The 72089-nt window shown below is 38.8% G+C and overlaps 1 protein-coding gene, 1 long non-coding RNA gene, 1 other non-coding gene and 1 pseudogene across 3 annotated transcripts; 2 read left to right on the top strand and 2 right to left on the bottom strand.

Annotated features, from left to right (window-relative positions):
* Nucleotides 1–32959: 32959 nt before the first annotated feature.
* Nucleotides 32960–34710, bottom strand: SPZ1 (spermatogenic leucine zipper 1). Its single transcript, XM_004455919.2, has one exon. The coding sequence runs from the start codon at nucleotides 34467–34469 to the stop codon at nucleotides 33342–33344; it is 1128 nt and encodes a 375-aa protein (XP_004455976.1). The 5' UTR covers nucleotides 34470–34710; the 3' UTR covers nucleotides 32960–33341.
* Nucleotides 34711–34838: 128 nt separating this feature from the next.
* LOC131280111 (uncharacterized) lies at nucleotides 34839–46405 on the top strand. The gene is made up of 5 exons (XR_009187710.2): nucleotides 34839–34884; nucleotides 36119–36143; nucleotides 36971–37055; nucleotides 37248–37365; nucleotides 45972–46405. It is a non-coding gene; the product is annotated as an uncharacterized lncRNA (long non-coding RNA).
* On the bottom strand, nucleotides 41209–41313 carry LOC111763559 (small nucleolar RNA U13). Its single transcript, XR_002796406.2, has one exon. It is a non-coding gene; the product is annotated as a small nucleolar RNA U13 (small nucleolar RNA).
* On the top strand, nucleotides 44083–45500 carry LOC101444691 (E3 ubiquitin-protein ligase Mdm2 pseudogene; annotated as a pseudogene).
* Nucleotides 46406–72089: the final 25684 nt, after the last annotated feature.

Genomic DNA, 72089 nt, shown 5'->3' with positions numbered 1-72089 from the left:
GATGAAATTCAGATGAGGAAAGGGAGAAAGCCATGGAAGCCTGAAGCTGAAGGCAACAAAATCCAGAAGTGAAGAGAAAGACCTGCAGACAATGCCATGTGGCAGAGGAGGCCAGGATCACCAGCAGCTGGTCTAAAGGGAGAAAACATTGCCTAATAATGCCTTGATGTGAGCACTTTCACCCCCTCAGAACTGTATGCTTCTAAGCTAATAAATCCCCATTATAAGAGCCAACCGATTTCTGAATCATGGCTCTCAGCAGCCCAGCAGGCTAAAACAGCTCCCTTGTCAGAAATCAGTTGGCCATAAATATGTCTTTATGTTTTTAAAGACGGTGAAAATGCTTACAATATAATATTTCAAGTGGCGAAAAAAGCAGGGAATTCAACTGTGTATTCATTATGATGTCAGTGTATACGAAAGTCCCAGAAAAACTCAACCCAAAATATTATCAGTAAGTGGTTGCCTTTAGGTGGGGAGGTTATGGCTCTTTTTTCTTCTTTGTTCTTTGCTGAACTTTTCACATTTTTACCATAAACATGTAACAGAAAAAAGAGCAACCTCCCCCACCCCTGAAACAACAACAAAATACCTAGGGTCTAATATACATGTATAGATCTTCTGGGTCATGTCATTAAACCTGATCTTTATGCATTAGAGATGCAAGCTAAGCAAATAATGGAAGAAACACATTAAATTATTTTAAAAGATATTACCATTGGAGGGGGAGAGAGAGAGAGAGAGAGAGAGAAGGTAATATGGCTCCTGGAGAAAGAAAAGGGACAAAGAGAGGTTGGTTAGTCCAGTGTTTCACAAATGACCCAGTGACCACCACATAAGGCTGTTGTGAAGGTTTCATGGTCTAACTCGTGTCATGTACCCACCATATTTGGCATTCAAAAAGAATTATTACTATTGATGGCCAATTTCTTATTATAAATTAATACACTAGCATTCTTGTAGATACATTAATTTCTTGTGAATTTGGCTAGTGTGCATGTGTGACCCAGAGCACAGTCTCAGCAGGATAGTCTCATATACTGAATTTCCAAGTCTATAAAATAAAGGACAAAATGCTGGGCTGTATCAATGTTCCACTGGATTGCCACCTTATGTAGATCATAATTTTGTAAAATAAGGAAAAATAAATTAGCAATACAAAATTAACACTCCTTGATTTTTAAATTAATGGCAACTTATTTATAAGAATTTGATACTGAAGTTGACAAAAATGCAATTGTTTGGTAGATCTTTAGAAGGGTAATGATTTCTGATTGATGTTTTGGGTAGGTTTATATTTGTATTTCATAAAACATGCTGAATATTGGAAACAATATATGAAATCAATGATTGTTAATTTAGCCAATTAATGACCTAATAGTTGAAAAAGAGAAAAACAGTCCCTGACATCTGGGAGGTGGCCTGGCACTCACAGCTAGGTTGTGGTGGTCTCTGTTGAACATAATTTCACAGATCACCAACATTAAACAAGACCACTCTGTGACTGATTTCTCCATCATCATGTCTGAACACACGCAAGATTTGAAGATAGTCCAGGCCACAGAATACTAAACAACCTCCTATCCTGGCTAATTACAGTTTTAGCTTTGGTCTGGTCATCTCTTCTCCTAAATATGAATTACCCTACTTCCTGACAGCATCCATTCCAGAGCCAACTCCTGCTTCCTTAAACCCTATCCAAAATCACCTAACACAAGCCCATATCCTATAAAAAGTTGTGTGTTTTTTTTAAACCAATATACTTTCAGCGGGACACTCCACTATTCCCCCTGTTGTCTGTTCTCTCTCACTTCAATAAGTAATAAGTCCAACTTGTTCAACTACATCTGTATTCCTGGTGGTTTTTGACTGAAGGACAATGACATAGTTATATTTGAAATATATTTCCCAATTTCTACAAAGCAGTTTATTTTGACTTTGACAAAACAGGCACAAGAAATGTACATTCAGGAACTCAGATTTCAGCTTTTAGTCCATGTGTAGAAATAAAAGGATAATCCTAAGACAATTCAAATAGGTCTTTCACTAAGCTAGTTGATATAAACATTAACCACAAACTAGAAATCTCTGATGGCAGGTTTACAGCAGTAATGCTCCAGCAAAGAACTACAGCAATTCAGTCCTGTTGATTATGTTCATCAGCCTTTTAAGTAAAATTGCTCTTATCCACTCATTGTCTTTTTAAAAAAATAAAGCCTGACTATGTACAGTTTTGGTCTTTGGCTGTGATCTAAACTACATATCAAGAATTCTCCATGGGGAGAGGATGTGTTCAAGCAGTTGAACACTTGCCGCTCACATGGGAGGTCCTGGGTTCAGTACCCGGCTCCAGTACCTCAACGACAACAACAAAAAGACTCTCGACTTTAAAACTGTTGTTGGTTAATTAGGAGAACAGTCAAAAAGAACAGATCATCAGTCAATAGCCTACTGTCCTTCTGTATCAGACACCATTATTTAAATTGGTTCTTGAAAGAGGTGCTTTTCAATGCTAAGGAGAATCCCATTTGCAATCACCAAATGCAATGCAATCACCAAAGATCCTTGGGAGGAGTGACAGCAAGCCTTTATACATTCAACATTCAGAAGATCAAAAGACTCAAGTAACCAGGTTAGTTGGGAAACTAAAGGAGTTAGGGTCAGGAAACAAGATAATATAAGAAAAGTTGATTTTTTTTGTTGCCTTCTTGGTAGTCATAAATTTAATACAAATTTGTATACTTTCTACATTACCAGTAAAATGTCAGAATACCTGCTTTTCAGTGAAAAAACACCTGCTGCTTGTTGGGTTGAACCGAATTGTTGTTCTTGTTGACCCTGGTCAATTAACATTGCAAAGTTCTGAAGTGCCTTGTAAATCATAAAAACAAACAAATAGGGGGGCGGATGTAGCTCAGTGGTTGAATGTCTCCTTCCTGTATAAGAGGTCCTGGGTTCAATCCCCAGTACCTCCTAAAAAAATAAAAATATATATAAATAATAAATAGACAAACAATGGCACATGTAAGTATAGGGGCAAAGATATTTTATTGTTTTATTCTTTTAAAAATGAATAATCCATACTTATTGTGTATAATGATCATTCCTTAGCCATTCTGAACAAATAGAAATGTTCTCTAAATCCACCCAAGTATTTAGCTAGAATGTTCTAACCAAACTCTGAGTAGTGCCTACTTTGTTTGAACTGAAATAGAAGATTATTACTAACTTTTGGTCAGAAAAGCACACATGCTACTCTGTGTTTCAAAAGTAAATGATGGTTAAATGTGGGCTGTGTGTACTGATTTCCTTCCAAAGAGTATATTCTGGAATAAGAGAAAAAAGAGTTACTTTCCAGTGGAGAAACTACAAACACTACTTCAGCCAGGTGGTCAACTCAACATCAACAGTCATGTCAATAGAAAGTACTCTTGATATGATGTGCTGAAAATGGCTCTTTATCCCACAAATCCATAAAGCCAGTCTAATCATGAGAAAAACAAACAAATTCCAGTAGAGGAATATCCTGACATATAACTGACCAGTACTTCTCAAAACTGTCAAAGTCATGAAAAGCAGGAAAAGTCTGAGAAACCATCACAACCAAGAGGAGTCTAAAAAGACAATACAACTAAATGTACTGTGGTATCCTGGAAGGGATCTGCAAACAGGAAAAGGACATTAGGTTAAAAACTAAGGAAGTCTGAATAAGCTATGAACTTTACTTAAATGAATGAATAAATAGATAAATAAACAAATAATAAATAAATTGTGGTTTTTGCACTCACCTTCTATTACTTTGTAACATACTTGTTTCGGAAAATAGAATTATAGTTTGAGGTTTGGGACTAAGTAAAGTTGATTAAGTAGTTCTTTTTTTTTTTTTCTTTTTTCTTTTATTTATTTATTTATTTATTTATTTATTTGATTTTGTAAAAATATTGCATTAAAAAATATATATGAGGACCCCTTCAACCCCACCACCCCCACCCCACCACTCCCCCCCCCAGCAACACTCATTCCCATCATCATGACACATCCATTGCATTTGGTAAGTACGTCTCTGGGCACCTCTGCACCTCATGGTCAATGGTCCACATCATGGCCCATACTCTCCCCCATTCCATCCAGTGGGCCCTGGGAGGATTTACAATGTCCGGTGATTGCCCCTGAAGCACCATCCAGGGCAGCTCCAAGTCCCTAAGACACCTCCACATCTCGTCTCTTCCTGCCATTCCCCATACCCAATTAAGTAGTTCTTAAGGTCATCTAGAACCATGGCTGTTTTTCCTTAGTACCAGCAGAATAAATGATCCTGCATCAGAAGATAATTTATAACAAGGGTACTTTCTTCTGAGAAATTAATTTTTGCTGTTTTTAAAATATATTAGTCAAGGTTTTCTAGGGAAATAGCACCAAAAGGAGATATTGGTAAATAGTATGAGATTTTATAAAATTGTCTCATGCAACCTTGGGGATGCACAAGTCCAAATTCCACAGGGCAGGCCACAAGCCAGGGGTTCCTACGAAGGTCCTTCTGAGTTCCCCAGAAGACGCTAACTGCCCGAAGTAGGGAATTCTCTCTCTGAATGCTGAAATCACTTTCCCTTTTAGGCCTTCAACTGATTGGATGAAACATCACTCATTGCTGATGGCAATCTCTTCAGTTGATTGTAGGTGTAACCAGTCATCTATGCAATCAAGTCACTGATGATTAAAAGTACCTGAAATGCCCTTATATTACCATTTGCCCAGTGCTTGCTTGGCCAAACAACTGGGCACCATTACCTGGCCAAGTTGACACATTCGCCTAACCATCATAATAGTTATTTTTAAAGAAACACTTGCTGCTTTAAAAAGCACTATATTTAATCCTATGGTTAACTACAAATCTGGAATCAACAATTCCAAATCACATTCTATTTTTCAGGGTATTGAATCCTTTGCTTAAAAATGATAATTATAGTAAAACCAAGCAAGAAACAAGGACTTTGAGGGAAAATGCAGATAGTTCAAAGTTATATGTACCTGTTTTTTTTCCCCATCAGTTACATATGAATGGGAAAGAGCTTGTTTACAAATACTATGGGTTTCAGAGCATAATATTTAGAAATTTGCAAGACTCCTTCGATGGAACTTAAGTTTCCTAAAATCATCAACAGGATGTGATTACTACTCAAATAATAAAGCAGCTGTTGATGATTAAAATGATGATTAATTTTGAGAGAGAATAAATTGGCCAAGTACTTTAAAATTAGGATGAATTCCTCAAGTGTAACAACTGTTCAGTTGGAAACAAATGAGAAGAATCTCACTGAAATGACTTTTAGCAGTTATTTCTCAAATTACATTGAGGAATTCTTTTTAATTAATATTTGATTTAGTGCAACATCTGATTAGAAATTTCCTCTTCCTTTCAATCAACAAATGAAATAGAAAACTTAATTAGCCAACTCTCCTGCAAAGACTCAACTGTCATTTCTCAATCTATGTTGATGAGAGAAATAGTAGCATCAATAATTCCAAACAATTGTCATATGTTCATAAGTTACTAAATCCTTTGTTCCTCCATGGCAAAAAAATCAGTTATTTATCATTTTGGTTCTCATTGACTCTAGCACAATGTCTTGCATATAGTAAGGCATATTGTGAATGAGTGAAGTAATATATGGATGATTTAAAGAATAATTTCACTTGTTTATGGAAGACATTTGAATTTTTGGCAGCCCAATTACTTTCCTTACATTAAAATTATTTCTATTTCTTGACAAATACCAACTAATGTTAGAGGCTAAGACCTTAGCTCATTATGAAAGAAAAACTGAGAAAAATTTTCTGTAGATAATCCTTAAAATGCATAAATCATACACAGGTAACTATCTGTTGGGAGACAATTCTTCATGGGCCTTTGGAGTTTAGTAGCAGTTTTTGTTCTGGGCCATATTTTCCAGCATGTTTGTATAGACCTGGTGATGCAAGAAATGGATGTTTAAGTATATTGTTTGAAGCTACAGAAGTTTATCAAAAGAGGAACTGAGAATAGTGACGAAACGTTTTGTGGGAGAATAAAATGGAGTCAAATCTTCCTCTTTCTCATTGGAAAGTAAAAAGATGATGACTGAATTCATTCAATAAAGAAACAGCAATATGAACATATTTTAAAACTGGAGGTAACCAGAGTAAGAACAAAGATCAGATATGGCTAAACCTAGCGGTCTAGCCAACAGATTTCATGGGAAAACAATGGGAAGGGGGATTACAGTTTTCCTAAATTCATCTGTACCTCAGTTTTCTCATCTGTAAAATGGGGGATAATAATTTTATAGATTGTTGTGAGGATTAGCTGAGATAATGGAGATGACGCATGTAAAGGGCGACAAATGGCACTGGGTACATAGTAAGCATTCTATTAATTCCATTTTTATTTTAAGTATTAGCATATATTACTTTGATTTTAAAATTCAATTTTTAAAAGTGAGGGAAGTGGAGATAATGAATGTGAGTTACTTTTTCCAGACTGTAGTTAAAATGGGACAAAGGATATAGGAGATATACTTTCATTTTAAGGTTAGAGACAACTGAACTTGTTAATAGACTAAGGAATAGAAACCAATAGCAAAAAAAAGGTTGAAAGTACAAGATAGAGGAGCTAACTGGCAGAGGTTCTTGAAAATGTAAGAGGGTTGAATTCAGAGCACAGTTTGTGCTTTTTGTCTGGAAAGAACAACCCTGAGAGCAAATCTCATAGGGATGCAAGATTATAAGATTTGGGACACTGTTTCATTCATCTTTATAACTTCAGAGTTCAGCATAATGCTGAGGGTAGGATGAAGACTTCGCCATACACTCTTCTTGAATACTTGATTTTGGTACAGATATGTGAATAACGTCTGTAAAATGAATAAATAATAATTAAAGAATGGGACATGAATTTTTTTAGCCAATTATCATGCATAACTAAGTTTTGTTTAAAAGCCTCTAATTCATAACTCTTATTCCCCTCTTTTACATGTATCCCTTGGCTTTTGGTCCTATCTCTATTTTTAAAATATATACATAGTTTGTATTTGTACACCAGTGTTCACAGCAGCATCATTCACAATAGTCAAAAGGTGAAAGTAACCCAAGTGGCCATCAACAGATAACTGGATGGAGAGATAAATGGAATATTGTTAAACCATAAGAAGGAATGGGGTTCTTATATATCCTACAGCATTGATGAACCTGGAAGACATCACCCCGGGTGAAACAAACCAGGCACAAAAGAACATACATTGTGCTATTCCACTTATGTGAAATAACTAGAATATGGAAATTCACAGAGACAGAAAGTAGGATACAGATTACCAGAGGTGGGAGCGAGCAGAGAACAAGTTATTAATGCATAATGGGTGCCATGTTTCTGTTTGCAGTGGTGATGGTAGCAAAACACGGTGAATGTGATTAATTGCACTGAATCGCATGCTTAGGAGTGGCTGAGATGGCAAATTGTAGATGGTGTATATGTGACCACCATTTAAAAGGGAGAGCAACTGAAGACACAATGAAAATTAAATGCAATACATGATCCTGTACTGGATCTAATAATGAGGACAAAATGCCCAAAAGGACATTATTGGGACAACTGAAAAAATTGGAATATAGACTATACTTTACATCAATATTATTTTCTTGAACTTGTTAACTGCACTTAGTGTGGTTATATAAGTGAATATCCTTGCTTTTAGGAAATGCACTTGGAAGTATTTTGTTAAAAGATGCATGCAATCTACTCTCAAATGTTGAGAAAATAGATATATGTGGATAGATGATTGGTAAACAAAAAAAGAGAGGGAGAGAGGGAAGGAGAAAAGGAGGGAGGGAGGAAGGGAGAAAGGAAGATGTTAAAAGTTAGTAATCTGGGTAACTAGGTAGGCACAATTTTGGAGTTTCTCTGTACTGTTTTTATATTATTTTTGCACCTTTCCTGTGAGCTTGAAATTATTTCGATATAAAACCTTGATAGATAGATAGTATGTATGATTTTCCAGATTATGAATCTTCTTGGGGGAGTTTTCTCAGAATTTTCTCTATTGTGTAGTAGAGGACATGTAGCTTTCAAGCAGGGCTTATTCTTAATCTTGTACTCACAAAACACAAACGTGTCTTTTTAATCATGTTAATAAAATTAGAAAACAGGATAATAATCTCAAATGGAATGTAAAGTATTAGGATTTAATAAAATGTCCTAAAATTCTTTAAGTACCAAAAATATATTTTGAGAAACAATGCCTTTCAATTCTTAATAGTGAGAAAAATTTGCAATTGCTGTTCAACAATCACTATTTCTGGGAAGCAGATGTGGCTCAAGTGATTGGGCTTCTGCCTACCATATGGGAGGTCCTGGGTTCAGTTCCTGGTGCCTGCTGGAGAACGTGAGCTGGCATGGCAGGCAGGCACAGTGAGATGATGCAACAAGATGACACAACAAAAGAGACACAAAAAGGAGAGACAATGAGAGACACAACAGATCAGGGAGCTGAGGTGGCTCAAGTGATTGAGCACCTCACTCCCACGTGGGAGGTCCCGGGTTAAGTTTCCAGTACCTCCTAAAGAGAAGACAAGCAGACACAGAAGAGCACACAGCAAATGGACACAGAGAGCAGACAGCAACCACAGACAACAAGGAGGGGAGATAAAGGAGTAAAATAAAGTTTTTTAAAAAGCAATCATATATTTAGGTTATGTTTTTTATTATAGGAAATGTTAGAAGTCTTTTTTTTTTTTAAATGTATTTATTTATTTCTCTCCCCTCCCCCCACCCCAGTTGTCTGTTCTCTGTGTCTATTTGCTGTGTCTTCTTCTTTGTCCACTTCTGTTGTTGTCAGTGGCATGGGAAACTGTGTTTCTTTTTGTTGCATCACCTTGTTGTGTCAACTCTCCGTGTGTGCGGTGCCATTCCTGGGCAGGCTGCACTTTCTTTCGCGCTGGGCGCCTCTCCTTACAGGGCGCACTCCTTGTGCGTGGGGCTCCCCTACACAGGGGACACCCCTGCGTGGCAGGGCACTCCTTGTGCGCATCAGCACTGCGCATGGGCCAGCTGCACAAGGGTCAAGGAGGCCCAGGGTTTGAACCGCAGACCTCCCATGTGGTAGACGGATGCCCTAACCACTGGGCTAAGTCCGCTGCCTTTATTTATTTATATTTTCAGAGTAGTTATAGGTTAACAGAAACATCATAAAATATAGAGTTCCTATATACCCCCTTCTCATAATACTGTTTTCCTATTATTAACATTTTACATTAGTGTGGAACCTTTGTCACAATTCATGAAACAATATTATAATAATTACGCTATTAACTTTTGCACACTGTTTACATTAGAGTTCATTCTTTGTGTTGTCCAGTTCTATGAGATGTGTGTGTACATAGATAACTTATATACAACCCCAAACATCCCTTTTCTCCTTTTTGAATGTATAATTTAAATGTTAATTACATACTCAAAGTTGTGCCTCTATCCCCATCATTGATTGTCAAAACTTTTCCATCATCCCAAACAAAAACTCCATATCATTTAAATCTTAACTCCCTATTTCCCTTCCATACTTGGCCCCTGATAAAGTGTATTCTAGTTTCTGACTTTAAAGACGTGCCTATTTTACTTATTTCACAAAAGTGAGATCATAAGTATTTGTTTTTTTCTGTCTGGCTTATTTCACTAAACATGATGTCTTCAGGTTTCATCCATGTTGCAGCGTGCATCAGAAATTCATTCCTTTTCATGGTCAAATAGTATCCCATTGTATGTATATACATCATTTTGTTTATCCATTCATCTGTTGTGTGTGTTTATTTTTATCAATTTCCTGAGTTATAACTGTGCACCAAATAAAATGCATCCATTTTGAGTATATTGTATGTGTGACTGTTGTAGAATTTGGGAGAGGTTCAATTATTTGCATATAGAAAGGCCAGGACTCAGGAATGATTTTGAGAAGGAAAAATGATTTATTGACGGCTGGCTGGACTCAGGAGCTTTCTGTTTCAAACCCGAGCCTCAAACAAGATTTTCAAGTGCCTTGTATACAGGGTGGGGAGTTAAATGGTGCTTTTATCAAAGAAAACTACTTTCTTTGTTAGTTAAATCTTTGCCCTGAGTACCAGATAGGTTTTGAATTAACATATCGCCCACATTTCAGGTGAGCTTGAATTAGCATCTTGCCCACATTCCCTCTGGATGCAACCTTGAATACACATTTAGTCTTACATCCTTTCTTAACATTCAAAGCCCATATCACTGAACTGGATTTCTAGTGACTAGGCACACCTGGATACTGAATTAGATGATTTTGAATTTATGCACAGGCTATATTATATTTCCCATTCGAGGCCAAGTCCAAGTCCGCTTAAGTTCAGCATCACCACCATCAGAGTCTCCCTGGACTGACTGGTATGTATATAGAGTGTGCATTGTGAAATGGCCTCCTGGGACTGGAGTCATTGCCATGGTCACCAAGGCAGGACTGCAGCCTCTTACCGTCCCACACCCACAAGTCAGGACAGACAGCTTAGGTTATCTCCGAAGAGAAAAAGAGCCTCCCACCCATAGCCCACATCATGACCACCACCTCCACAATTAAGATTTGGGATATTCTGATTACTCTAAAAAGTTCCCTCATAGCTTTCTCCAATGAATCTTCCCCATCCCTGACCAGGCAATGACAAATCTGCTTTCTACCAATATAATACTTTTGCCAATTCTAGAACTTGATGTAAGTGGAATCATATTGTCTGGCTTTTTCTCACTCAGCATGTTTTTTTGTTTTCGTTTTGTTTTTAAGATTCGTCCGTGTAGTTATATCAGTTCTTTTTCTTCTTCTTCAGTAGTTCTTTTTTATTGCTGAGCAGTGTTTCATTGTGGAGTGGACCGTGGATTATCCTGTTTCGCTGTTGATGAACATTTAGGTTCTTTCCAGTTTGGAGCTATTATGAATTAAGCTGCTATAAATATTTAGATACTGATATAGCCTGTGCATTAAAATCAAAATTATTTCCAAGAGTACCTAGTCTCCAAGATGGCCAAATAAGTAATAAAGGCCCTACAGTCTTTGAATGTTCAGAAGGGATGTGAGACTGAATGTGTATTCAGGGCTGCCTCCAGACAATGTGGAGCTATGCTAATCCAAACTGGCTTGGATGTGGAGAATATGTAACTCACCTGGAGGAAATAACCTATCTGATACTAAGATCTGAAGAACCTAACCAAAGGTCTGTTTACCATCACTGTTAGTCTTCCTAATCCTATATCCTCTGTATAAAAGGGTCTGGAAAAGGCTGTTCGGGGCTCGGTTTTTGTTAGGACAAGAGTCCGCCGAGCCCGGCCGGTCGAAATAAACCAACTTCCTTCTCAGTATTCTCTCGTGTCCTGGCCTTCGAAACTGCGCCTATCCGAATTTCTCCACTACAATACAAGTTTGCATTTGCACACATTTTTGTTTCTCTTGGGTATATACTTGAAGGTAAAACTGCTGGGTCATGTGGCATAAAATTGTTAAGCTGTTTTCCAAAATTGCTACACCATTTTATACTCACCAGCAACGTATGAGAATTCTAGTTGTTCTACTTGGTGTTATCAGCCTATCACATTTTGGCCATTCTAGTGGGTGTGTTGTGACAGACCATTTTGTTTTTCATTTTCATTTGGTTTCAGCTGCACACAGGTCAGGGAGGCCCGGGGTTTGAACTGTGGACCTCCCATGTGGTAGACGGACGCCCTAACCACTGGGCCAAGTTTGCTTCCCAGAAGTCTTAAATCAATGATCTAAGCATCACACCTTAAGAAATTAGAAAAAGAAGAGCAATATAAATAAAAGTAAGCAGAAGGAAATAAATAATGAATATTACTATAGACGGCGCTGCAGACATCAAAAGATAAAAGGAAATAATACAAATATTCATTATTTATTTTCCTGACCTGTGTGCAGCTGAAACCAATAATTTAAAACCAGAGAAAACATCAATTAAACAAAAACAGGTTCTCTGAAAAGATCAATAAAATTAACAAACCTCTGGCAAGACTGACAGGGAAAAAAAGAGAGGAGACAAAAAAAAGAACTGATATAACTACACGGACGAATCTTAAAAACAAAACGAAAACAAAAAAACATGCTGAGTGAGAAAAAGCCAGACAATATGATTCCACTTACATCAAGTTCTAGAACTGGCAAAAGTATTATATTGGTAGAAAGCAGATTTGTCATTGCCTGGTCAGGGATGGGGAAGATTCATTGGAGAAAGCTATGAGGGAACTTTTTAGAGTAATCAGAATATTCCAAATCTTAATTGTGGAGGTGGTGGTCATGATGTGGGCTATGGGTGGGAGGCTCTTTTTCTCTTCGGAGATAACCTAAGCTGTCTGTCCTGACTTGTGGGTGTGGGACGGTAAGAGGCTGCAGTCCTGCCTTGGTGACCATGGCAATGACTCCAGTCCCAGGAGGCCATTTCACAATGCACACTCTATATACATACCAGTCAGTCCAGGGAGACTCTGATGGTGGTGATGCTGAACTTAAGCGGACTTGGACTTGGCCTCGAATGGGAAATATAATATAGCCTGTGCATAAATTCAAAATCATCTAATTCAGTATCCAGGTGTGCCTAGTCACTAGAAATCCAGTTCAGTGATATGGGCTTTGAATGTTAAGAAAGGATGTAAGACTAAATGTGTATTCAAGGTTGCATCCAGAGGGAATGTGGGCAAGATGCTAATTCAAGCTCACCTGAAATGTGGGCGATATGTTAATTCAAAACCTATCTGGTACTCAGGGCAAAGATTTAACTAACAAAGAAAGTAGTTTTCTTTGATAAAAGCACCATTTAACTCCCCACCCTGTATACAAGGCACTTGAAAATCTTGTTTGAGGCTCGGGTTTGAAACAGAAAGCTCCTGAGTCCAGCCAGCCGTCAATAAATCATTTTTCCTTCTCAAAATCATTCCTGAGTCCTGGCCTTTCTATATGCAAATAATTGAACCTCTCCCAAATTCTACAACAGTCACACATACAATATACTCAAAATGGATGCATTTTATTTGGTGCACAGTTATAACTCAGGAAATTGATAAAAATAAACACACACAACAGATGAATGGATAAACAAAATGATGTATATACATACAATGGGATACTATTTGACCATGAAAAGGAATGAATTTCTGATGCACGCTGCAACATGGATGAAACCTGAAGACATCATGTTTAGTGAAATAAGCCAGACAGAAAAAAACAAATACTTATGATCTCACTTTTGTGAAATAAGTAAAATAGGCACGTCTTTAAAGTCAGAAACTAGAATACACTTTATCAGGGGCCAAGTATGGAAGGGAAATAGGGAGTTAAGATTTAAATGATATGGAGTTTTTGTTTGGGATGATGGAAAAGTTTTGACAATCAATGATGGGGATAGAGGCACAACTTTGAGTATGTAATTAACATTTAAATTATACATTCAAAAAGGAGAAAAGGGATGTTTGGGGTTGTATATAAGTTATCTATGTACACACACATCTCATAGAACTGGACAACACAAAGAATGAACTCTAATGTAAACAGTGTGCAAAAGTTAATAGCGTAATTATTATAATATTGTTTCATGAATTGTGACAAAGGTTCCACACTAATGTAAAATGTTAATAATAGGAAAACAGTATTATGAGAAGGGGGTATATAGGAACTCTATATTTTATGATGTTTCTGTTAACCTATAACTACTCTGAAAATATAAATAAATAAAGGCAGCGGACTTAGCCCAGTGGTTAGGGCGTCCGTCTACCACATGGGAGGTCTGCGGTTCAAACCCTGGGCCTCCTTGACCCTTGTGCAGCTGGCCCATGCGCAGTGCTGATGCGCACAAGGAGTGCCCTGCCACGCAGGGGTGTCCCCTGCGTAGGGGAGCCCCACGCACAAGGAGTGCGCCCTGTAAGGAGAGGCGCCCAGCGCGAAAGAAAGTGCAGCCTGCCCAGGAATGGTGCCGACCACACGGAGAGTTGACACAACAAGGTGATGCAACAAAAAGAAACACAGTTTCCCATGCCACTGACAACAACAGAAGTGGACAAAGAAGAAGACACAGCAAATTGACATAGAGAACAGACAACTGGGGGCGGGGGTGTGTGAGGGGAGAGAATTAAATAAATAAATAAATCTTTTTAAAATAAATAAATAAATAAAATAAACACACTAGAAGTATCATATGGGTCTATGCGTTTTCAAAATATTTGAAAGCACAAATATAGGACTTGAAATATTTTGAAATTATGGGGAAAAAGCATTGAAAACTATTAGTAAGTATCTCACTCATTAACCAAAACCTACAACTGGATTCAGCTTCCAAGATATGACTGTTCAAGGCAAGACTTTAAGGAGAAACCAAACCCGGCTTGGCAACAGAATAATGGCATTTTAAAAAAGCTTATTAGAAAGTAAAATTCCTTTGCTGATAATAAATGCATGAATTCAAAAAGCTCCAAGGCAGAACATAGAACTAATGACTGGAGGTCAGCTAAGAAAATTATAGTCAAGTAGTTGCACAAATAAGCATCATATTAGGTGAACCAGAAGATCCCAACATAGATGTGAAAACATCCACATCCTAATAGAAGGAAAGTCTTAGGCACTTTTGAGTGTGTACCTAAGCGCTTCTATGGAGGTACTAATGTCTCCTTTTAACAAATAAATTTCACCAAGAAATCTGGTGTTCAGAAAACACTATTAGAAAATCTAAATATGGCTATAAGTGATCAATATAGAGTCAATTCTTGTCATTTGTGGTAGCTATGCTCTGTAATGTTGCCATGGACACTGAATTAATGAATACTAAACAATTGCTCCTAGAGGAAACACAAGGTTAGGTTCCTGAGAGCCTCTAGTCAAAACATTTTTGTCAGCTGATCAATACATAACCTTGGTTTTTGCGTTTCTATTCAAAGGCACTTTATTTCACATATATTGCTGATTCATTAACATGGAGCTCATGGCCAACAGCACTAATACTCGTGCCTGAACAAAGCTTTTCTAATGCATATATTTCTCCGTAAGGCACATCATAGCCTTCCTGTGCTTATGAACACTAGACCACATTCTGCACTATGCTTGGGAACCATTTTAAACAGTGAATCACCCAAAAAAATGCACAAAAATGTAAAAAAACCCCACCCCATGGCACTAAATACGTGGCAAAATGTATTATAAATTCTTGTTTATAGTGTGAGAGCTGAAACTAGAAGGCAGAGCATCATTCTGTTCGTCCTCAGCTGGGAACCTGCATGTCGGGAAACATTTTTCACAGCTCTGCACACATCCACAAATGACCATGAAAGTACACAAATATTGATTTGGGGGCTATGCATACAATTTAGTGAGTAGGCAAATTCATGAATATGGACTCTAGGAATAATGAAAATCAATGTATTTGGAATGAATGACTGGTTAAGATTTCCATTTGCTTTCCTTCCTCAGAAGATTCTCCCTTTAAAAAAACTGACAAGGGGAGCAGATGTAGCTCAGTAGTTGAGTGCCTGCTTCCCATATACAAGGTTGTGGGTTCAATCCCTGGTACCTCCTAAAAAAAAACAAAACAGACAAAATAATTTGTTCATTGGGTGGTATTTTACTGTTGATGAAAACATATAATAAAAACAATGCAAAATGCAAAATAATGAAAAAAATTTTTATAAATATACTCACTTAAGATATGTAACAGTTAGGTGGTTAGTGTTACGGATTGGATTGTATCCCTAAAAAGTACTCCAAATCCCCATACTCAGAATGTGACCTTATTTGGAAAATATAATTAGACAAATTAAAATGAGATCATACTAGATTAGAGTGGGCCATAATCCAATATGGCTGGTTTCTTTAGAGGAGAGAAATTTGGACTCAGACAGACACCAAGGAGAGAAAGCCATGTGACAGTGAAAGCAGGTATTGAAGAGCTGCAGCTGCAAGTCAAGGAACTCCAAGGATTGCTGCCAAATCACCAGAAGCTAGGACGAGGCTAGGAAAGTTTCTGCCCTACAGGTTTGAGAGAACACAAGGCCCTGCTGACACCTTGATTTCAGACTTGTAGCCCCTCCGGAACTGTGAAACAATAAATTTCTACTTTGTTACAGCAGCCCTAGGAAATGAAGACAGTTGTTTTTAAAATTCTTAATTGAAACTACATTTCAAAGAAAATATGCTTCTTTGGATGAATTAGATATCATAATTGACATCAGCCCAAAGCTCTGATCAAAGATGTTTTTGTAAAGCTCTCCATGCAGATTCATGTATGTCTAGTTCATTCATTTTAATTTCTGTATTGTTACATTTCATAAACATATCCTAGCTTAGTCATTCCTTACTACTGGACATTTAAGATTTCTGCTCACGATATTACAATGTTGCAAAGAATATTCTTATACTTGACTACTTATGTTCAAGTTCAAGAGTTTTTCTAGGGTTTATAAGTAGAAGTAGAATTGCTGAGGTGTAAGATGAGTGTATTTTCTTTCTTTTTTTCCTTAATTTTTTACTGTGAAATATACCAAACATAAAAAGGGAGACTATATGATGCCTGTGTATTGTTTAATAACAATAGCCATGCCATTGAATTGTTCACTTAAAAATGGGTGAATTTAATGGCATGCAAATTATAACAGTAAAGCTCTTAAAAAAAAAGCAAACCAGAATGTACATATCAATATCTAGTTCCTCACAAACTGCAAAACAGACTTGTGCCAAACAAAATGATATATGCTTCACTGTGAGAGATTTAATTAAATATGGATTAGTGGTTACTGGTTTCTATGGAAGACTATGTAATTGTTAGAAAAGGAAACACTCAACCATGACATTCCTGTGATAAATCTTTGCTTGAGGCCTTTAGTTATGGTAAAAAATATTTACATTGACCAGATCTGTGGCATAACAGCATAAAAATAATAATAATAAAGATATGAGTATATAAATCCACTCCTTTACTTGCCTTTGATCTAGACTACCTCTCTCCTTTTCATAATACGTCTTTGTACTTGAAAATATCAGTGACCACTTCTGGACATTTTGTATGCTGGTAAGTGTTGTTATTTGTTATTGTTCCCTTCTTTTTTGGCCATGTTCACTTTAGATTAATTTCTAATTTTCTTATTTAATCTGTTCCTACACCCCAAAGAGGTATAAGACCATAGCTGGGAGATCCAGAGAATCACTGAGCCTTTGGTCCTCAGTCCAAAAGAAAGTTACTATCTCCACCTTGTGAAATAAACTATGAGGACACAGACAAATTAGGACCTAGATCACCTCCCTCTTTGTGCAACTTTTCTCCCATTATACCATCTTCACTTTTCATGTGAAGTTTTTCATGTTTTTCTTATTAGAAATGTTAAAAAGTATTCAGAAAGCATTGACATGCAAAAAAGATAGGAAAACCTCCCTAATCACAGACTCCTTGGAAAACCAACATAATATTAAACCCCTCTTTGGATCAATTCCAGAAAGATTAAAGAAATAAATACGAAAGACAAGAAATTAAAAGGTCTTTAGGGAAGCATATATGGCTCAAGCGATAAGGCCTTCCCCTACCATATGGGAGGACTTGGGTTTTGATCTCTGGGACCTCCTGGTGAAAAAGAAGAAGAGAAAGTATGCCTGTGTGGCAAGCCAGTGCCCATGTGGTGAGCCAAATGCCCACACGGCGAGCTGAGTGACCATGTGGTTGCCCGCATGGCGAGCCTAATGCCCACGTAGTGAGCCGAGTGCCCGTGTGAGTGCCCACGTGGCGAGCTGAGGGCCTGTATTTGTGCCAAGTGTTCGTGCAGTGAGCCAGTGCCCGTGCAAGTGAGTCATGCAACAAGATGATGATGTAACAAAAGAGATACAAAGGGGAGAGTCAAGGTGAAGCACAGCAGAGACCAGGAACTGAGGTGGTGCATTTGACAGAGAACCTCTCTCCACATCAGAGGTTGCCAGGATTGAATCCTGGTGAATCCTAGAGGAGAAAGATAAGAAGACAAAAAGAGAAACAGATACGGAAGATCACATAGCAAATGGACACAGACAGCAAAAACAACAGGGCAGGGGGAGGTGGGAAATAAATAAACAAATAAATCTTTAGGGAAAAAAAGATCTTTAGAAGACTTTTACTCATGATAAAGGAAAGGATTTCTTAACCAAAATATAAAGAACCATAACTGAAGGGGAAAAGTTTAATACATTGGACTTCTTGAGATTAAGAATTTCTGTTCAGCAAAGGACACCACAAAGAAAATAAAAAGACAAGGCACAGAGTGGAAGACAATGTAATGAATGCAACTCATATAACCAGCTCAGGACTAGTAGTAAGAATATATAAAGAACTCTTATAAATCAATAATAAGTAAAAGATAAACAGACACTTCACAAAAAAGGAAATCCAGAGGGTCAAGAAGCATATAAAACAGTGACTAAATTCAGTTATCAAGGAAATACAAATTAAAGCCATCAGGAGATGTTATTATACAACCAGTAATGAAAAATTCTGACAGTGCTAAATTTTGGTGAGAATATAGAGCAATAGGAACTCTTACAACAATGGCTGGCATGTAAATTAGTACAATCACTTTGAGAAGACAGTTTGACACAACCCAAGGGGTGGTTAATTTGATTTTTCATTGCTAATTTAAAATAATTTGTTAAACTATATGTTTTATGCATTTTCCTATTATTTGTTATATATCATAATTTTTTAAAGGTTAAAGAGTAGTATAATATACCTTTACTTTGACTGAGAGGGGAACCAAATTTTTTTAAATAGTTTCAGCTCATAGAGAATATATTTGAAAGAGAAAATGAGGGTCTTATTTTTCCTAAATTTTAAGGTTTTATTTTCCTAGACTGCTTAAGTAAATATGATGAAATGGTTTGGCATAAACAATGGAAACTTATCAGCTTACAGTTTGAGGACAGTAAAATGTCCAAATCAAGGCATCATCAAGGTGATACTTTCATCCAAAGACTGGCTGCTAGCCATCCTTGGCTCCTCTGTCACTTGGCAAGGTACATGGCAGCATATGCTGGACTCCTTCTCTTCTGGATTTTGTTGATATCAGCTTCTTTCTTTCATGGCCCATCTCTCTCTCTCTCTTTCTCTTTCTCTTTCATTCTCTTATAAAGGACTCTAGTATTAGGATTAAGATCCATCCTGACTGAGATGGGACACGCCTTAACTGAAACAGCCTCATTAAAGTTCCTACTTACAAGGGATTCACACCCACAGGAATGGATTAAATTCAAGAACATGTTTTTCTGAGGTACATACAACTTCAAACCACTAGAATTAATATTATCAAGGGTTTTAAAAAATCTGTGGAACTGGAGGAGGAAATTCTTATAAAGATCCAAATATTCAAAGATAAGAACCTGGGAAACAGTTGTGGCTCAAGCAATTGGGCTCCCATCTACCATATAGGAGGTCCAGGTTTCAATGCCCAGGGCCTCCTGGTGAAGGCAGGCTGGATAATAAGAAATGCAGCAGATCAGGAAGCTGAGGTGGCACAAGAGAATGATCACCTCTGTCCCATTCTGGAAGGTCCCAGGATCAGTTCCCGGAGCTGCCTAATGAGAAAACAGGCAGACACAGAAGAACACACAGCGAATGGACACAGACAGCAGACAACAGGGCAGGGGTGGGGTGGGATAAATAAATAAATAAATCTTAAAAAGAAAAGACAAGAACCTCTAGTTCATTACTAGGATGAATTCATTGGGTAACATTTGTTTGGCAAAGTAGTTTATATGGATATTCCCTTCCACCTGGAAGGATCATCCAAAATATACATATTTATATTGGGGTATATTGATGATGGGACTGGATTAGTATTACCTCAAAAACCTCCCAAAACATAGTTTGATTTTTATTGGAATTTAACTTTTAAGCATGAGAAAATATTGTTAATGGACAATGGACTACCTGCTGCTCAATACTGATTTTTAAAAATTATTATGATTAGATAAGTTTAAGGTTTACAGAAAAGTCATACAAAAAATACTAAGTTCCCATATACAGTCTCACGGTTTTCTCTACTATTAACAACTTGCATTAGTGCGGGACCTTTGTTAAAAGTGATGAGCCATATCTCAAGATGAATGAAGATGAGAACACAACATATCAAAGCTTATGGGATGCAGTGAAGGCAGTGCTAAAAGGGAAATTTATAGCCCTAAACACTTGGATTAAAAAAGAAGAAAGACTATACTTTCAGGGATTGTTTCTATAGTTTGTTACTAGAGAAGATGCTCTGAACATGAAGGTTACTGACGTAGGAGCAGTGGCTGAATGGTGTACCAGCAGGAGGAGGTGGAGCTGCAGATTGGAGATGCAGCTTTTTTTTTTTGCAGCTTTTTCACTAATCAAACTTCTTGAAGGCACATCTGCACTATCAACTCAAGTGGATGCTTTCAAATTTTCAGAAAATGCACGTTTCCTTAAAACATGGCAGGGCCTCCTGAAAGAAGGCTATGATTCTTTGAGATCTGAAAACTGATTTGGCATGATTAGTCATTATAAGAATGACTGTGTAATAATTCACTTTCCTTTGTATATATTTCCACTTGTAACTCATGTATAGGATGATCTCTTTCTAGCTCTTTTGTGTATACAGAATGAAATTTTTCTTTTCTTTTTTTACTTTTGTGAAAGCAAAATACTGGTATTTTTTATAATGGCAATTTTGGTATGAAAGTTAGTTTCATACCAAATTTATAGGAAGATTCCAAGAAGGTCAGGGTTTGAGATGTTATAGTTTAGCCTCATTTTATGGACTAAAGTAGATAAAGTTGCCAATGGTAGACCCAGCTCCATCAGGCTAAGTTCCCTAGAACTAATAATGATGTTGTCCTAATTGCCTCTACATCTCTAGCTCCTGGAATAGTTTGTTGAATGAAAACAGAACTTACTAAATGTTGAATAAGAGGTGGCAAACATGATTAAAGCTATTTTGTCCTTCTATTTTTAGCATGAAGGCTAATTATTTCTCCACTTAAAAGAAAAAGTCCTCTTTTGTTATGGGAATTTGAACTTTGATGATTGCTTTTTAAAATATATAATAATTTTTTGCCCTTTATGATGCTTTTTAAAAAAGCTTTTACTTTGGAAAATGAAAGTCTGTCTAGAAAGAATGCATATTGTTCTCTATTTCTATGGTTAAGTGCCTTTACAGTTAATGATTCTTATATTTGATATATTTATATACTTGCTGTCTTAAAAAGGCCTTGTCTGAATTAGGGTTCTGAGGGGTTGCATTTGAAGCTTTGGAGGTTGTTTATGTAACAGTTCTAAAGAAGTTTGTTTCTAATGTATCAAACTTAAATAGTGTGATTGTTTTTATGTTCACTAACAGTGTTGTTTTTTATTTCCTTAACTTATATATTGCTTTTTTTTGATAGTTTGTGTCATATGTGTCAATGATTAAACCAACTAATTCTCTATTATTATAACTTCTGTAACATTTTTATATTGCAACTAAATTTTTTGTATATATGGAAATGTGTACAGACAATATTCTGAAGTTCCACAATGGGCTATGAAAGAGAACAGATGTATGGGCAAAGAATAGTTTTGCTTAGCATATGATATGAGGTCATAGTTTTTCACTATGAGTTTAAGTTAAAGATCACACATATGTGATTTCTATATCAAAGAGATGCTTATTTGATATTAGAAAAATATTTTTCTTATATATCTTGAAAAGAGAAGTTGTTAAAATGTGCAGAAATAAATTCTTATTGAAAGCAAATAAAAAGAGAGAAGAAAGAACTAAAATCAAAGATCTCACTGCACACCTGTAGGAACTAGAAAAAGAATAGCAAAGTAAACTTAAAGCAAGCAGAAGGAAAGAAATAACAAAGATTAGATCAGAAATAAAAGAAATTGAGAGTAAAAAATAAAATGGAATTAACAAAACGAAGAGTTGGTTCTTTGACAAGAACAATAAAATTGACAAACTCTTAGCTAGACTGACAAAAAAACAAAAGAGAAGACACAGGGCTTCAGAGAAGATGGCATCAGAGTAGGCAGGCAGGGCTCAACTCTCTCACAAAAACAACAGAGAAAAGTCCAAAAGCTGCCCCAGAGACCTGCTTTGGTGGTCAGCAGACCAGGACAGTGCAGCACAACCCCCAGGAGGTGGCAAGGGACAGAGAGACAAAAGAACCCAAAATGACAACTGTGAGGTACTAACTTCCATGGCATCCAGGAAGGACACCCATCCTCCACCTTCAAGGCAGGCTGCCTGGATAAAACCCTTGGCTCACTGCAGTTGACAGAGAGGGAAACAGACATCTTCCTCCCTGAGAAGAGGGAGGATATGGTGGAGGTTTCTCTTCAGTAAATTTGGCCAGAAAAGTCTGCTTGGAAGCTTGGCTCTGTCCAGACCAGAAACATGGGCAAGCAGAATTTAAAAGGAGCACTGAGATGGAAAGGCTCTCCTAAGAGTGCTATCTACTGGTCAGTCAGGAAGCTGCAAGAAGAAAAACTACTTTTGGTTCTCTTTTGTCCCAACTCCAGGAAGAAAATCTGTGCCCCATTAGTGAGTCATTGGTCCAATTTTAATAACTTAAGCTGGGCAATTTTAAAGACTCAGATTAAGTTGAACCAAAAATCAAAGAATAGCCATGGAAAAAACAAAAACAAAACTGGGCAGGAGAGAGAAATTGACCATCAGAGTATATTTGCCAACATATTCAGATGCCTAGACAACAGCAAAAAATTACAAGCTATCCTAGGAAAAAGAAAGAGATGGCCCAGCCAAAGGGACAAGCAAAACACCCTGATGAAATACAGGATTTAAGACAGCTCATCAATGATAATCACACAACTTTCCTAAATCAATTCAAAGAATTGAAGGGAAATATGATTAATGAGGTAAAGGACATTAAGAGGACACTGGGTGAGCATAAAGAACAATTTGAAAGCCCACAAAAAACAAAACAAAACAAAACAAAACAAACCCCACACACAGAATTTATGGGAATGAAAGACAATGGATGAGAGTAAAAACACTTTAGGAGAATCGGATGTGGTCAAGTGTTAGGGCTTCCACCTACCATATGAGAGGACCCAGGTTTGATCCCTGGGGCCTCCTAGTGAAAAAGAAGAAGAGAAAGCATGCCTGCATGGCAAGCCAGTACCCACATGGTGAGCCGAGTGCCTGCGTGAGTGCCCACATGGTGAGCTGAGTACCTGTGCAGTGAGCCAATGCCTGCAGGGTGAGCTGAGTGCCCATGTGGTGAGCTGAGTGCCCACACAGTGAGCCAGTGCTCACACAAGTGAGTCATACAGCAAGATGATGATGCACCAAAAGTTAGACAATGGGGAGAGTCAAAGTCAAGTGCAGAAGAAACCAGGAACTGAGGTGGCGCAGATGACAGGGAACCTCTCTCCACATCAGAGGCCCCTGGGATAGAATCCCAGTGAATCCTAGAGGAGAAAAAATGAGAAGAGATGACAAGAAGAGAAATAGATACAGAAGATCACACAGTGAATGGACACAGACAGCAAGAACAGCAGGGCAGGGGGATGGGAAGAGGAAGGGGGAAAACTTTATAATCTTTCTTGAAAAAAGTAAATTAGAGGCACATAACAGCAGATTTTAATAGATTGAAGACAGACTTAGTGATATCAAGGAGAGAATATCTGAACTGAAAAGACAGGAGAACAGAAAGAGAAAAGAATGGAGAAAAATGGAACAAGGTCTTAGGGAATTAAATGGCAATGTAATATGTACAAACATACACATTATTGGGGTTCCAGGAGAAGAGAGTGGAAAAGGGGCAGAAAGAATATCTGAGGAAATAATAACCAAAAACTTCTCAATCCTTATGAAAGACATAAATATCAATATCCATAAAGAACAATGCACCAAACAGAATAAGTTTGAATACACCTACTCTGGTAAACCTACAACTCAGAATGACAAATATCAGAGATAAAGAGAGGATTCTGAAATCAGTAAGAGAAAAGCAAAGCATCATGAACAAGGGAACCTCATTAAGATTATGTGCTAACCTCTCATCAGAAACCATGGAAGCAAGAAGAAAGTGGTATGATGTATTTAAGGTATTGAAAGAGAAAAACTGCCAGCCAAGAATTCTGTATCCAGCAAAACTGTCCTTCAAAAATGACAATGAGTTTAAAGTCTTCACCGATAAAAAAAACTGAGAATATGTTACCAAAAGACCAGATCTACAAGAGATACTACAGAGAGTGCTGCAGCCTGAAAGGAAAAAACAAGGGTGAGAGACTTGGAGAAGAGAGTAGAAGTACTTTGCAAGGTATTACCACCTAGTTGGCACCATAACTAAGTCTTCAAAAGGCCATTCCAATGTTCTATCAATCCAGCTGCTTCAGGGTGATGGGGAACATGGTAAGACCAGTGAATTCCATGTGCATGTGCCCATTCCCACACATAATTTGCTGTGAAATGGATTCCTTGATCAGAAGCAATGCTTATGCCATGGTGGTGGATAAGACATTCAGTAAGTCCATGGATGGTATTTTGGAAGAAGCATTGTGTGCAGGAAATTCAAACCCATATCCAGAGTATGTGTCTATTCCATTTAAAACAAATCACTGCCCCTTCCATGGTGGAAGTGGCCCAAGTAGTCAACCTGCCACCAGGTAGCAGACTGGTCACTTTGGGGAATGGTGTCCTACTGGGGGCTGAGTGTGGGTTTTTGCTGCTGGCAGACTGGGCAGTCTGCAGTAGTTGTAGGCACGTCAGCCTTGATGAGGGAAGATCATGTTGCTGAGCCCATGCATAACGTCCATCCCTACCTCCATGACCACTTTGTTCATGAGCCCTTAGGCAATGACAGGAGTACCTGGGGAAAGAGGCTGAGCATTAGCCACAAAGCAGGCCATCCTCCACTTGATTATTAAAATCTTCCTCTGCTGAAGTCACCCTCTGGTGAACCTTCATGTGGAACACAAATATTGTCATGATTTTTGCCCACTCAGCAGGTCTATCCACATCCCTCTTCCCCAGACCTCTCTGTCACCAATTTTCCAATCATGTTCCTTCCAAGCACATCCAGCCAAACCATTGGCAACAGCCCAGGAATCAGTGTACAAATGCACCTCTGGCCATTTCTTCTTACAAGCAAAATGAACAACTAGGCGCACTGCTCAAAGTTCTGCCCCTGGGAGGATTTGCCCTCACCATTGTCCTTCAGGGATGTCCCAGAAAAGGGCTGCAGTGCTGCAGCTGTCTACTTTTGGGTGATACCTGCATATTGTGCAGAACCATCAGAAAACCAGGCCCAAGTTTTCTCATCCTCAGTCAATTGATTGTAAGGGACTCCCCAAGAGGTCAAAGCTGTGGGCTGGGAAAGAGAAGGTTACATGGCAGGGGTGGTGACCATGGGCATTTGGGCTACTTCCTCATAGAACTTACTTGTGCCTTCAGGACCTGCTCAAGCCCTATCTCTTATATGTCCTTCCACTTGATAATGGAGTGCTGCTGTGCACGCCCAACTTTATGGTTTGGTGGGTCAGGCAATACCCAGTTCATGATAGGCGACTCAGTCTCATGGTAACTTGATGGCCCATGGTTAAGCATTTAGTTTCCACTAAGGCCCAGTAGCAGGCCAAAAACTGTTTCTCAAAAAGAGAGTACTTATCTGCAGAGGATGACAGGGCTTTGCTCCAAAATCCTAAGGGTTTGCGTTGTGATTCTCCTATAGGGGCCTGCCAAGGCTCCAGACAGCATCTCTATCTGCTACTGAAACTTCCAGCACCATTAGATCTGCTGGATCATATGGCCCAAGTGGCAGTGCAGCTTGCATAGCTGCCTGGACCTGACACAGAGCCTCCTTTTGTTCTGGTCCCCAGTCAAAACTAGCAGTTTTTCTGGTCATTTGGTAAATGGACTGAAGTAGCAGACCCAAATAAGGAATGTGTTGTCTCCAAAATCTGAAGAGACCAACTAAGTATTGTGTCTGTTTTTTGGCCTTAGGAGGGGCCAAATGCAACAGCTTATCCTTCATTTTAGAAGGGATATCTCAACATGCCCCACACCACTGGATACCTAGAAATTTCACTGAGGTGGAAGGCCCCTGTGGCAGTTTGATATAGTTATGAATTAAAAAAATAGATATTGGATTATGCTTGTAAACTGGTCTATCTGAAGTTTCACATTTACATGATTAAATTATGATTAGGGCTTTGATTGGGCCACATCAGTAGAGTGTTGAGTCTCCACCCACCAAGGGGTGGGGACTCGCAGATAAAAGACATGGCAAAGGACAGAGTTGGAGGTTTTTGATGTTGGAGTTTTGATGTTGGAGTTTGATGCTGAAGTCTTAAGCTGGTGTCTGAGGAAGTTAGCACACAGAGGAAAGAGAAGCAAGCCCTGGGAAGAGAAGAACCCTGAGCCTGGAGAGAAGCAAGACCTGGGAAGAGAGGAACCCAAGAAGCCTGAACCCTGGCATTTGTCAGCAGCCATCTTGCTCCAAAACATGAAAACAGACTTTGATGAGGGATGTAACTTATGCTGTATGTCCTGGTATCTGTAAGCATTTACCCCAAATAAATACCCTTTATAAAAGTCAGCAGACTTCTGGTATTTCACATCAGCATCCCTTTGGCTGACTAATACAGCCCCCGTATTTTTGTTGGATTTATCTCCCAACCTTTCTCGCACAAACACCTTACCAATATGTCTAGAGTCTTTGCTACTTCTTGCTCACTAGGTCTAATCAGCATGATATCCTCATTATAATGGACAAATGTGATGTCTTGTGGGAGGGAGAGATGATCAGGATCCCTGCAGACAGTATTATGACACAGAGCTGGAGAGCTGATATACTGCTGAGGCAAGACAGTGAAGGTGTATTGCTGGCCTTGCCAGCTGAAAACAAACTGTTTTTGGTGGTCCTTACTAATGGCAATTGAGAAAAAAACATTTGCCAGATCAACAGCTGCTTACGAGATACCAAGGGATGTGTTGATTTGCTCAAGCTACCACATCTGGGACAGCAGCTGCAATTACTGGTTAAGTTTATGATAATCTACTGTCATCCTCCAAGATCCATTTGTTTTCTGCACAGGCCAAAAAGGAGAGTTGAATGGGGATGCGGTGGGAATCACCACCCTGGCAGGCTTCAAATTCTTGATGGTGGCACTAATCTCTGTAATCCCTCCAGGAATCCACTATTGCTTTTGATTTACTATTTTGCTAGGTAGGGCCAGTTCTAGTGGCTTCCACTTGACCTTTCCAATCATAATAGCCCTCACTCCACAAGTCAGGGATCCAATGTGGAGATTCTGCCAGTTATTGCATTCTGGAACTGGGAAAATAACCATAGAATGTGTCTGTCCACTGGATCCACTGTGAGATTGTCCTGAGCTAAAAATCCATCAGTCACTTGACATCCATAAGCTCCTACTCTGACTGGTGGGTCACAAGGATGTTTTGGGTCTCCTGGAATTAATGTCACTTCTAAGCCAGTGTCTAATAATCCCCAAAATGTCTGATCATTTCCTTTTCCCCAATGCACAGCGACTCTGGTAAAAGGCTGTAGGTCTCCTTGGGGGAAGGAGGAAGATTAACAGTATAAATTTTTGGCAGTTTAACAGGATCTTTCCCCAAGGGCACCTGGCCTTCTCCTCATTCAAGGGCCTCTGGGACTGTAAACTGTCTCAAGTCTGGGAATTAAGTGCCTGTGATTCTCTGCATCTGTAATTTGAGTTATGGTTTTGTTCACTCAATCTAGAACTCTTTTGTTTATACATATCCAGAAGAAATTTAGTAGACTGCCCATCTATTTCACTTCTAAGTACCCCATGATATATTAGTCAACACCATAACTCTGCTACTCAGACTATTTTGAGTGCTGCTTTGAATCTGCCTTTCATTGTGGTATCCAAGCCCACCTTGTCTTTGGCAATTAACTGCCCATACTTGACTTTTCACAGACCAAGATCCGATCATCCCCATAATGTTTAAGGATTCATGTTCCATCACAGCCCATCCTAGAGTAATATCTGGACTACAGAAAAGAGCAACCACAGAGCCCTTCAGGGAAGATGGAGTTGGTCTTACAAATTTATTCCTCACCATCCTGGTTAAAGGTGTGTCCTCTGGACATTCCTGTGTGGGTGGGCAGCTCTCAAATGGTAAATCCATTCTAGCATTCCAATCTCTCTAAACCTTTGAATTTCCTCTTCTACCATATAACAGGGCAAATCAGGCATCTCAGCCTCAGACATGCTAGGCCATCTTTTGGTCCATGTTTCAGTCAGCCACCCAAGCAAACTGTTAGAGCCCTTTCTAACCCCTCAAGCTATAGCGTTGAATCCAGAATTTCTGCTTAGTGGCCCATATCAATAAATTCAGCATGATCCAACTTTATATTCCTTCCACCATTATCCCATGGGTACCCATTCCCACACATATTCCCCTGATTTCTGTCTATATAAGTTGCAAAACTCATGTAGTTCCTTCAGAGTACAGCATACTTGCTCACGGGTCACATTTGTATTTCACCTTAGGGAGCTGGTTGATTTTAGTCTAGTAAAGGTCTCAAACAGAAGAGGGGTGGTGGGGGTGGGTAAGGGGAAGGAATAGAAATGTCTTGCAAGCTACTGACCTGAGGGCATCCCTTTGCATTTCTTCTGGTAAGACAAGGTTAATCTCTTCAGGCAAAGGTTGGAAGGCAGATTCCTTAGGGTTGATTGGAGGCTGGGCAGTGCATCCTGGTGTTTGGCTGATATCTGCCTCAGGGTTGGGAAGAGATCCAGACTCCCTGAGGCAGGCCAGAGGCCATGCAGTGCAGGCTTCAGTTTGGCTGGTACCCACTTCAGGGATGGAAGAACTCCCAGACTCCCTGAGGCAGGCTGGAGGCTGGGTGATACAAGGTTGAGAAGGTGTGGTCTCCACAGGGTTAGCCATTGCAGGTTTATTTGGTAAAGTCTCAGCAAAATTTAGGATTCCAATGTCCCCACCAGTACCATCATTCCATATGTCTCCATCCCAATCCTCTGAGTTCCACTCCTTTCCAATCAATGCCTTCACTTTAACTGCAGAAACCCTGTGGGGTTGATTTTAGAGTCCTTTGTAACTCTGCTGCTTGTACAATGAGAGTCTGAGTTTGGTTCTCAGATATTTGAAGCCTGTGGCAACAGGAGACAAGATTTTCTTTCGGAGCACACATAAAAACTTTCACATCATTCGTATGGTGTTCAAGTTGCAAATTTGAAGACTTTAGCTCATCTCTTTCTTTTGTAACTGTATCCGGAGTATCTAGGAGGATCCAGCCAACATCATTATACCTTTTGACTCTATGAAACTCTGTTAAGGGTTGAAAACATTTTCACCCAGATCCTTGCTTCCTATAAGCGGGGAAGTAGGGGAATCCAGTGATGATATTTTGTGTATCTCTATTGCCAACTCATGCCATGGACTCTTAGTGGCCTCTTCATTACTGGAAAGGGAGTCATTAGTATCCTTGAGTCCAATTAGAGCAGAAAACCAATTGCAAAATTCCCAGAACCTCCTGGGACATCCCAGGTTTAAAACTCTGTTCCTCAAGAAAAGACTTCTTGGTACCGGTTCCTTGCTGGTACCAAGCTTTATTAGTCAAGGTCCTCTAGGGAAACAGAATCAACAGGAGATATCTGTCAATCATATGAGATTTTGTAAGAGTCTCTCATGTGATCATAGGGATGCACAAGCCCAAGTTATGCAGGCAGGCTACAAACCAGGGACTCCAATGAAGGTCCAATGAAGGTCCTTGATGAATTTCTGGGAAATGTTGACTGTCCAAAGAAATTCTCTCTGAGTGCTGAAATCACTCCCCATCTTAAGGCATTCTACTGATTGGATAAAGCATCACACATTGCTGACAGCAATCTCCCTGATTGATGTAGATGTAATCCTCTATCTTTGCAGTATACTCACTGGTGACTAACGCCCATAAATGTCCATGTATTGCAATTAGCCCAATGCTTGCTTGACCAAACAACTGGTCACAATTACCTGGCTGAGTTGAAACATTAGCCTAACCATCACATATTCCAAAATAAATTTTCCATTAATTAAAAGTTTAAAATGATTATTCACCAGCACCCACATGAAACATCTTTAAAAATGCCTTCCATTTAGAAATTCCCATTTATATGTTTTAGAATTTGTTAAGAATATAAATATGATTGTGTGGTAGAACAATTTTATTACACATATAAAACTTTAAAGCTAGTGTAAAATATAAAGGGTCTTATGTAGCAGTGATTGCCTGCTATATGTTTAATTCAAAAGCAATATTTTTAGTATCAGTGTATTTCTTGATCATTTGAACATATATCTGGTAAAATGTAGAACTGAAATACAAATATTAATCAAGATGGTTGGAAAATAGTGTGATGATTTCCATTCAAGAGAAAAACTAGTGAAATATGATACTTTTAATATCTCCAATATTGTTTATTTGTGGAAATCTTTTTTTCTTTTACTAATGGATGTAGTATGCATATTTTGGCTGCTGTATTATTATGAAGTGATAAAAATTCCACACATGGGAAAGAAATGTTGGTTTGTTAATATTTGACAGCCACTTATCTTTTGACAGATAAGTAGTACCTACAGAATTTGTTCAGGTAATGCATAGGAATAAGCTAAAATACAAAAAGTTTGTCTCGGCAATGTTGTAGTTTCTCATTTCACCCATTCATTTAGTGCCTCCTGGGTAAAATTCCTATTTGAGAATGGATAAAGACAAAGTCTTCTCCTTTTTAAAGGGATTAAAGGGTTAAATGGATCACTCATTTTCTTGAATGCAAAGAAAAAAAAAATTAGTTATGTCACTAAATGGACTTTCCCAACAGATGTTGAAAAGTTCCCTTAGCTTTCCTCCATTTGAAAATGCCTTGATTTTTACTTCATTCCTGAAGGATATTTTAACTGGGTAAACAATTGTGGGTTGGCAAGTATTTTCTTTCAGTTCTTGAAAAATGTTCACTTCCTCTTGGCCTCTGTGGTTTCTGATGAGAAATCCACTGTCAGTTTATTCTTCCTCTGTATGGAACAAGTCTTTTTTTATCTAGCTGTTTTCAAGACTTTTTCTTTGTATTTCATTTTCAGAAGTTATATTGTGGATGTATTGAACTTCTTTGGGTTTATCCTGCTTGTGGTTCACTCACCTTCTTGAATTTGTAGGTTTATGCCTTTCAGCAAATTTTGGAAATTTTGAGCCACTATTTCCTTGAATACTTTTCAGCCCATACCTTGCTTCTCTTTTTGAGAATCTGATGACAGTGGTGTTAGAGCTTTTGTTACTGTTCCACAGGTATCTAGTCTCTGTTTTTGTTGTTAGGTTTCTCTTTCTCTCTCTCCCCACACCCCTGTTGTTCAGAAAGGGATACTTCTTATCGTCCTGTCTTTAAGTTCACTAACTCTTTCCTTTGACTTCAACATTCTCTATTGAGCAGATTCTGAGAGTTTATTAGGATATATATCAGTTCTAAAATTTCCATTTGCTTCTTTTTTATATCTTCTACTTTTTTACTTAGACTTTTTTTTTTTCATTTGTTTTCAGTGTGTTTGTAATTGCTAATTGGAGTTTTTTTATGATGACTGCTTAAAAACCCTTGTCAGATAATTCCAACAACTGTGTCTTCCCACTGTTGGTATCTGTTAATTGTCTTTTCTCATTCAAGTTGAGATTTTTCTGGTTCTTGGAAAAATGAATGATTTGGAATAATAATGATGCATGATTTAGACACTTTGGGTACTATTTCATGAGACACTAAATCATATTTAACTCTTCTGTTTTAGAGGGCCTCCACTGATGCTGTGCCAGCAGGGGAAGGAGAGAACTGCATCTTTACTAAGTGGGGAGTGAAAGCCCAGGCTTTTCATTTTGTTTTCTTGGACACCACCCATCAGAGAGAGAGAAGGGCACTTATCATCATAGGTAGGGGAAGAAATCTAGGCTATTCATTTAGGCTTCCCTACACTCACTCCACTTGGGGGTAGGACACGGAGAGGAATGTTATTACTGTAGGTGGGGTGGAAACCCAGATCCCCACTCATCATCTTCTATACCACCCCAGAAGAAGGGTAGAAGTGCATCATTACCACTAGGCAAGAGTGGAAGTCTTGGCTTTCCACTTGGTCTTTGCTGACAGAGGGGGTAAGGGAAGGTCACAGCTTTTTCCCTATAGTATGGCTGGAGTAGGCAGTTTGTCTTGCCAGGATGTCCCCTTCCTCATCCTTTGGCAAGGGAAAGATGACTATGGGGAATGGGCACATTGTTATCTATGCACCTTGGCACTTCTGGGGTGTGACCTTCTTCAGCACCCTGTGCAGGATACATAAGAGGCAAAAAGGAAAACCCAGGAAACTTAACACCAAACTTAACACTTAAGTCCCAGGGTCCGTGGCCAGTCCACCTTTTCTCTAACTTTTTTATGTTTACTTTATATATACTCTCCAGAGTTTTCAGCTAGCTTCATGGAATAGGAAGAAATGCATCTGCTTCATTTTTTCCAGAACCAAAAGTCTGGCTTCCCTAACAGATCTTTCCAGTTTCCCTGGGTAACTCTACTGCCACCCCTTGGAGGAATGGGAGGAATTTTTCCAGCAAAGACCAAAATCTAGATCCACATCAATTCTCCTAAATAAGTCAAGGTGTTCTTACCAAAGAGCTTCTGCTCCCCATCACAAGCACAGTTCACTCACTGAGAAACTAGAAAGAGTATAGGTAGGGAGTGGGAAGATTTCCCAGAAGGGAAAAACGAGAAGGGTGGTTTAACAGCATTTTTTCACTACCATTTGCCACACTTCAGTGAATAATTGGAAAAGGAGATACATTTAGAAAGTAGGTTTTAAAGGGTCACAGCTTATACTTTACATACTTTTTTCCAGAATGTTTTTCCCCAGGTAATAATTAAATAAAGAAAAAAATGCTTTCCTTGGTTTCATTCTGGTTTTTATTTAAATCTTAATTAGGCCTGAAAGCTTCTCACTCCAGGTTAGTGTCAAGTATCTCTTCTCATTATTACAAAAAGCAAGCAGATTGTAAAGGTGACAAGTTATGGACTTGATATTGATATGTTTGTTTTTTTGTGTGCCCCGTGTGAGGATCGAGCTTGATATTGATATTAATGATCATAAAAGATCAAACTTATATAACTACTGAAGTAATAAATAATGTATATGTTAATCTTCTTGTTCTGTATCTTTTTCTTCATTGAACCAACAGATCTAGCCTATGTTTGATGATTGATCACAACTGTGGTTGGAAATATAGCTATAGTGCATTGAAGAATTGCCTTTTCTTCCCCTTTTACTATTTTCTTTGAATTGACCTCTTTTTTCCCAGAAGAGCTGCTGTTGAAAGACGAATATTGAACCGGTTATTACGAGCTTTCTTATTATAACAAGAATCCAGGCTTCTCGAGAATTTACTTCTGTTTGGAAATGTGCCTTCTGTTTCTTGCATTCTCTGCTGATAAGTTTCTAATTTCTGTTCTTCTGATGACTTCTGTTCTCCCTTGCCCTCTTCATAGTTTATTTGAGTTGGATACTTTTGCAAAGCTCTCTCATTCTGCTGATAGAGTTCACTGAGAATCTCAACTCTCTGCTGTAAGATTTGGCACTCATTCTCCAGTAAAGCTGCAATCAAATTCAATGAGTAAGTGTCACATTTCAATTTCCTCAGTTGTTCTTCCAGTTTATGCTTACTTGATATCTGATTATTCCACTGGATTTGGACTCTTAGGTCATTCTGAGATTTGTGATACAATTTTATTAGTTCACTGAGCTCAGTTTGTTGTTCACTCCAGTGTTCTGCTTCCTGTAGTAACCGCTCCATGTTTTTCCTAAGCCTGACATTTTCTTCTTGAGCCTGAAGGAGTCTATCTTTTTCTTTTTCTTTTTCTTCTTTACTTAGTTGTGTTTCATTAGGGGTTCTTTCTTCTTCTGAATGATTTACTGAGTCCCTTGCAAAAACTCGTACCTTGTTCTTGGAGTTCTGGTTGTCCAATATTTTCTCCTGCGTCTTTGCATTCTGTGTTTCCTTTGGGTCTAAACTGACAAACAGATTTTTCAATAACATTTTATTTATGTTGCCAAGTCCCGTGATGTTTTCTTTAAATTCTGACACATCCTCAGAAATATTGGTGTTCTTAAAAGATTCTTCAGCTTCTGTGGTCTTCTCTTCAAAACTTGTAACATTTTTAAGAATACTTTCAATTTCTTTAAGGACATATCTGAACTTCTGTGCAGTCAGTCCAGTGACTTTATGGCTACTATTATTTTTGGAAAAGAGAGAACCCCAGAATATACAGGGCCGTGGTCCAATTTCTATCAAAGAAATTATCATCTTAGGGTCACATGCCTCTTCATCAGGAGGAGGTCCAAGGGTTTCAGAGGAAGTGGACACTTCCATCTCAGTTGAGCTTGCAAGACTGGCCATCAGAACATGAAGAAAGCAGAAAACCTTAGAGATTTCAGGAAGAGAAGTTGTTGGTCCCCTGTGGAAATGTGTACACAATGTGGAATCAAGCAGATGTCACATCCAGAGTTAAGGCCTGGAACCGGTGAGCTGATGTTTAGATAGAAGGTGGCATCTCAGATAGCTTGGAGAGAAGGGGTGCAGGAAAGGGGACCAGGAGCTGAACCTCCATCCCTCCTCCTCCAGGCTTCTGGTGGTTACTCTCTGGCCCTAGCAACCAGGTCTTTATTCTGTCACTGAACTCACTAGTGTGTCCTGTCCCCTCTCCCATCTCCTTTGTGTCACAATGGAGATGTCTTAAACTGCCCAGCTACACATGCATCAAAATCAACCTTCAGCCACACCTACTCTCCACCCCAGAAAGATCTCTATGACAGTAAGTACTTCCCCTCCTTACATTTTAGGTTTCTGTTCATCTCATTCAGTGACTTTCCTATCTCATGCCTATCACCCAGCACCCCAATTCATTCATAGCACCTGCTTTTCTACTGCCTAAGTGCATGGCCAAGGGAGCTCCTTCCCAGCACATTTCCCCATTCCTCCATAGCACCTGGAAACCTTATTGCTTCATTCCAGGAGAGATGCATCTGTACAAGAAAGTTGTTTATGTAAAGCAGAACCAAAATATTGTAGGGGGGAAATGTCAAGAATTATTCCATTAAAAACATTCCGGGCAATGGACTTGGCCCAGTGGTTAGGGCATCCATCTACCACATGGGAGGTCCGTGGTTCAAACCCCGGGCCTCCTTTACCCATGTGGAGCTGGCCCATGTGCAGTGCTGATGTGTGCAGGGAGTGCCGTGCTACTCAGGGGTGTCCCCCGCATAGGGGAACCCCACACACAAGGAGTGCGCCCCATAAGGAGAGCCACCCAACGCAAAAGTGCAGCCTGCCTAAGAATGGTGCCGCACACATGGAGAGCTGACACAACAAGATGATGCAACAAAAAGAAACACAGATTCCCATGCCACTGGCAACAACAGAAGAAGAAAAAGAAGACACAGCAAATAGATGCAGAGAACAGACAACCGAGGTCGGGGGGCGGGGAGAGAAATTAAAAAAAAAAAAAAGAATATGTCTATTAAAAAAAAACATTCCGCAGGGAGCAGATGTGGCTCAAGCAGTTGAGCGCCTGCTTTCCACATGGGAGGTCCCAGGTTCAGTCCCCAGTGCCTTCTAAAAACAAAACAACAACAACAAGCAAACAAAACCAACTCAGGGAGCCAATGTGGCTCAGTGGTTGAGAGCTGGCTTCCCACATACTAAATCCCAGGTTCAATCCCTGGCCCTGGTACCTCAAAAATAAATAAATAAATAAATAAATAAATAATTCTGCAGTAAGAAGAGAATATCTGAATAGTTCTTTAACAATACAATTACAAGTTAGGACTTCTCTTGGCTTTGAATACAGGCATCCTTTAAGTCAAGCTTAGTAAGCTTACTCCTGATCTTTCTCATTTGATAACACTAAACTTTAATCATTAACTTTCACAATAACTAGTTAAAGTGTAATTTATCTAAAGCATTCGAAACCACTAAATCATCTGATAGGTTATAGAAAAATGACTGAAGTTTATTAACTTAGTGTATTCTGGTCTTTTTGTCCACAGGAGTCAGGAGCTTGAGAACATTAAGGTCAGTCAAAGAAAATGCAACTTGTGTTGACACTTTTCCTTGGCCTTCAAAATCTTGCTGCCAAGCAGTTTACTAACTCATATTATAGTAGTCATTTTTTTTCTTAGAAGAAATGCATATTTGCATATTTCTTTCCTCCCACAGCTACCAATTCACTTTTTAAATTTTTTTATTTCTCTTCCCTTCCCCCCCCCAGCCCCCAGTTGTCTGCTGTCTGTGTCCATTCGCTGTGTGTTCTTCTGTGATCACTTCTGTCCTTATCAGCGGCACCAGGAATCTGTGTTTCTTTTTGTTGCGTCATCTTGCTCTGTCAGCTCTCCGTGTGTCTGGTGCCATTCCTGGGCAGGCTGCACTTTCTTTTGCATTGGGCGGCTCTCCTTATGGGGCGCACTCCTTGTGTGTGGGGCTCCCCTATGCGGGGGACACCCCTGGTTGGCACGGCACTCCTTGCGTGCATCAGCACTGCGCATGGGCCAGCTCCACACGTGACAAGGAGGCCCGGGGTTTGAACCGTGGACCTCCCATGTGGTAGGCAGACGCCCTAACCATTGGGCCAAGTCCGCTTCCCCCAATTCACTTTTTAAAAACAGATTTTTAATTTTTATTTATTTCTTTCCCCTTCCCCCACTTCCAGTTGTCTGCTTTTGGACGTAAGACGAATCTTACCCTCATCCTAGATGTTCATGGAAATTGATTTGGGGGTAACTTGGTCAAGATACCAAAAGATATTTTTCACATTCATCAAAAGAGGATTAAAATACTTCCTTTCTCCATACAAATGTAGTGGATTTCACATGTTAATTTGCTGAAATTTGAGTTTCCTGTAGGTGCTGAAAGGCGTATCATTGCTGAAAGACAACAAGGGAACTCCTCTTTTCTACTGACTCACATCTCCAGTGGATAAACAAGGAAGTTAAGCACAAAGATTTAGATTGTCTTACAATTTCTATCTACTAGTATCCCATAGCCTAATGACTCTAAAAAATAAATTAAAAAAACAAACTATTTTAAAATTAGATAGAAAGCCTTTGTTTAGAATTTTTCCCCCTTTTTAAAATTGATTTCCCTTTTCAAAAATATAATATCTTGTGCTCTCTTTTACAGTTGAATTTCTAAATATCAAAATACTGAATATGTTACTCATGGTTCTTTTGGTGCTAAGTTACGGAAACTAAACTTAAACTGGGTCTAAACCAAATAAAGCTGAGGCAGAGTTGGAGAGGTAGGTGTCATTGGTTTTTTCTTTTTTACTTGTTATTGGTTTATTAACTTAAAAATCTAGGAGTAAATGGCCTCAGGCATAGCCAGATTCAGGGAATCAAGTTATATAATTGGGGTTTGGCCTCACCATCTCTGAGATTGTCTCTGTGTGCCTTCACTCTTTTTTTAAAAAAAATTTTCCTAAATTTTTTTATTTGAAATAATTTCAAACTTATAGGATAGATAGAAAAATAAAACAAAACCTATACAGAGAACTCCATCATATCCACCCCCCTCAGATACCCAGATCCACCAATTTTAGCATTTTGCTGATTTTGCTATATCATTATCATCCATCTATATCTATCTATCTATCATCTATCATCCATCATCATCTTCTAAATATTTTACAGTAGGTTGTATACATCATGCTCCTTGAACATGTAATACTTCTATGTACGTTTCCTAAGAACCAGGATGTTCATTTATGTAATCTCCTTCAGTATAGTTATCAAGTTCAAGCAATTCAACATTGATATAAAGCTTACAGTCTATATTTCAATTTTTTTATATGTCCCAATAATGTCCTTTCAAGTTTTTTCTCCTCCATTATTAGATCCAGCACAGGTTATGTATTACATTCACTTGTCATTGTCTCTTTAGTTCTCTTTTTTAAAAAGTTGTGGAAACACACATGCAACATAAACTTTTCCATCTCAACTATTCCCAAGACTACAATTCAGTGGGATTATCATTCATAATTCTCACCATGGACCATTACCAGAAATTTCCCATCACTCTAAATCAGAGGTTCTTAACCAGGACCCTTGGGGATCCGTGGAAAGATCTCAGGGGGTCCGAGAGATTGAACTGAAAAAAATCAACTTGATTAGATGTCCAACATGATATGGTGTGTTGCCTTGTCAACTACTACACCACAGTTTAATGTTCTTATTCAAAATAAATAACAATCTGCACATTGACATGTCTTTAAAAAATAAAACTTAACTTTAACTTTCCTATATTTTTGATGTATTGGATTATTATTTAATGTGTTAAGAAAGAAGCTCTTATGTATAGTATTATATCATGTTTTTTATTTTAGTAACTATATTTCAATACATGTAACTAATTTCCTTTGCTATTTTATTTTATGCATTTAAAAATATTCATGAGGTGACATATTGATGTGGGTGTGATATATTTATTAAATAATACACAGTAAAGTGTGGACTTAGTATGATTTTTATTTTGATATAGCATGTTCTGAGTGCAGTGGATAACTGCCTGCAAAAAGGTTTGTATATTAGTCAGCGTTCTCTAGGGAAACAGAATCAACAAGAGATATCTGTCAATAGTATGAGATTTTATAAGAATCTCTCATGTGACCGTGGGGATGCACAAGTCCAGATTCCGCAGGCAGGCTGCAAATCAGGGGCTCCGAAGAAAGTCCAGTGAAGGTCCTTGATGAGTTTCCAAGAGATGCTGGCTGTTCAAAGACAAGCTGGGAAATTCTCTCTGAATGCTGAAATCACTTTGCCTTTTAAGACATTCCACTGATTGGATAAAACATCACTCATTGCTGATGGCAAACTCCCTGGTTGACCATAGATGTAATCAGCCATCTATGCAGTAAACTCACTGATGACTAAAATCCATCAATGTCCTTGTATTACAATTAGCCCAGTGCTTGCTTGACCAAACAACTAGTTACAATTACCTGGCCGAGTTGACACATTAGTCTAACCATCACAGTTGATAAGGATGGCAGAGGTGGTTTTATCGATGCCATGGGAAACTTGAATTTCTAAATGTTTGCTGAAAATGACCATTTGAACAGATGTTGAACCACGTTAGGTTATCAGGTATTGAAATTATGGGCAAGTTGTAAAACACAATTTTGAATAATCCTAAAATTTAATTTAAAGGCATGCCAATATTGTGTATCATAAAATGATCTGCTGCTACACTCTGTGAAGGGGTCCGTGGTTTTCACCTGACTGGCAAAGCGGTCGATGGAACAAGAAAGATTAAGAACCGCTGCCCTAAATAGAAACCCTAAAACCACTGTGGATTAATTCTCCATTCCCCCACCCCTGTTCAGTCCCTTCATAAGATACTTTCTCCACATGGTACTTCCAGGCACCTCTAGGTTTCTATCCGACAAACTTAACAATCTCAGAGGAAATAAAATATTGCCTTCCTAATAGCTCTGGCAAGTGTCAAGAAAGGCATTGACTGGCTTGGCAAGAGTCATGCATCAACCCTGGAGTTTGGCAGTGTGCCAATAATCTGGACTGACTAGGGAGAGAATGGTTTCACAAAGGCAAGCTGGAGTGCCTTTATTAGAAAACGGGAGAATGCTGCCCACCTGGCAGAAACAACGGATGCCTACCACACCGCCTAAAACAGAGCAATAGCACAAAGCACTGTTTTCTATACAAATTAAAGGTGCCTTTTCCTCCCACCAGTGCTTGGAGATTCCTGTATCTCTCCTCTGGAGGATTATACAACTGACCACTTCCTTTGATAATCTCTAGAACAGAAACTCAGAGTTCAAAATCATTGCCTTATGTGTGAATAATTTTTTACCTTTTTATTTTGAAATAATTTTAGACAGAGAAATGTGGCAAAAATAGTACAGATAGTTTCTGTATACCCTTCACCCAGCTTTCCCTAATGTTAGTGTCTTTCATGACCATAGCACAATTATCAAAACTAACATTGGCACAATATTATTGACAAAAGCACGGACTTTATTCAGATTTCACCAGTTTTTCCACTAATGTGCTTTCCCTGTTCCAGGAATCCACATAGCATTTAGTTGTCATGTCTACTTAGTCTCTTCTTCTGTTCTGTAACAGGTCTCAGCCTTTCCTTGTTTTTTCATGATCTTAGCACTTTTGAAGCATAGAGAGATTGAGAGGTGACGAGTGTTGTTTGTTTGTATGTTTTCTATTATTATTATCATTGGAATAGTGAAAATGCTCTAATTATGATTGTACAACTATGTGATTATGCCACATACCCTTGATTGTACACTTTGGATAGATTGTGTGCTTTATTAATAAGTATCAATAAATTTATTTGTTTAAAAAAGATTACTGCTCAATTATTTTGTATACTTTCCCTTCATTTGCATTTATCTGATGTTTTGTCATTATTACATTGATGTTATGTGTTTTTGGCAAGAATACTGCAAAGTAATGCAGTACATGATGTCGATATGTCTTATTTCTGGTGATGTTAACCTAGATCACCTGGCTAAGAAGGTGTGTCCTGTGTTAATCCACTGAAAAGTTACTTTCACTTTGTAATAAACCTTTTGAAGGAGATACTTTGAGACTATGCAAATATCCAGTTTCTCCTCAAATTTTTTATCTTGCTTGCAGTGTGACAGTGATATTTTAATGGTCATTTTCTAGTTCCCTCATTTCTTATATTTATTAACTGCAATTATTCTGTAAAGAAGAGCTGTCTCTTCTCTTGCATTTATTTTTTCAGTTATTTGTTTACATTGGTACAAATTCACAAATATTTCTTATTCCTTGGGTTTTAACCCAATCCTATCATTTTAGCTGCTCAAATCTGTATAATAATTTTAATATGATAGAAATTGTTTGATGCCACAGAGTATTTTTTGTTTTGAGTAACTGCTTAATCATTTTTTACTAAAGGATAACAGCCAATATGTTGCCAAGTTCAAGGGTTAGTCTTTATATAAATGGATTCTATGCAGGGTGTGATTTTAAACATTTTGACCTGTATGATTGCCTCTATCTATCTATCTATCTATCTATCTATCTATCTATCTATCTATCTATCTATCTATCTATCTATCTATCTATCTATCTATCTATCTTCACATCAGACAGATAATGTGCCGACATCATAACAAGGTTTGAGGATAGCACAACTCACACAAATGCATAAAATACCCATTCATTATACTTGTGAACCACAAAAGGATCTATGATTACCTTTAGATATAACTTACTTGTATGTAGCAGTTTAGAGGGGAAATTGTCTAATAATTAGAATTTTCATTCAAACAAGCAAAATACAGATTAACTGGACACTTACATCAACTGTTTCCTCAGCATGTCCTCTTCTCTTAGACCACCAGGTGGTGCTATGGGATGTAAGAATCTACTATGCATAAGATAGTATTATTTTTGTGTTGTAATATCTGAACTCTAGAATGGGTGGAACCTTAGAGACCTTCTCATCCAGTCTTACTGTTTTCAGATTTGAGGAGTGGAGTTGCTAAGTGATTTGCCCAAAACTTACAGCTAGTCAGGATGAGAGCTGGGATTAGAGCTCCAGTCTCCTGCCTTACAGAGCAGTGTTCATTTCTCCATGCAACACTGCCAGCATCTTTCCCTTTTCACAGATTTAAATTTTAGTTTTAGAGACATTAGGTCAAGATCAGGCAGATAATATGTGATAAAAATTTAAGAACCCAAATCTTTTGACTCAAAACCCAGGGCTTTTTCTACTACCCCATGTTATGGTGAATGCAGTAAAAATCCACTTAGAGACTGGACTGATTAATCACAACTGATGAAATACCATTAAAGAAAAGATCTTGTCTAGATCTAAAATGTGAATTTAGGAAATAAAACATTATTTTTAGGAACAATCAATAACTGGAACTAAGTTATTTTGATTGATATTCTTAGGAACACTTTTAAAATTTTGGTAAGAGTGATTTATAGAGTTTCTTTCTGTTATATGTTTTAAAGTTGGAGTCTTTGTTGTTGCCGTTGCTGATAGTGAAAATATGTTCATCAGTTTACATATCTGTTATTGACTGCTGTATAACAAACCATACCAAAACACGGTGGATTCAAGCAACAGTAATTATTTATTTTGATTACAAGTTTGCAATTTGTACAAAGTTCAGTAGAGGACAACTCACCGCTACTCCACACAGCATCAGCTAAGGCAGCTCAGTGGATCACTCACATGGCTGGCGAGTAGGTGCTGAATGTCATCTAGGAGTTCAGTCATGCTATGGACTGAATTTCTTAGTTTTTCTCCAGGTGGGCATCTCTAGATGCTGCTTGTGTTTCCTCACGGAATCATGCCTGGGGTCCAAGAAAAAGCATTCCAAGAAAATTAGGCAGAAGCTATTTACATCCAAGACTCAGAAGTCATACAGTATCACTTAAGCCATAGTTCCAAACCCAAACAGATTCAAGGAAAGGAATATAGAGACCATCTTTCAAAGGGGGGGTGAGGGGGTGGCAGGGAATAACTCGCATTGTAAGTAGAGTATATATGATGGGAGATATTGTTAAAGCCATTTTTTGAAACAATAATCTACTATAATTCATTTTGGTCACAAAATATTTAGTGATAACCATACTTACTATCATTGCTATTAGAAACTTAACATGAATAAAATATTGATTGAAGCACTTTGTAGACATTATTTCATTTTATTAGCACATTTTTCAGAGAAAACAAAGGCCTGGAGGAAAGAACTGCCTTCCTGTAGGTTTGTGGCACAGACCAGAGTCAATCTACATTATGTCTCTCATATAACTTTAATAAAATTTTCCTCTAATGGAAAATATTTTAAAAATAACATATCTATGTGTAAGAGTGATATCCTTGAGCTTCCCAAAGGCTCCAATCCCAGAGCATTATCACTATTTGTCCTCTCTAGCTGTTCCCTGGAAATCTCCATTTTCAGGATTTATCTTTATTTGATCTGTTCAGAGCTCACTTGGTAAGAAGCATCTTCCCTCCAGGGAATTTGTCAAGAAAAATCATTGGCAATTGTTTAACATTGCAGTTGCCAGAGGTGGTGTTAGCTTTTGGGGCTAGTATGACAGTTTGAAGAAGTTAAGATCTAAATAAATAGAAAGACATCCTATATTCATGGATTTGAAGACTTAATAGTGTTAAGGTAGCACTTCTTCCCAAATTGACCTACAGATTCAAGGCAATTCCTATAAAAATTTCAGCTGCCTCTTTTGCAGAAATTGACATTCTGATCCTAAAAGTCATAAGGAAATCCAAGGTACCTAGAATAGACAAAAGAATCTTGAAAAAGAAGAAGAAAGTTGGAGGATTCATAATTCTTGATTTCCAGACTGCAATAAACATGACACTGTGGTACTAGAGTAAGAACAGACCTAATTGATCAAGAGAATCGAATTGAAAATCCAGAAATAAACTCTTCCATTTATGGTCAATTGATTTTTAGCAACAGTGCTAAAACAGTTCAATGAGGGAATGAGAGTCCTTTTAACAAATGGTGCCAGGACATCTGGATAACCACATGCAAAAGAATGAATTTGCATATGTAAATCACACATATACAAATGTGAAATCAAAATGTATCAAAGAAGGTGCACTGGGCAGGCAAACACCTGGATGGGCCAAGGCTTCAACCTTACTCTCAGGCAGTAGGGGGAAGGCATCTGGGGGAATCTTGGTGAGCTCCACTCTTTTTGGGGCTTGTCAGGCCCTGTGTAACTGGATGTGGGATGGAGCAAGAAGCCAAATCTGAGCGGTAGCCATAAACTCTCTGGCCAAGTTTCCCATGCTTTGCCGCCAGGAACCTCCTCTGGTGGTTCTAGTGCATTCGACCCCATGATGTCCTGGGCAGCACAAGTGGAATGGCCACCAGGGCCCAGGGTGTTGGACTTGCATGTGCCCAATGAACAGAACAAGGGAGACTTGAAAGACCCCTGCTCCAGGTGCAAAAAAACCCTCATGACAAATATGCAATACCAACATGTCTCTATCTCCTGAAGGTGCTGTAAACACCTCACAGATTCCTGCTTTGGAATGAGAGAGCCTGGTTAGACCAAAACCATTTCTTTTAAAGTTATTAAAGTCTCTTGGTACACAAAAAGATACACAATGAAAGAGGCTATATTTCATCTTGGCCAGTATATTACGGCCAAACAATTATATGATGAAAAGCAACAACATATTGCATATTGTTCAAATGACCTTCTAGGGGATTTGTCTGCAACCCAAGCTTCTCTGTGAAAGATCACAGGAAAATACATACAACTATCTAGAGAAATTTGGCAGTAGTCAATCAGCAGGAACCATCAGATTCAGGTAAGTGAAAACAGGTGTCACCTTGAAGATGGCAATGATCAAATGGACCCTATACAAGAGTTGCAGGAAAAGAAATTTTCACCCTCAAGTCTGATTTCTAGACCAACTACTTCATCTAGAAGAAAATTCAGAGGAATTAGCTGGTGAACAACAAAGAAAGCATCACAAATCTGACAGCATTTCCATTTCACTTGTGTCATAAGGGAGATATGTTGTCAAAGCAGCAGTAGCAGTGAATCCACAGATACTCCATTAAAACCAGATCTTGATGCTGGTATAAGTGAACATTCTGTAATTGGCTGGATTAGGATTCAGTTTCAGATCACTTCAATGTAGAATATGAAGTTAAACGTCTTGATTCAGAAGATTGTAGACTCAGTGAAGAAGGATAAGAATCTCATGTGAAGATGATGAAGTTTATTGAGTTACTGTATATCAGGTAGAGGAGAGTGATACAGATTTATTTGAAGAAGATTCTGAAATTATCTTAGCTGACTATTAGAAGTGTATTTCATGCAATGAGATTAATTCCCCCCTTCCACTGCATTGCAACACATACTGGGCCATCTGTGAGAACTGGCTTCCTGAAGATTAAGGAATGGTTAAAGGGAAAAAAACTGAGAAAGCCAAACTAGAAAACTCAAACATGTAGAAGAGGGCTTTGATGTAGGAACATCAAATTGAAAATAAAAAGACAGTGAATGACTCTAAGAGTCATTTGTTGAGGAAAATGATAAAAATCACACAAACCTCCCAATCCCAAGAAAGTGAGGACTATTCTCAGCCATAAACTTCTAATAGCATCATTTATAGCAGTCAAGAAGATGTCAGGAAGTTTGAGAGGGAAGAAATACAAGATAAAGAAGAAAGTATGGAATCTAGTTTCCCCCTTAATGTCATTGTACCTTGTGTAATTTGCCAAAGTTGACCTAAAAATGGTTGCATTGTCCATAGAAAAATAGGACATTTTACAGCATGTTTTACATGTGCATAGAAGCTAAAAAACTAAATAAGCCCTGTCCAGTATGTTGGCCACCAAGTCAAATGATTGTGCTACCTTGTTTCTCCTAGTTGACTTGTCTAAAAGCAGAACTGTATATTTCTAACTATATAACCCTAAAAATTTAGACAGTTATTTTGGCAATATGAAGTTTATTTTTATTTTTTACGTATATTAAAGTGAGAAAATATCTCAGTCCATGTAGATTTAGTAGATTTATTCTCTTTAATGTAATTTATCTACTTGTGGAGAAGTAAGTATTAGTGAATATTCACTTTCTTTTGGGAAAATTTCATTTGTTTATATTTTATATTTGGGTTTTAATGTAATTTGAATTGGCTAGATAGCTCATCCTTTACTCCTACCCTTCATATTTTAAATCATTTTCACTTTATCTTAACTGAGAAGCATCTTATCTTAAAGATACTTTTAAATGTAACTTACTTAGTACTTTTCTTGTAAGGAGATAGTTTTATGAGAAAAATTTAGTATGTAAAATTTTAGATACTCTTAAACCTTCTGATCCTTAGTTTCTCTTTCAGAGCCTCTGAAAATACTATTTACAGGGAAGCAGATGTGACTGCACTGATAGAGCATCCACCTACCATATGGAGGGTCCAGGGTTCGATACCCAGAGTCTCCTGACCCATGTAGTAAGCTGGCCCATGCACAGTGCTACTGTGCGCAAGGTGTGCTGTGCCATGTGGGGGCTCCCCTGCATAGGGGTGTCCCACACGCAAGGAGTGCATCCCACAAGGAGAGCCACCCTGTGTGAAAAAAGTTCAGCCTGCCGGTAGCATCATACACACGGAGAGCTGATACAGAAAGATGATGCAACAAAAAAGAGATGAAGTTTCCCGTGCTGCCTGACAATACAAGTAGATGCAGAAGAACACCCAGTGAATGGACACAGAGAACAGACAATGGGGGGGAAGGGAAGAGAAATAAATAAAAATAAATCTTAAAAAAAATACTATTTACAGATTAAAAAGAAATTGGTAGTTATATCTTGTGCTATAGAAGTGAAAAGTACTACTTATTCTCTAGCCTCTTTGGTATAGTAAGGAATGGCAGTGATGATGCCCATTGAGAGACTTTGAGAGTAGCCATCATTTCCCAAAAGATAACTTTTTTAAAGCTCACCAGTAGAATGTGGAGCTTCCTGGGGCATCCAATCTGATAAACAATTTCAGGCTTTCATGGGAATTGATTGTTTCTCTTAAGTGAAAAACAGTCTAAGACACTTTGAAGTACCTTCTTGGACTGAGTTATATAGTCCCTGTTAGTTGCCTAGGTTTCAGACCTTTGCTTAAGGCCAGTTTTAGAAACCTGTGAATTCAGAAAGATAAATTCAGGCATTAGAACAGAAGAACTGTTCATTTTTCAAAAAACCGGAATGGTCAACTTTTCTCCAACTTATCCAGAAAATAGTCATCACTTTCCTTCAAGAATGACAGGGTCATAGGATTCTAAAGTCTCTCTCAAACTGTGTAGATTAACTTATTGATTTATATTTACACATGAGTTTTCAGCAAAATAGTGTAAATAACAAAACTTTTAGACAAATGAAATTGAGTTTTTATATAAAGTCCCAATGTTTTTCTCCTGGGTATGACAGATTGAAGGCCAATAAAATCAACTGAACTATGAGTTTAGAATAGAATTAAGGGATAATTTTACATAGCAACTTTGTGTCTGTTACTAGCAATCGATTGTTAAGATAGATTTCAGAAAAACAAAAAGCACATGCAGGGAAGTGGACTTGGCCCAATGGATAAGGTGTCCACCTACCACATGGGAGGTCCAAGGTTCAAACCCCAGGCCTCCTTGACCCGTGTGGAGCTGGCCCTTGCACAGTGCTGATGCGCACAGGGAGTGCCCTGCCACACAGGGTGTCCCCCGTGTAGGGGAGCCCCACATGCAAGGAGTGCACCCCATAAGGAGAGCCACCCAGCATGAAAGAAAGTACAGCCTGCCCAAGAATGGTGCCGCACACACAGAGAGCTGACACACCAAGATGATGCCACAAAAAGAAACACAGATTCCTGGTGCTGCTGATAAGGATAGAAGTGGTCACAGAAGAACACAAAGAAATTGGACACAGATAGCAGACAACCGGGGGTAGGAGGGGGAGCGGGGGGAAGGGGAGAGAAATAAAAAATAAATCTTTAAAAAAAAAAACACAAGCACATGACTTACCTACATATACATCTGTAAGTAGCAAACGAATAACTGAATGTATCAGTACTTGAGCCAGAACTATTCTCAAATACAGTAAAGCTTAATTAATTTGGAATTTATGATACTTCAAATATTGCACATATTGTACAATTCCAATTATATGAAATGTCCAGAACTAAGTAGAATATATCTTTTCTAAGAAGAGTTAGTATAAATGAGATAATTTAATGTTTCATAGTATATGTATGCAGTGATTATGCTGTTTACTAAACAAATCTATGTGCAAATGGAATCACATTCTAAATGCCCATGCATTATTAAAGCAGTTTTGATTGTCTAAATTTTTAGGCTTAGTATAACATTATTTTTTGATTTAAAAAGAAACAATTTATTAAATAATTTTTAAAATGGTTCAAAACATAAAAGTTAAACACTAAAACTATAAAACTTTTATAGAAAGGAGTGGCTGTAGCTCAAGTGGTTGAGCGCCTGCTTCCCATGTGTGATGATCCAGGGTTCAATCCCCATTACCTTCTGAAAACAAACAAATGAAAAAACCAACTCCCATTGGGGATGCAGTGCAATGGTTGAGCACCTCCTTCCCATGTACAAGGTCCTGGGTTCAATTCTGAGTACCTCTTAAAAACAAAACAAACCACTTTTACAGAAGAAAACATAGAGATAAATATTTATAATGTTGGATCAAACAATGATTTCTTATATGTGACACCAAAAGCACTAGCAACCAAGTAAAAAAATTAGAGAAATTGGACTTAATTAAGATAAAAAACTATTTTACTTCAAAGGACACCATTGAGAAAATGAAAAGACTAGCCACTAAATGGGAAAAAATATTTGTACACCATATATCTGATCAGGGACTTGTATCTAGGATATTAAAAGACACTATTACAACTCAATAATAAGAAGATAAATAACCCAATTAAAAGTGAGAGGGGGAGGGAAGCAGATGTGGCTCAATCAATTGGGCTCCCATCTACCATATGGGAGGCTCTGGGTTGGCGTCCCGGGGCCTCCTTGTGAAGGCAGGCTGGCCCACACCTGCAGAGAGCTGACAGCCCGCACCCGTGGAGAGCTGGCACAGTAAGATGACGCAACAAAGGGAGACAAGACACAGAAGAATGCACAGCAAATGAACACAGAGAGCAAACAGCAAGCAAGCGGCAAGGGGAGGGGGAATAAATTTTTTTAAAAGTGAGACAGGTACAGCTGTGGTTCAAGCAGTTGAATGCCTGCTTCCCACATGGGAGGTCCTGGGTTCAGTTACCAGTGCCTCCTGAAAACAAACAAAAATAAACAAATAAGCAAACAAATGAAAAAAAAACAACTTAGGCTAGCTGATGTGGCTTAGTGGTTGAGTGCTGGCATCCCACATACAAGGTCCTGGGTTCAATCCCTAGGCCCTAAAAAAAAAAAGAAGAAGAATCTGAATATATGTTTCTCCAAAGAAGATGTTAAAATGATCAATAAGCACATGCAAAGATGCTAAGCATAACTTCTTATTAGGGAAATGCTAATCAAAACCACAATAAGATATCACTTCATACCCACTAGCATGGCTATAATCAAAAGGACTGATAATCGTAAGTGTTGACAAGAATATGGAGAAATTCCCACCAGCCAATTGCTGGTGAGAATGTGTAACGGTGCAGGTACTATGGAAAACAGTCTGGCAGTTCCTCATTCATGTTACAATGTAGGTGAGCTATGAAAACACTGTGGTAAATAAAAGAAAGTCAATCACAAAAGCACATATTGTACAACTCCATTTATATGAAACGTCCAGAAGAGGCAAATCCATAGCAACAGCGGCTTAGTGGTTTCCAGGGATTCTGGTGAGGGTGGAAGGGATCATAGCTGCTTTTGGCTATGGGGTGTGTTTTTAGGGTGATAAAAGTTTCGGGAATTAGATAGTGGTAGTGGTTGTACAATTTTGTCTAAAACTACTGTTGTTTTTAATGCAAAATTGTTGTATTAAAAACTACTGAATTGTATACTTTTAAATGGTAGATTTTATGATATGTGAATTATAGATATATATAAAAAAGATATTTGCTATCCCAGTCACTTTTTTTTTCTCACTTTTAATCATGCATCATTTGTCATGATTTTTCTACCCATTTAAATGTATATACAATCACAGATAGCAATCCATTGTGATCCTCTAAGTTTTTATTTTTCAAATAATAATATTGATGGTTTTTTATGTATAAAATTAATATTCTTATATAGATGGGAAAATATTTATAACTTTTTACAAAATGGCACTTGCTAATTTATAAAACATCTTTTAAGGCTCTGAATAAGTTATTAGGTTAAAATGGATTTATTAAAATTACTGGAGGGAAACAGATGTGGCTCAAGCAATTGGGCTCCTGCCTACCAAATAGAAGGTCCAGGGTTCGATACCCAGGGCCTCCTGGTGAGCCCACGTGGGAATGCTACCCCATGTGCTGGCCGAGAGGGAGAGCTGGTGCAGCAAAATGACACAAGAGACACAAAGGGGAAACAATAAGAGATGTAGCAGAACAGGGAGTTGAGGTGGTGCAAGAGAGTGATCCCCTCTCTCCCACTCTGGAAGGTCCTAGGATCAGTTCCAGAGCTGCCTAATGAGAATACAACAGACACAGAAGAACACACAGTGAATGGACCAGAGAGCAGACAATGGGGGGGGCGGGGTGGGGCGGTGAGGGGAAAATGAATAAATCTTTAAAAAAAAATTACTGGAAATCATCCCTCAAATACAAATTGTAGGTTTTGAAATGTCTCATCCCTGTCTACCCTCCTTATCCCCATAGCATTTATTACAATTAAAGAAAGCATGGGAATAAGGAGAATAGTTTAATTATAATAAAGTTAGATCTTATCCCACCTTTTTAGATGGCCCCTAATTCAAGAACACTCTAGGGACATTGTGTACATTGCTGCTCACAGCTAAACATACAAAGAGGGTCCCCTCTAGCTAGCTTTCTCCTCTGTTACTGTTAAAACATGCATTCCTTATTTTGAATCAATTCAATATGCAAAGTTTTTAACAGAATCAATGAAGTGACAAATTATTTATTCATTGAAGTTTTGAATCAAAGGAAGTTTCAGAGTGTTATCATTCTGTTCTATGGTTAACAATATAACGTGCCTTTGCAGTCTGGCTCTGTATGAGATTATATATGCCCAGACAGAAGGGGGGCAGGGGGCTGAGAAGAATAGAATTTCAGGAACTCCAAATGTTCAACCCAGCGATTTCCTCTGATGTTGTGGATATTCCTACAACCTTGGGATGGAGCGTGGGAAAAGGGCAGGACTCAAGGACACTAAACGTTACAGAAGTTTCCCAATAAACAGAGGGCTATTGAAATCCTTAGCACCCCAAATCAGTGGTTCTGGGGAAATCACAGACACATGCTCAGCGGCCATCTCCCAGCCTTCACGCCCCCACAGCGCCCTGCCTCCTCCTCTTTTATGCAATGATGTTTCAGTCAGTTTCCCTTCCACAACCACAGGGATGGGGGCTGGGGGGCGTGTGGGGGGAGTTTTTAGGTCTAACGCAAAGGCCTGACCAGATCTTAAACCTGGAAACTGGGAACAAAGAGCCCTGATGCTTATCAGGGCAGGAATTCTCAATGGCAAGACCCTCTCCCCCAGGGGCGGGTAAACATTCAGCACTCAAGCAGCGCAGGGTCTCTCCCTTCTGATGTTAAGTGGGGTGTGTGAAGCTGCCATCTGCTGACCCTCACCTGAGCAGTTAGGCTTACCTGGGAGAACAGCCAGATGGGATCTCTTCCCCTGCCTTTTCGGACCCTTTGTGCTGTGTAACAAAGTAGTCTTTTCTGGAAAGTTCCTGTTGTGCCTGAGCCTGTGTTCCATGTAGATACTCTCTCCACAGTCCCCATTTCGGTAACATCAGCATCAAGTGGAAAGTTGTTAGAATGCAAATTCTCTGACCCCACTTGAGATCTACTTCATCAGGAACTCTGGGGGTGGGCGCCTAAAAGTCTGTGTTTTAACAAGTTCTTCAGATGATTCAGATGTATTAAAATTGGAGAACCATTGCCTTAAATTGCCATTTTAAATCCATAGGTAGAATTTTTCAATTTAGATTCCAGAAAACTTTCCCCTGGAAATATGTATCCTATGTTTCTGCTTTAAGGTCAAAATAAAATTATTTTCATGAAATTTATTTTACAGCTATTTTTTTTTGTAATATTGCTTTCCATAAAAAAGAATACCCCTATACTATTGTGGTTTCCACTGCTAAATTATCTTCCTTTTTCCTAATATCTCTAGGAAATTATATTATTAAAAAACTATATTTCATCTTTTTTCTAAAATGGTTAGAGTCCTGAGCTACTATTAGGCAGTAGAATAGATAGAGTGGGCTGTATAAAATCCAAACACAATGTCTTCTAAAGGTTAATCCTGTTGTAGAATTTGAGAGAAGTTCAATTATTTGAGTATAGAGAGGCCAGGACTCAGGAATGATTTTGAGAAGGAAAAATGGTTTATTGACGGCCCTGCCGGACTCGGGAGCTTTCAGTTTGAATCCCGAGCCCCAAACAAGATTTTCAAATGTCTTTTATACAGAGAGGAAAGGCCAAATGGTCCCTTTGTTTCAGTTCTCAATAGGCTTCAATTAGTATATATCTTTCACATCTTAGGTAAGCTTTTAGCATGGACTCCAGATATTCTAGATAAGCTTTTAGCATATTTACTTTTTGCATTTCCCCTAAATACTTAAAGTTTATAGCCCTTGCATTGTTAAACATTTCCTGGGACTGGAGCCTGTTGCCATTTTCTCTAAGGGCAGGACTGTAGCCTCTTACCGTTCCACACTCACAAGTCAAACAGCTTAGTTATTTCTGAAGAGACAAAGAGCCTTTCACCCATAGCCCACATCAATCCTGCTTTGATGCTCATCTTCCATTATTTTCTATGACTGCCTTCTTTGTGACTGTCTGGTTACTAACCAGTCGAGTATTTGCTGTTATGGCTGAATGAAAATCACCCCTCCATATGACCATAAAAACAAAATCCACTAGTGAAACAAACCGAACATAAAGTACTGCATATTGTATAAGTCCATTTATTTAATATGTAAATATAAAGCAATTTGTAAAGATGAAATTAGATTAGTGGTTATGTAGGGCTGTTGAAGGATAGAGGGATTGAGAAGTGACTGCTAAGGAGTGTGGAGTAATGAAATTGTTCTAAAATGTTTTTGGTGATGAGTGCATTGTGATTATCCTAAAAGTCATTGATTAAACACTTTGAATAGATTGTATGGTATGTGAGTATATCTCAATAAAACTTGTTTAAAAAACAAAACAAAAAACCAAAATCCAGAGGCAAACAAAATAGACAAATGAACAATGAAACATTATTATGTTAAAGCCAGATGAGAAAATCCAGTTAACTTTTTATTGTAGTTAATTATAATTCAAAACACCTGATTTAGCTTTTGCTACAACATTAGCTCTAGAACTAAAGTATTGGAATAATGCTGAAATGGAATTTTGTTGTTCTAGAAAGATATTCTTTTCCTGTCTGAAAATACCCTTTCACTTTTTATTTTTTTTTATAGTTTTACCCTAAATTAAAAAAAAAAATGTTTCTGTCTTCTTCTCTTAGAGAACTCTTTCACAGAAGGAAAACCTAAAAGAACAAACTCAATTTTAATTAAATTAGGTGATATTGAGGGGAAAATACAATAAAAACAAAATCTGTTTCCAACCCAGAACGCCTTTCCACTAAAGCAAAAGCAAAGAAATTTTTAAAAATTGATTAAGCATTAAACTAGAATGTGATGCATATCACAGGCTAGCCGTTAAAGAGATTGCAAAGAAAGAAAGAAAGCTCATATTTTTATATAGCCTACCAGATATAACCCATTACATATACATTCTCAAAATAAACACAAATTCTTCAAGTAAGAGGATCTGAAGTCACCATTTGTCACACATAGTTCATCCTAAATTTACCTGGTAATTGGGGTGGCTTCTGTGTTTGCTAGTTGTCTTTATCCGAAGGAATAATAAAACTTCTCATGTATCTATGGTAGACACATAGTTGCAATTTGGAGCCAGATACCTAAGTTTAACTCCCATGGAGACCGTAAGTGTAATGGTTAATGTCATGTGCCAACTTGGCTAGGTTATGGTGTTCAGGTGTTTGGTCAAGCAAGCACTGACCTGATTGTAACTGTGACAGTATTTCATAGAAGGGTTTAAATCATTAGTCAGTTAACGCATCTATGGCTGATTTCATGTACACAAAAATCATTCATGTTTCTATGCACAAGTAATGAAATATCTGAAGAAGAAAAGAAGAAAAATTCTATTTATAATAGCAACAAAAAGAATCAAATATCCAGGAATAATTTTTTGTTTTACTTTTAGAAGGTACCAAGGATTGAACCCAGGACTTTTTACATGAGAAGCAGGTGCTTAACCACTGAGCTACATCTGCTCCCCAATGAGAGTTTTTTTATGCATTTGTTTTGTTTTTAGGAGGCACCAGAGACCAAACCCAAGACCTCATACATGGGATTCAGGCACTCAGCCACTTGAGCTACATCTGCCTCCCTAGGAATAAATTTAATAAAGACTGTAAAGAATTTGTACACAGAAAACTATAAGACATTGCTAAAGAAATCAAAGAAGACTTAAATAAATGGAAGGATATTCCATGTTGATGAATTTGAAAACTAAATATTAAGATGTCAATTCTACCAAAAGTGACTTATAGATTCAATGCAATTGCAATAAAAATCCCAACAGCCTTCTTTATAGAAATGCAAAAACCAATCATCACATTTATATGGAAGGGTAAGGGGCCCAAAATAGCCAAAATCACCTTGAAAAAGAACTAAGTAGAAGGACTCACACTTCCAGATTTTAAAACTTATTAAAAAAACAGTAATAAAAACAAGGAAGATTATAAACCATTGGATTCAAATTGAGAGTTCAGAAATAAACCCTCATATCTATGGTCAAATTGTTTTTTTATTTTTATTTTTGGAGGAACCAGGGGCTGGGAATTGAAACTGGAACTCATATGCGGGAAGCCAGTGCTCAATCACTGAGCCATATTGGCTCCCCTGAGTTGGGTTTGCCTTTTGTTTTGCTTGTTGTTTTTGTTTTTTTTGGAAGGCACTGGGAATCAAACCCAGAACCTCCCATGTGGGAAGCAGGCACTCAACCACTTGAGCTATATCTGTTCCTCCATTAGATTTTTTACAAGGGTGCCAAGACCACTCAATGGGGAAAGAACAGTCTTTTCAACAAATAATTATACTAAAAGCTGGGAAAACTGGAAAATATGCAAGAAAATGAAAGGGGACCCTTACCTCACACTGTATATAAAAAGTATCTCAAAATAGATGAAAGACCTAAATGTAAGAACCAGAATTTTAAAACTCCTAGAAGAAAATATAGGGAAGCATCTTCAGGACCTTGTATTAGGGACTGGATTCTTGAAGACCTGGAATACACACACAGTAAAATAGCTAAATGGGACTTGATCAAAATTAAAAACATTTATGCATCAAAGGACTTTATCATGAAAGTAAAAAGACAACCTATAGAATTGGAGAAAATATTCGGAAACCACGTATCCAGTAAGTATTTAATAAACAGAATGTATAAAGAAATCTGAAAACAGCAAAAAGACAAACAACCCAATTAAAACTGGGCAAAAGACTTCATTAGACATTTCTCCCAAGAAGATATACAAATAGCCAACAAGCACACGACAAGATGCTAAACATCATTAGCCATTAGTGAAATGCAAATCAAAACTACAATGAGATACTATTTCACACCTACAAAAATGATTACTATTCAAAAAATGTAAAATAGCAAGTGTTGGCAAGGATGTTGAGAAATAGTGACATTGCTTCATTGATAGTGGGAATGTAAAACGGTGCAGCTGCTGTGGAAAACAGTTAGGTGGTTCCTCAGAAAGCTAAGCATAGAATTAGCATTTGACACAGTAATCCCGCTTCTAGGTACGTACTCAACACTATTGAAACCAGGGAACTAAATGATATTTATACACCGATGTTCATAGCAGCATTATTCACAATTGCCAAAAGATGGAAGTAACCCAAATGTCCATCAACCAATGAACTGATAAACAAAATGTGCTATGTACATACAATGGAATATTATTCAGCCATAAAAAGGAATGAAGTTGTGATACATGCAAAAACATGGAGGAAACTTGAATTCATCATGTTGAGTGAAATAGGGCAGACATAAATATATTGTGTGATCTACTGACAGGAAATAATTTGAATAAGCAAATTTATAGAATCAGAAAGTAGAATACAGATTACCAGGGACTAGGGTGATGGTAGGGAAGGGGGGTTAATGCTTAATTGATAGAGTTCCTGTTTGGGACGATGGGAACGTTTTGGCAATGGATGGTGGTGATGGTAGCACAACATGTGAATGTAATTAACAGCACTGAATTATAGATGTGAACCTGGTTTAAAGGGGAAATTTTACATTGTAAATATGTACTAGAATAAAATTTTTTTAAAGTCACCATAGGATTGTTTACAAACAGTGAACTCTAATGTAAATTATGAACTACAGTTAATCACGTAATTATAATAATATTGTTTCATCAATTGTAACAAAGATACCATACTAAGGAAAATTTTTAATAACATGGAAAAATGTGTCTGTGGGGGTGTATATGGGAACTCTGTATTTTCTATATGGTTTTTCTGTGAAGCTACAACTACACTAATAAAAAATAAATTTAAAAAATCAATAAGATACCACCATATAACCATTAGAATATCTTTTAAAAACTGACAATACCAAATGCTGGCAAAGATTCCAGAACAATTAGTACTGTCTTTCATGTTTAATGAGAACGCAAAAATGATGCAGCCACTTTGGAAGAAAGTTTGCTATCATATGATAAAATAAACAAATTTACAATATGGCCTAGTAATTATGTTGCTAGGTTTTTTTTTTTTGTTTTTTGTTTTCCTCTCCCCTTCCCCCGCTGCCCAGTTGTCTGCTCTCTGTGTCCATTCCCTGTGTGTTCTTCTGTGACTGCTTCTATCCTTGTCAGTGGCACTGGGAATCTGTGTTTCTTTTTATGGCATCATTTTGTTGTGTCAGCTCTCCATGTGTGCGGTACCATCCTTGGACAGGCTGCACTTTCTTTCGTGCTGGATGGCTTTCCTTACAGGGCGCACTCCTTGCGCGTGGGGCTCCCCTACGCGGGGACACCCCTGCGTGGTAGGGCACTCCCTGTGCGCATCAGCACTGAGCATGGGCCAGCTCCACACGGGTCAAGGAGGCCTGGGGTTTGAACAGCGGACCTCCCATGTGGTAGACAGACGCCCTAACCACTGGGCCAAGTCCGCTTCCCTGCTGCTAGGTATTGACCAACAGATTTGAAAATTTATGTCTACACAAAAACCTGTATGTATATGTTTATATTAGCTTTATTCATAATCACTAAAAACTGGAAACGAGATGTCCTTCAATAAGTGTGAATGACTAAACAAATTGTAGTGTACATATACAATAGAGTTCTATTTATAAAAAAAAAAAAAAAAAGCAAAGGAAAACGCAAAGAAAAAGGGAAGACACTATTAATCCAAAAAATAACATGGGTAAATCTTAAAGTAATTTTTAAAAAAGATTTATTTATTTTTGTTTACTTATTTCTCACCCCTCTCCTTGCTGTTTGGGCTCACTTTCTGCTTGTTTTCTTTCTCTTTTTTAAAAGGCACTGGACACTGAATCTGGGGCCTCCCATGTGGGAGGGAGATGCCTAATCACTTGAACCACCACTCCCTGTTTGTGTGTCTCTCATTGTGTTTCCTTGCTGTGTCTCTTGGTTGCGTCATCTTGTTGTGTCAGCTTGCTGCACCAGCTCATTGCATTAGCTTGCTGTCTTTATTGTCTTTAGAATGCACTGGGAAACCAAACCTGGGACCTCCCATCTGGTATGTGGGAGTCCAGCTGCTTCAGCCACATCCGCTTCCCTAAATGCATTTTGCTAAGTGAAAGAAACCAGATCAAATCATGATATTTTATTGGGGCAATTAAACTTTGAATAGTCTGAAGATCAGAGCCCAGGCATTGGTACTTTTTAAAGCTCCCCAGGAGCTTTCAATGTGCAGTCAACTTTGAAAACCAGTAGAGTCTATCCCCTGATTTTCATTTAAGACTCATCTTCTTATACCTTTACTCCTGCCTAAAGTTTCTCAGGATCTTTAAAGATCCTCTGCTGACAGACATGTTGTAAAGATGGCATGCTATAAACCTCACACTGATATGCTTTTATGGTAACTAATAAGGTTAATGGTATGGCAGTATTATTTTATGACTCCCAAAAAGAGAAAGTTGTGTTTCTAAATGAATCTATTCCTGTGAGTGTGATACCATTGCACTAAGTTCAGTTGAGGGTCCTTTGATTAGGTTACTTGGTAAGATCACTTTGGGACTTTTGTTTGGATTACTTTACTGAGCTGTGACTCAGGTTGAGTCTCCACCCCTTGCTGAGTCTGATATAAATAGAAACACAGAGAGACACAGACACAGGAAAAAGGAAACCACCATTTTTGACACTGCCATGAGAGAGAGTGAGAGAGGACTAGAAGATTGCTTAAGCACAAAGCCCCCAAAAGGCTGGGCTCACAGAGCAGCTCAAGAGGAGACAAGCCCTGTTACATGCCTGATAGCTTACACTTGGCTTGGGGAGAAAGCAGGGCAGCGGACACTGATAGAGGAAGCTCGGAAAGAGAAAAGCCCTGTACCTGGTTGCTCACAGCTGAGCTCCAGGAAGTGGGCTCTGTAAAATGGTGAGCCCGGAGGGGAAGGCTAAGACCTCGGCAGAGACCAGCGGCCATTTTGCTTTGCCACATGCCTAGACAACGGGATCAACAGTAGTTGATGGTGGTGAGAAAGCACCATTTATAGTGTCTTGATTTGGACTCTTCATGGCTTTGGAACTGTAAGTTTTTACCCCAAACAAATCCCCTTTATAATAGCCAACCAATTTAGCAGCCCTTTGGCAAACTAAAACAAATGGTTACATAACTACATGTTTAAAAATGCACAATGACTTGAAAAATGTAAGTAATTAATCTTCATTTATTATCATGTTTCTTCATCATCAATTCTGCCTTGTTTCTTAATTTCTGAAGACAAGCTCTGATCTCTTAAAGCAAAAAGTAAAACAATGAAATCAATGCAAAATTAAGGTTAAGAAGAACCAACTAGCTTGTCTTTACGTGGCAGATTTCAATACTCTTAGGATCATAACTAGCATCCCCTCCATATTTTCTATCTTTTCTTGTCTGGACTGGGAATGCCAGACCTTTTCACCTCCTTCAAGGCCAGATCTTTTTACTTGCTACATATTACTACGTAAATATGCTCAAATATCTAAAAAATAACAACTCTATAAGCCTACACTTCTTCTAGCCAAGGCCCCCCCTCTCTTCTCTTTCCAGGCAAACTGCTGAACCCTATTTCTATTTCCTCACTCTTCAAACCCAAGAATATGTGCTAAAGTCACTGAAGTCTCTGCTTGGTTAGTTTAATATTCAACTAAGAATTGGGCAGAGATTTCCTTAAATGCCTTGGACCATTTAATCTGCCAGTCTTCATTGAGGTGCTCTGTGTACATGTTGGGGCTTGCCTTCAACCATCAAATAGGCAATTTAAAACTCCATCTTAGCCTTAACTTCTTATTTATACAGAGCCTCAAAATGAGCCAGTGGTGAGAGATTAGGAACTTCTCAGTTGTTCCTAAAAGTGCACACAAACTTTTACAAGTGTAGCTTTCTAGATCCCCAGAAATATGTCTGACACTTTTAAAGCCCCCTATGAATATCTCATTCCCCAGTGTTTCCTTTTAAGTCTTTTGGTCAACCTCTCATTAGCCCCAACTGGCATGGCCACCTTAGGCAACTGCAATGTTAAACAATTGCTGCTGATTGTTTTCAACAAATGGTTTCAGCATAGGGCACACTGTAGATGAAATAAAGACAAACTTTTTTTTAAGAAGCTGCCAGATAGGTAAAAAAAAATGACAATTCTCTGGGATGGGGTGTTTTGGGAACTCCAAACCCATTCCACCCTCCCACCCCCCACCCCCTTTTGTGTCTACTAGGTTACTGGTTTTCATAGCTACTGTACTTGCAAGGCTGTTGGTTTTCAAGGATACTATAGAGCTGGGAGCATGAAGAATGGGAATAGGGCAAATTAAAACACCAAAACTCGGGGGGAAACAAACTTGGCCCAATGGTTAGGGTGTCCATCTACCACATGGGAGGTCCGAGGTTCAAACCCCGGGCCTCCTTGACCTGTGTGGAGCTGGCCCACGTGTAGTGTTGATGTGTGCAAGGAGTGCTGTGCCACGCAGGAGTGTCCCCTGCGTAGGGGAGCCCCACGCACAAGGAGTGCGCCCCGTAAAGAGAGCCGCCCAGTGCGAAAGAAAGTGCAGCCTGCCTAGGAAAGGCGCCACCTACACAGAGAGCTGACACAACAAGATGACACAACAATTCTTGTGCCACTGACAACAACAGAAGCAGACAAAGAAACAAGATGCAGCAAATAGACACAGAGAACAGACAACCGGGGCTGGGGGGTGGGGGCAGGGAGAGAAATAAATAAATAAATCTTTTTGAAAAATTAAAAAAACAACAACACCAAAACTCATTATTCTTAGTGCGATTCAGACCTTTTTCTTGAATAAATGCTCCTTGGATTCTTGAGTGCCTTTGGTTAATTTTCAGGGTTCTGAAAATTTTGATTTTTACTATTTTTATCAGCATTTGTATTGCTTTTATATCCTGTCCTCCTTTACACTGAAGCAATAGAGATCATTTTAAGATGCAGAATACTGGATGATAAAAGTTCAGCCTTGGGACTCAAGCTGATATAGGTTTGTATGCTAACTTTGCTATTTCCTAGCTCTGAGTCTTTAGTAAAATTATTTAGTCACTCTGTGACTCAGTTTCCTCTGCTGTAATTAAAATAGACCTACAGCCCCATCACTACCCCTTTGCCTTGCTTAATATAATGCACTGGCATTATATTTATTATTGCTTTCTTTGTTACTTATCTCTTTCCCCTGTTAGAAATATAAACTCTAAACAGGCAAGAATGTTGTCTTGTTCCTAGTTATATCTCCAGCACTTAAAAAAATCCTTAATTCTTTAAGGACACAAAAAATTTTTATGAAATGAATGAATGGATGTGAGAACTTGGTGAGTTTCCCTGGTAAGGTATAGTGATGCAGTGATCCTGGTATACCAAGAGGTAGATAAGTGAGAGATATTGTTTTAGATACCTGCAGTGACCTCCTAGGAGCAATTGTAGAACCATTCGCAATTTCACAATAGCATATCTATTCCATTAAGATAAGAGTAAGATATTTCAGATGGGTACAGTATCAAAAACAGTAGAGGCTTTCATCAGTTTCATAGGGTGGACCAAAAGACCTATTTTGAATTCATGAAACTCCAAAAGGTTTGGTGACTACGATCTTTCTGGAGTTGGTTGGACATTCCCTGGTTTTAGTATACACATTAATATCTGTCTTAGGCATCTTCTTGCCAACTGGAACTCATTCTGTAGGATGTGCAATCAGCCAGCAGTCATGACCTTTCTTATCATGAAGAGAAATTTAGGTGTATTAGTCAGCCAAAGGGTTGCTGATGCAAAATACCAGAAATATGTTGGCTTTTATAAAGGGTATTTATGTGGGGTAGAAACTTACAGTTACCAGGCTATAAAGTATAAGTTACTTCCCTCACCAAAGTCTGTTTCCAAGTGTTGGAGCAAGATGGCTGCCAACCTCTGCCAAGAGTTCGGGCTTCCTGGATTCCTCTCTTCCTGGGGCTTGTTTTCTCTGGGCTCATCTGCCCTGCTCTCTCCACAAGGCCAGCTGTAGACTATCAGATGATCAGCTCTGCCTCTCTCCCGGGGGCTCAATTCTCTCCAGGCTCAGGTGCTCTGTTCCTCTGTGCCTTCCTTCCTGGGCTCCAGCTCAAAACTCCAACACCAAAGCTCAAAAAACTCTACTCTCTGCTCTACCATGTGGTTTTCTCTGTGAGTCTCAGGCCACCAAGGGGGCGGGGACTCGATGTCCCACTGACGTGGCCCAATCAAAGCCCTAATCACAACTCAATCAAGTAAAAGTGAAACCTCTGAATTCAATACAATCTAATATGCCAAGACCAGTTCACAAACACAATCCAGTATCTGTTTTTGGAATTCATAAACAATATTAAACTGGTAGGCTAGGTTTCATAAGATCTTTGTTTTCTGTACTTCATCTTCCACTTCTCGAATTCTTTGTTTGTAGAATCATATGTACTCTAAATAGCTGATATTTCTGTTCTTTCTCTTCCATCCTTACGCATTCTTTCTTCTTTTGGAAATGTTGCCTTTCTGCTGAAGAGTTTATGAAGAATGAAATGGTTCTGATGCAAAGCTCTGCATTCATTTTTCACTGGAGCTTTTGCTTAATGCAGTGAACAAGATTCATGTACCAACATCTCTATTTCCAGCCCTTTCTTAGCTGTGAATTCAGTACTCAGTTTAGATTTGGAAATGGCCTTTATCTTCTTCAGCTATTGTTTACAAAGGTTTTATTTGTGAGCCTTCCATCAAGTGTTTTTGAACTTGTCTGGTCATCTGCCATCTGGTTCAGTAGCACAATACCATTAGTAAAAAGTTGAACCTTATTTTCTTTGAGAGCAAGAATTCTTGCTATCCTCTTCAGAGATTACTGACATTATTTAATCAGCTCACTGAACTCACTCCAGTCTTCTGCTTCCTGTTGTAAATGCTCCAGTTTCTTCTTAAGTCCAGGGTATTGTTTTTCACTCCTGGAGTTCAGTTTTTTTCTCTTTACTTAGATTACGCTCAATAAAGCTTTTTTCACCTCTGATAATTTTGCAGAAGCCCTTGTCAAACTAGCAATATAATGCCCTTGAGTTCTTGCTTCCAATATTTTGTCCTGTTGCTTCATATTCCCATTCTCCCCTGGGGTCTAATGTAACAAGTGGATTTACCACTGGCATGTGATTTGTCCCTTCAAGCCCTCTGATTGCATTTTTAAGCTCATTTCCTCAATGAGATTCTTATTTACATCTTGATTTACTCAGAAAGATTCCTTTGAAGCTTTGATGATCTGCTGAAAACCTGACATCTTTTTAAGAATTTCTTTTTTCTCTTAAAAGACATATAAATTTCTGTTCAGTGGGCTTCCCGTCACTTATTTTTTTTTTTTTTTAAGATTTTATTTTTATTTATTTAGTTCCCCTCCCCTCCCCCGGTTGTCTGTTTTCTGTGTCTTTTTGCTGCATCTTGTTTCTTTGTCCGCTTCTGTTGTCGTCAGCGGCACGGGAAGTGTGGGCAGCGCCATTCCTAGGCAGGCTGCTCCCTCCTTCACGCTGGGCGGCTCTCCCTATGGGTGCACTCCTTGCGCATGGGGCTCCCCTACGCGGGGGACACCCCTGTGTAGGGGGGCACTCCTTGCGCGCATCAGCACTGCGCATGGGCCAGCTCCACACGGGTCAAGGAGGCCCGGGGCTTGAACCGGGGACCTCCCATGTGGTAGACGGAGGCCCTAACCACTGGGCCAAAGTCCGTTTCCCAGCTTCCCGTCACTTATATCTTTTACCCTTAATAGACAGGGGCATTCCCTCTGAAAAAAAGGCCAAAATAATTCATTCCTAGCAGGGAAATCATAATTATAGTTTATTAGGCACTTATTGAAAATCAGACTATGGAGATTGGGGTAGAGGGCAGTGACAGGGCAGAGAAGAGAGAAGGCTGAGGCCAGTAGGGGCCAGAGCTTGGAGTTCAGCCAGGGAACAAGCAGAGGGTGAACCAGTTGAAGTGGACACTAGGCAGCCCCAGAGTGAGAAGCCAGGAAGAGGAGCTAAGCTTGGCCTCTACTGCTCCCTCACTGACTTCCTGCTGTTTAGCATCTGGCTCTGGCCCCAGAATCACGTAGGGCTGGTCCATCCCAGATCTTATTCAAGCCCTGCTACAGTTAGACTCTCTCCTCAGCTAGCCCAGATGGTACTAGTGTAGAAATTAGCAACAGACACTCCTTCCAGGGTTCTTTGCTGCCATCTGCCCCCAAATTGTTGTAATAAATGTGCAAGTCTACAAGAAGTACTATGTGAGTGATGTTCCTTAAAGTTGAACTATTCACAACCTGCACAATCCTCCCCAGTGGCCTGTCCCTCCCATTCCCCGCAGTGTAACCTACCTCCCCAGGGCTCCCTTGGGCTTCTCTGGCGCCTTACCCTAAGCTGATCCTAAAAATAGGCATTTCCCTCCTTCTGGAAGTGTCCCTGGTTTATTTCTTCCTACCTGCCTTTCCCTTTCCTTCACTCCCTCCCAATGTTGTAAATGGAAATAGAAGGTAAGTCCCAGAGGTCATGGGTATCCACTGAAGGCCCAAAACATTTAAAGGAGTTAAACTGCGTGAAGAATTGAGAAGAATTTGCTTTTGCCCATGAGAACAAATGACTGGGTCAGAAGGTGTTAATGACAGGAGGAATGAGATTTAAAGGTGAATGAGCTCTGACTTCTGTCAAATGTGTTTTCTGCTTCAGTAGAAATAATAATGTGGCTTTCCCCTTAAGTCTGTTAATTGGGCAAATTGCACTCAAAGAGTTTTCTGATGGTAAACCATTCTTGAATTATTTTGGACGTAATATTCATTTTTGATACACTGTTGGATTTGATTTGCTTATGGTTTATTAGGATTTTTCATCTGTGTTTATAAATGACATTAATTTCTTTTTTTGTGCTAACCTTGTTGGATTTGGTTGTCAGGATTAAATATATCTTGGAAATTAGTTGTGAAACTCTCCTTTTCTATTTTATGAAATAGTTTTATAAAATGAAGATTAGCTGTTCTTTGAAGTTTTATTAAACTAACCTCTGAAACTGTCAGAGTGAATTTCTATTTAAACAGGATGGTGTCTAGATAATCTGAACAAACTTCCTTCCAAAACAACTATGTGTGCTAGAGTAAGTATTTTTAAATTCAGGTAGCTGCATTGCTGACCTGGCAAAACAAAAACAAAAACAAAAATGAAAAACCAACCTCAAAATCAAAGAAAAAAGTAGGAATTCAGAGAGGAACTTGGAAGAAGAATGAAAGCAGATTCTTTCCTCAGAAGATCTCCAAAGTAAACTAGAATTTCAGTTTTGATTGGCTGAGTCTAATAGTAGGGGAGGTAACAAGGGTTAAAGCCCCTCAGAGTCTAATAGTCAATTTCTTTAAAAAGCTGGATCTGTAAAGTCTAATCTCTTTGTATAAGGATGCACTAGAAATAAGTTCACGTAACAGAATGAGATGGTAAGGAATCTTGCTCATGTTCACTTTGTTGCTGAGTGGAGGCAGCAAGAACAAGAGGAGCACAGTCCTATGTTTGAACCAAGACAGAGGCCTTGAGGAAAAGGCATAATCAGTGACAGCATGCAGGAGGTGAAGTGAATTATATTTGTCTTTATGCCAAGTAGTCTGGAGCATTTTATGGGCTTGAAGTGGGGGAGTTTGGGCTTGAATTACTGTAGAAACAGAGAAGAAAATTGTGAGTGTGTGTGTGTGTGTGTGTGTGTGTGTGAGAGAGAGAGAGAGAGAGAGAGAGAGATTGAGATTGAGATTCTGGTCAAAGACAGGCCCAATGCAACTTAAATATTTTTGAACGATCTCTTTTCCTGGATGTTGTCAGAGCTCTTATTTTAAATGGGCCCAAATTCAAGCTAAATCCAGCTAGGAATCTCACATTACCTTGGAATCTCTGCCTGGCCCTTGGGCCTCTCCTACTCATACCCTGTGGCCAAGGCCACTGCACTATCCTGAAGGTCTGAGCAGACAGTTAAGGAGCCTCTTTATCTGGGTGGTACCTGCTGACTAAGGGATTTTATTCCAGTCCTTAAAAAGTAAAAGAGGGAAATGGACTTTGGCCCAGTGGTTAGGGCGTCCGTCTACCACATGGGAGGCCCGCGGTTCAAGCCCCGGGCCTCCTTGACCCGTGTGGAGCTGGCCCATGTGCAGTGCTGATGCGCGCAAGGAGTGCCCTGCCACGCAAGGTGACCCCCGCGTGGGGGAGCCACACGCGCAGTGCGCCGGTGAGGAAATCCGCCCAGCGCGAAAGAAAGTGCAGCCTGCCCAGAAATGGCGCCGCCCACACTTCCCGTGCCGCTGACGACAACAGAAGCGGACAAAGAAACAAGACACAGCAAATAGACACCAAGAACAGACGGGGGGGGGGGGGGGGGATTAAATAAATAAATAAATCTTTAAAAAAAAAAAAAAAGTAAAAGATAAAATATTTCTAAAGCCCATCCTGCACTGCTTAATGTTTCACCTCCAAACACACCCCCTGTTCCTATCTCTGGGTTGAATGCTATGAATGTCTACATGTTTGTCAACATTTTAAATTATTAGTCTTCAAATCTTTTCACTAGTATAGCCCATATCAGAGTTTTGAATTATTATTCCCTTGTGAAGGAGGCTGGTAGAGGAAATGAGAGATAGTAGTTGGTCAGAACAAAATCATAGCCATCACAGCTGAGACCCCGCATAAAAACAACAACATGACCATAGGATCCTGCCGGAAATCCCCTGAGGGAAGATGGCTACGTGAAAACAAAGCTGTACCGGTTACATCAAAAATGCCTGCCAAGAATCTGCTTGAAACTCAAGGGCTCAAAAGAAGCCCCCGGTAAGTCCAAATAGAAAGACCTCCCATTGGTTCCCTGAAAGCTAACAGGCGCACCCTGAGTGGACATAGCATTAACCAATAGGAAGGCAGAAAGGCAGCCAATCAGAACAGCAAATACATGGAGCCCGCCTCAACGAGGGGAAGCGGGAACAGGAAAGAATGGCTTAGTAAAGCTTACCGCGGGCCTTGGAACGCTTCTCGCCCTCGAGTACTCTCGCCTTCTCTCATTTCTCAATACGCTCTTTATGTGTTTGCCTACCCTATGGCCGTTCTTAAATTCCTTTATGCAATAGAGCCAAGAACCTGGAAATCACTACCAGCAACACTTACACAATTCTAGTTTGACATCTAAAATTCCTCGTCAAATTTCATTTAGGTAAATAGGATATATTTTTTGCCTATTAAATATATGACAGTAAAAATGTACTGCTATACCACATTTAAATATATCTAATAGAATCTAAATAGTGTATGATACCCACCATTCATCCCTTTTATTCCTTGAACTCATATTTCCATTCTACTTCCCCCTAGAATTTTATATTAATATAACATGTATTTTTGCTTGAAAGCCTTTTTATATCAATGAAAATGTATATGTTGAAATTTTAATTTTGTTTAATTTCCAGTGACTATACAGTACTAAATCTTGCCAATGACAATTATTAGTAATATAAAATTGAGCAGAAGACATAAATATATTATAAAATTGGATAATTATTAAACCAAAAAAATTTTACTGGAGAGCATCTCAATGAAAATGAATGGAGTAAATTTTTTCAATTAACTCATTGTTTACTAGAATGAGAGAGGGTTGATTTTATTCTTATGCCACCTGTAGGAATCTCATGGAAAGGACATAGGATTAGAAGGAAGTTTTTTTAATGGCAATATTACTCAATTATTTAATATCTTCCAAAAGTTTAGCATCAAAAACATTTTGAAAAAAATAATTAAAGACCAAACAAGGGAAGTGGATGTGGCTCAAGTGATAGGGCCTCCACCTATCATATAGGAGGACCCAGGTTCCATCCCTAGGGCCTCCTGGTGGAAAAGAAGTAGAGGAAGTGTGCCTGCATGGTGAGCCAGTGTCCATGTTGCAAGCCAGTGCCCATGCGGTGAGCCAGTGCCTGCACAAGTGAGTCATGCAGCAAGGTGATGACTCAACAAAAGAGAGCTGAAGGGGAGAGTCAAGGTGAAGCACAGGCGGCAGACTTGGCCCAGTGGTTAGGGCGTCCATCTACCACATGGGAGGTCTACATGGGGAGTCTGCAGTTCAAATCCCCAGCCTCCTTGACCCGTGTGGAGCTGGCCCATGTGCAGTGCTGATGCACACAAGGAGTGCCTTGCCATGCAGGGGTGTCCCCCGTGTAGGGGAGCCCACGCGCAAAGAGTGCGCCCCATAAGGAGAGCTGCCCAGAGCGAAAGAAAGTGCAGCCTGCCCAGGAATGGTGCCGCCCACACAGAGAGCTGACACAACAAGATGATGCAACGGAAAGTGTCACTGACAACAACAGAAGCGGACAAAGAAGACGCAGCAAATAGACACAGAGAACAGACAACTGGGGTGGGAGTGGGGGTGGGGGTGGGGGTGGGGGGGAAGAGGAGAGAAATAAATAAATAAATCTTTAAAAAAAAAAAAAAGGTGAAGCACAGCAGAGACCAGGAACTGAGGTGGAGCAATTGACAGGGAAAATCTCCCCAGATCAGAGGTCCCCAGGGTCAGATCCCAGTGAATCCTAGAGGAGGAAGATGGGACAAGAAGACAAAAAGAGAAATAGATACAAAAGGTCACACAGGGAATGGACACAGACAGCAAAAATAGCAGGGCAGGGGAGGGGGAGGAGAATATAAATAAATCTTAAAACAAAAAGCGCAAGCAAGTGGGAGTGAGTATTATTCAGAGGTGTTACTACTGTAAGCGGCTATTTGCAATAGAAAGGCCTACCCAATCTGGTGCTACAAACAAGTCTCTCAGTTAGAAGGTGATTTAGAGGTGCACAAGAAAGGAACTGGGGGAATCTTTCCCAAACCAGTTAAAATGAGAAGGGGGCTAGGGTTTTTATGGGGGACTAGAGTTAAGGATCAAGTGGTGCCTGCCTGAGGATGATGACTCTGAAATTTTTTACAAAGTCTCTTGAAGGGGGTGTGGGCAAATTTCTTAATCCTGTGTTATCGCCTATGAAAAACTCCTGTTTGATGTCCTGGTTCACAGCCTTTTGTCCCTGGGCTGTAAGGTGCTCTTGGTGCCATTCTAAAATGTTATCTTATTTTGTCTTCCCTGGGACTAGAAACTGGTAAGGTCTGGTTATTGTCCTTCTAGAAACAAAGAGTAAACTACCAAAATTAGGTTAATAGAAAACCAGTTCAACTAGATCTGGGGAAGGTGTTTGAAATTTTCAGAGCTGCTTAAGAAAAGAAATTTTTAATAAGGGAAAATTTTTAACAATTCCGGAGTCATCTCCCACAGAGCAGGAATGCATCTCACAGTCATCACTTGATCCTCAACCCCTACTCCCCCTATAAAAACCTTAGCCCCTTCTATGGGTAACTGATTTTGGGGGAAGATTCTCACCAGTTCCTTGTTTGTGCGCTTAAAATAAATCACCTTCTCACTGAGAGACTTGTTTCTCCTTTGCAGCACAGGATGGGGAGGGCTTTTCTATTGGAAATAGCTGGGTTTGCAGTAACAATTACTTAATTTGTAATAATTTAATATAAAGTACAGATAAAACTATACATTATTTATCACAGGGCAAGCATGTATTCTTTCCATAAATATGAATGTGTGGGGGTGGCTGTGGGATGTGTGTCTGGCAGACTGGGCAGACTCCTGGGCTGCTACATTAAATCTGCATATCAATTTGAGTAGAATTGACATCTTAATGATATTTAGTCTTCCAATCCATGAACATGGAATGTTCTTCCAGTTAGTTAGGGCTTTTTGATTTGTTTAACATTGAGTTGCAGTTTTCTGAATACAAGTGCTTTTACATCATTGGTTAAGTTTATTCCTGACTATGTGAGTTTTATCTGTCGTATTTTATTTTTACCACTCTTTTCACACTTTCAGTTACTTTTATTGATATAATCTTCATTTCTAGGCTCTCTTTGAGGTCCCTCTCTCCTGTCGGATTGGTTAGGGGAAAAATACTTCGTTTAGTAGTAATATTTTGACAATGCTCTTTAATCATTAGTTTAAAAGGTTTAAAAACAATGCAAATTATTGATGGTAGGGTGAGATGTTATTTTTATATATGTTTGTTTGATGTTGTATACGTTTGTTTTGTAAGTTCACAACTATTATACATTTATTGTTTATGTATGTTTATGTATGAGTGATATAGTTCAATAAGTTAAAAAAAACAAAACAAAACAAATGATGGCAGGGGTCTTGTGAGGAGGGTTTGGGCAATTTCTCAGTCCTGTGCTGTCTCAATTTGTCCTTGATTTCAGCAGCTAGAAACCACAGTTTAGATACAGTTATGCAGGTGCAAGGGCTTCATGGCTCCTTTCTCAGACAACTAACTGCTCAAGGACATCAAGCTTTTTGTCTCTGAGAAAAGTTACAGATTTACACCATTCTGTCTGGTTTGCTTTAAGACATTTCCTTATTCCTGTAAGCAAAACTGAGAAGATCTGGTTAATATCCTTCAGGGAACTAAGTGCAAAGAGTAAACTTCTAAAATTAGATTAATAGAAAACCAGCTCAGTTTTAGAATTTTCTGAAATTATAACCGACCTCCTTCACCTCCTGATACCAAACCGATAGAAAACGCAAAAACCACTGATCAGGGAAGATATACTGTAGTAAGAGAAACCACTGATAGTTTGGCTAAGCCCAAAGAAAAATTCGTCTGATTGAGTGGAAAGTTGGCAAGGAAAATAAAAGGCCTCCTAGCTCCATACTTACCCAGCTTCCTCCTGAAGGACAAAATGAAAAACTAGTTGGGTCCTTCTGGACTACCGTGGCAGAAGAAGATGAACAAAGGCTATTTACTGAAAAAGTAAACAGAACATTTTCTAATGCCTGAACATGATTAATAAACGAAGGCCAAAAGAAGAAATATTGCCACATTGAACGGCCTTTCAAAAATATTCCAGGGAGCAGATGTAGCTCAAGAGGTTGAGTGCCTTCTTCCCAGGGGTGAGGTCCCGGTTTTGAACCCTGGTATCTCCTAAAAAAGCAAACATGGGATGCAGATGTGTCTCAACAGATCAAGTGTCCATCTACCATATAGGATGTCCAAGGGTTCGCTACCCAGAGCCTCCTGGCTCATGTGGTGAGCTGGCCCACACGCAGTGTTGCTGTGTGCAAGGAGTGCTGGCCAATGCAGGGATGCCCCCAAATAAGGGTGCCCCCCACACAAGGAGTGGCCCCTGCTCAAGGAGAGCCACCCGTGTGAAACTGCAGCCTGCCCAGGAGTGGCGTCACACACACGGAGAGCTGATGCAGCAAGATGATGCAATAAAAAGAGACACAGATCCCCAGTGCTGCCTGATGAGAATACACGCAGACACAGAAGAACACACAGTGAATGGACACCGAGAGCAGACAATGAAGGGGGAAGGGGAAGAAATAAAAAATTAAAAAAAACAAACAAACCCAACTCTCATTGGAGAGCAGACATAGCTCAGTGGTTGAGCACCTGCTTCCCATCTACGAGGCTCTGAGTTCAATCTCTGGCACCTCATTTTAAAAAATAAAAATTCCAGATGCTGCCAAAAAACTTGTTAAATATTAGATATGCCTTGCATGTCTTGAACCAATCACAAATCCTATTGAAAATATTATCACAATCTATGAGAAAGAAAATCTGGCAGAGGCTCAGCCTATTGAAGAGATGCAACATGCAATTGTAGATATTCAAACACTGAAGAGTCAAGAAAAAGTTAATTTTGGAGAAAATATTGAGGCTTGTGCAGCCATGGAACAAATCCAAGAACTCAACATTGAAGATATAGGTGTTAGTCTGGAGCCAGGATAACTGGAAATGGAAAATAAACAGCATAGAAATGTGCTATTTTAAGATTGTGAAAAAGAACAAGAGAACAAAACAAAAGAGCCTATCAATGATGGTAAAAACCCCAATTAAGAAACTGGAGTGAGTGGCTTAAACATGTTTCTATTACTTGCAAAGTTTAAAAAAGAAGACGTAATTTGAGGAAGCGCTTTTCTACATTTAAAGCTGAAATTTCTAACACCAGTGAGACGTTCTTGGTGTTTTCAAGAGAACAACTCCATATTACCCGATATGTTAAGAGACCATTATTCTTGTGTGTCTTCAATGGAACAGTTAACAGATGCTTTTGGATGCCGAGACCTACCGTAGCCCCTGCCAGATGTACTCAGAGACTGAAACAGCAGAAGAGAAATAAAGCTCTGCAAGGAATGGGGTTTTTATGCCTGGGGGTTGGTTTTGTTTTGCTGTTGCTAGGCAATTACTTTTAGGTCTGGAGTTGGCCAAGTACCCCAGTGTTCTAAGTATTCATGGCAGTGAAGCAACTTGATTAGCTTCGCATTATAGCAGGAGTGGCTTTCTAGGTGTAGGAAAGCTAATCCTACCTTGTGGATCTCAACAGACTGAGTTTTTCTTTGAGATAAGTAAATTTTCTCTGCTAGTTTACTATGTTCTATGAATATAAACATTCTCTTAATGTTCACTTTTTCACCTTTTAAGAGAGTTCTAAATTACAGAAAGATAAGTCACTAATATAAATA

This window comes from Dasypus novemcinctus, chromosome 2 (genome assembly GCF_030445035.2).
Source record: "Dasypus novemcinctus isolate mDasNov1 chromosome 2, mDasNov1.1.hap2, whole genome shotgun sequence".
Taxonomy (NCBI): Eukaryota; Metazoa; Chordata; class Mammalia; order Cingulata; family Dasypodidae; genus Dasypus; species Dasypus novemcinctus.
Note: the sequence above shows the minus strand (reverse complement) of the source record. Positions and strands in the feature narration are given on the sequence as shown.

Bases quoted from the DNA above. Each gene is read 5' to 3' on its own strand.
- SPZ1 (XM_004455919.2), bottom strand. From the start codon at position 34,469: ATGGCCAGTCTTGCAAGCTCAACTGAGATGGAAGTGTCCACTTCCTCT.